Source organism: Melospiza georgiana, chromosome 1 (genome assembly GCF_028018845.1).
Source record: "Melospiza georgiana isolate bMelGeo1 chromosome 1, bMelGeo1.pri, whole genome shotgun sequence".
Classification (NCBI taxonomy): domain Eukaryota; kingdom Metazoa; phylum Chordata; class Aves; order Passeriformes; family Passerellidae; genus Melospiza; species Melospiza georgiana.
In genome coordinates, this window is record NC_080430.1 from 46,102,468 (window position 1) to 46,173,623 (window position 71,156).

Here is a 71,156-nt window from a genome sequence, read left to right on the forward strand (position 1 = left end):
AAGCATCAGTGTGAAGTCAAGATAGAATCTTTTAAAATACTCTGAAAATTATCACACAGGAGCTGTGCAAAAAAAGCATGCAAACTTACATTAATGACTGTTATGAAACTTTCAATTAAGGCTGTCAAAAAAACCCAACCCTTAATTATTGTTTTAATATATAGTGTGAGTTTTTAATCACATTTCCCACGCCACTTTCCCAGCAATATCTGGCACAGGACCAAGATGTGAAAAATGCATATTTTATGATTGGCTTTTCGCAAATATTAAAATGAATATTATATGTGTTGTGTTAGAAAGTAATGCTGTATTAATTCTCTTAAGTAGTGTGTTAAATATAGTTTTAGGTTATAAGAAATGTTAAAATAGAAACGATGCTATGTAGGATACTTTTTTTAAAGAAAGGACAGTGAGATAGCAGCCACAGGACACCTAAACCTTTCAGAGAAAAAGAATTTATTGCTCTCTTATCAGAAGAAACTGAACTTCTTCCCACCTCGAAGGCGCTGTTAGGATTCAGAGGAAGAAGTTGATGATGACCAGACAGAATCCTCTCCTTGAATGGAATTTATGCATCATGTATGAAGTGTGTGAATATGCAACAGGCTGTTGCTTTTAGGGGTTAATCCTTTGTTAACGGGGGTCCTTTTTCAGGCTCGTGCTGCCCAGAAAAAGGTACCCGGACATCCGTAACTCTTTGTTTCTACTGTGTCATATTGTCCTAATTCAAATTGTCCAAATTATTATTACTCTAATTGTATTACTATTTTTATAACCATTTTATTATAATTAAACTTTTAAAAACAGTGACATTGGCGTTTTTCACAATGAGAATCTTCTAAGGAAAGCACTTGGTTTCTTCCCTGCTCCCGCATCAGCCTTCCCCGCGCACCGCACCTCGCTTGGACTTTTCTGAGGTTAAAAACTCCGCAAGGAAAATGAGGAAACGCAGAGAACTATGACCATGCGATCCATTGCTGTGCACCGGGATGCTTCCACAGCCTCCTGGAGGAGCTTTTGGCAGAAAGCGGGAGCTTTGTTTTTACCGCGAGGGTCAGCTTTTTGGACAGGACGCTTTCCGGGATGCGGCGTGCCCAGCGGGTACCGCGTCGAGAGCGGGACGTGAAAGGCTTCTGTGGCTTCCCGGCTGCACCCCGCGCTTGGCCACCAGGCAAGGGGAGCCCTCGCTGTGGGGTGGCGGCGCCGGCTGGGCGGGGGGAACACCAGCCCGGGACAGCCGGCAGCGTCCCCGCTCTCGGTGCCGGCGGGCGGATGGAGGGCGGGCAGGAAGGCAGGCAGGAAGCGGGCACTGCGCAGGTGCGGGCGGGAGGCGGCGGGAATGGCGTCCGTGGTGCTGAGCGAGGCCGAGAAGCTCTACATCGTGCACGGCGTGCAGGTACCGGCGGCACGGAGCGAGCTGGGCTGGGGAGGAGGGAGGGAGGGAGGGAGCCCACCCCCGTTGTGTCTGGTGGCGAACCTCTGGAGTTATCACTGCACATCGAGCATTGGGACGGGAAGCAGGCTGAGAGCGGGACGTGGATTTGTTTGCACAGAATCGCATCATATGCTGATTTGGAAGGAAGCCACGAGTTTCACCCGCTCCTGGCCATGCACAGAGCACCCCAAGGGACACACGACGTGCTTGAGAGCATTGTCCAAATGCTTCTTGAGCTCTGTCGAGATTGGTGTTGTGAGCACTTACCATGGGAGCCTTTTCCACTGCCCAGCCAGCCTCTGGCTCAAAAACCTTTTCCCGATGTCCAACCTGTGCCTCCCCTGACACAAATCCAGGCCGTTCCCTCGGGTCCTGTCACTGGCTACCACAGAGGAGAGATCAGTGCCTGCCCCTCCTCTTCCTCTCACAAGGAAGCTGTAGAGTGCTGCAGTGGGGTCTCCCCTCAGTCTCCTCCAGGCTGAACAGACCAAGTGACCTCAGCATCTCTTCAAACCACTTCCCCTCAAGGCCCTTCGCCATCTTCATTGCCCTCTATTGGATGATCTCTAAGAGATTGATATCCTTCTGTCCCCTCTTGCTTTTCTTTTTTTTTTTTTTTGCTCCTCTTTCCTTGCTCTTCCCTGGCTGTTCCTCAAGTTATTGCCATTGCAGAGAGTTTTAGCCTGTAATTTAGCAAAGGAACATGAGTGCACAAAGGAGGAAGAGTGAAGGGTGCTTAAGAAGAAGCCCCAAAGAGAAAAGAATTGTATTCTTACTGAAGTTTACTGAAAAACAACATGTTTTTATGGGAACAAGCTGTATAGTATCAGAGGATGTGTAATGCTCATTTGTGGAATACAAATGGATGAAAGCATTTGGAAGGCTGGTGTATTATTTTTGTCTGCTGGGGTCCCAATTACTGATGTAAAAGTACTGAACTTGCCTATGCCAGGATGGAGCTGGGTTGTGTTAGGTAAAGTACCAATTAAAGCCAAGGCCTTTACAGTTATTAAATCTGAAACTTTCTTTTGGGAATTAGAGGGACTTGGTGCAATTCATGTCAGCCTGCAGATTGTTATAAGCTCTACATAAATGAGATATAAATTAAAAAGTATAGTTGGTTCTTTTGTATTCCATGGTGAAATTACAAGCTGTTGCTTTTATATCCTTTTTACTGCTGCATTTGGTGTGGGAGAAGGAAAGTTTAAAGTCACAGTTTTTGGTTTGTGGTGGGGGTTTTTTGTTTGTTTTGTTTTGTTTTTGCTTTTCATTACTGATTCCCTTAGCAGTATGTTGGTTGTCATACTTAGGAAGACCTTCGTGTAGATGGTCGAGGCTGTGAAGACTACAGATGTGCAGAAGTAGAAACAGATGTTGTATCAAACACAAGTGGATCTGCAAGAGTAAAGCTGGTAGGTAAATTTCTTAGGGGTTGGGTACCTTGCTGATGAAATTGCTTGTTCATGTGACTAGTTAATCTGATGCTATTTGTAGATAGGCTTGTGTGTGCAATAACATGTATGGGTATAGCAGTAACTGAAACTATGGGATATGGAAATAATGGCAGGATGTATAATTAGTTCAGGCTGGCTTGAGCTGGATTTACTGTAAAGGGCCTGGACAGCCTTCCGTCTGAACTAATCTAACATTTAATCTTGAAAACTGAAGTTGCTGTTGTGCCTAGTTTCTGGGAGGGGCAAAAATTTCTATTCCTTTAAAATGAAGAAAAACTATTTCTGACGCGTTGACTGAAGAAGAAGAAAATGGATGTACTGTGCACCATTATGAAAGTTCTGCAGAAAGAGCTGTTTACAGAGCAAAAATGGCAGAAGTAGTCTTGATATTAAGAGTCTTTTTAACCTAGAGATAGGTAAGGTGTATGATATTTGTTTGAAGAATCTTCTTACACTTAATATTGTCCTTCTAAAGCGTTTTGTTTTTTACAAAAAATGTTATTTTAAGTTCGCTCTGATAGAACAATCTGATAACTGAAAGGTAGAACTGTCAGCTTACCATAGACATTTAAATTAAACAAATAGTTCTGTACTTGTAATTCCAGTTGTGTGATGTGTTTTTGTTTTAATAGGGAGAAACTGATATCTTGGTCGGCATAAAAGCTGAAATGGGGACACCAAAGTTGGAGAAACCAGATGAAGGTTACCTGGAATTTTTTGTTGACTGGTTAGTATACTAAGAAAGAATGAAATAATCTAATATTTGGAATAAATGACTAATCAGGTCTTGCCATTCTTCAGAAATTAATGCCTTCATTCCACTAACCTCCTCTAGGGGTTTGAGTATTACAAACAATTATTTTACTGTTTCAGTAGCAGTGAATGTTGAGAAATTTTCTGCTGGTCTTGCAAATCCAAAAGAAGCAAATCAGCAGGAGTTAAAGAATGAAAAAAGGTTAAATAAAACAGTCCCAAATTGCATAGCATCACTGCTGCTGGAAAAGGGTAATGGTTCAAGTACACACGCTTGGAGCCACACTTCCTGACTAAAATGTCTAGCTGTTGTTTTTACCATGATAAAATAGAGAAAATCTCTTTCAAAAAAAAGTAAGCTGGAAGAAAAGAATTGAGTATTACAGACTGTACTTTAACTGTACTTAAAAGTTTGCTTACTTTGTCTGTGAAAACAGTGGAAAAAGCTTGAAGTGTGTTTAGTACAAAACTTAAAAAAAAAAGAATCCCCAGTGTAAATTTCAGATGCAAAAAATAATTAGACATTTTAGTTATATATTTATGAGTGAATCCATCTTTCATTAACTAAAAGAGTGTTTGTTTTTAATCAGATTTCTTTCATTTTGCTACAAATGGACTGTTGTTTATCCTTACAGTCTTGACAGTGTTTGGATTATGGAAGAAGCTAGAAGCAAACTGAGAACTCTTGTTTTCAGGTTGCTCTGAGATAGCACAGTGACTAAGTGTTAGTTTAAATTGTCTCCTGCCTGAGACTACAGTATCCATGTCTTACAGACTTACCCAAAACTGTTCTTTATGATTTAAATTGCTTTGGGGACCTCTCATAAAAGCCTTGGCCATGTCAAGTTGGCCGCTTTGCATGTGACATCTCTTTTACTTTTTATTAAAAACAAAAAAATGTTGCTACTCTGACATTAAAGCAATATACCATTGTCAAAGCTAAGGTATGAGTGCTACTAAGTGTATGTCTGATAATCTTTCTGACCTAATTGTCTGTATCTGCCTTAACATTGGTGTGTCACATTATGCAGCCTTATCTAAGACTGCCTCTGTACATCAGTATGTTCTAGTTAACTGTGGAAACTTATGCTTTAAAGGAAAGCACTCACCTGTGACTTGATAGTTTGTTTACAATTGCTGTTCAGAAAACATCAGATGGGAAGATGATCTTGAATGTGGTCCTGCTGTTAGAACTCATGTATTAAGTGTCTGAAGTGGTACATGTTTATTGTTTTGGGGCTTTTTTCTGGTTGTCTCTATATGAAGAAAGTCCACTGACAGCAGGGAGATTTCATTCCTAAAAAAAGTGGTCTGTGGACATATGGCAGCTCTGTGATACTTGTGTATGGAAACAGATATTAGAAAAACTTCAACTCATTAGATTAATGTTCAGTTGCATTTTCTGTTAATCTGTGCTTCATGGGCTGGGAGGGAGATGTGCATCAATCTTTGGGAGCTGGATTTAATCAGTTCAGGAAATAAGTAATCTTTAATTTCTGTGACAACAGGATCCAAGGGCCTGAACTTTAGAGGATTGTAGTCACTTGTCACATGCTTGTGGCATGGGGAAAGGTGTTCTTTAGCTTCCAGAAAGATGCAAAAAACAAAAGCTGAAGCGGAGGCAGCCTCCCTCTGTCAAGGGGAATGAGCTGCTGTCAGTACCCTGATGCTTTGCCAGACTGCCACTGGGTGGTAGTAACTGAGCAGAATTCCATACCCTGAATCTTCTGGTGAAGTTCCTGTGTGTTCTATTTGGCTTTTATATTGCTGAAGCTAATACTAAAAACTCAGACTGCAGTGATTGCTATCTTAAAATGCTCGTTTCCTGAAACTTTCGTGGTTTCTTTTACTGATGAAAATAATCATTTTCTGGATCATGTGTATAATTCTCTGCTCCAAACTTCTGTTTCTCTTTATTCTGCTCTGAGTCCTTTACCTGAAATCTGAGGAGCACACTTAGTCCCATTTTGAGACAGACTTTAATGCAAATCTCTGGAGGGGAATATTTTAGGGGCACTGGTTTGTGATCCTAGAAATTAATTACCATAAAACAAGTCTATGTCCTAATATGTGTGGTATTCTTCCTACCTTTCATCACTGGAGAAGACCTCCATCCTGGCCCTTGATGCTGAAAGACTGCTGTGTCTGCTTGTATCACATTTGAGCTTTCTGGCTGATCTGATTTATCACTTTCAAACTAATAAATAGAAACAAGAAGAAAAGCAGACATCTGAATTCCTCAAATGCATCAGATTTTGTTTGTGGAATTAGGGAAGCAAGGCGTGTATTTGTCCAGATCTGACCATCTGTAGATTACAGAATATTTATGGCCTGAGCAGTAAGCGAGAAATGTGTAACTGTTGCAACACGAAGATTTTGACTGGCAACAGGAGGAGTTTTGAAATTCAGTAGAGATCTGAATACAGTGATAGAAGCATCATTATGCTTTAAGAGGAATCTCTGATAGTTAGGCAATGTGTCACTGAAATGATTTTGGTAGTCTGGAAAGTTACATGCTGCTTTGGCATAGAAATTCTGTACCACTACCAAGTTCTTTCTGTTCTCCATAAGCAAAGTTTTTTGTCATTTTCTAGTCTGTTGAGACATCCTCTTTCCAAATTTTGCCCAGTGTAAGTTACTGCAATAATCTGTAGGCATTAGGTGGCAGTATTTACCAAATAGTTACAATCATATCCTGCTAGCCTTGCTTCTTTATTTCATTGTGATTGCAAGGAAATTAAGTGTTAAAATGATAATGGAAATAAGATACAGTGAAATGTACAGTGATATTCCAATTGAGTCTTAGGTTCTTTCTACTCACTGTCAAAGAAAGCATCCAATCTTAATCAAAAAAATACAACATTTGATAAAACTTTGTGTTTAGAAATAATAATGAGGCATAGATTGAAGTTTGCATAATGCTTGCAGCTTGCCATAGGGATCATAATGCTTGCATAACTATGGCTTAAACAGAATGATCGTGTTAACTTGCATAAAAGCTGCTTCCATGGATAAATGCTTGTTTAATACAACCTGAAGACCTGACTCAGCACTGAGTTATACTTAAATCAGATCCTATCTCATAAAATTGGTGTCTAATAACCCTGAATAATATTGTGTGTCACACTTGCAGTGCTTATTCGTGCGGCAAATACAGTTTGGAAGTGTAGATCGGTGCTTAATTGGCAGCAACGTTTCTTTGTATTTTAAGCATGTATAGTGCTATGTTTCTAGTAGCAGTAAGTAACTTCTATAAAATCCAGTAGTTCTTCCTGACAGAGAAAAATCTGTCTTGCAGAGTTTTCATCAACTCTGCAAAACAAGAAGTTGGGAGAGTTACTGTGAGGTAAGAATAATAGTAGATAATTATACGTAAGTTTATAGATTTTGCGCTATTAATGGCACAGCTCACTTGATGGTTTAAGTCACACCTTGATAATGTGAATCTTTGGTTGTTTGGGTTGGTTTTTTTTAAGGTGAAGGGATTATTATCCAAGACCTAGTTTTCTGCTGTATTTTTGTATTCCTGGTGTTTTGTATCATCATACAGACACAAAACGTATATGTCATGAGAAATTTGCCCTGTGACGTGCCCCACCAGGAGAGTACAGGGTGTGGCCATTACTGATTTTGAACAGACCAAAACTGCTTCTGTGTAACCATTCCTTTGATGTGTTCTCCGATGAGAGATTAATTTGGTAGAGGTCTGACTGGTTTATTTTAAAACAAGATTTGCAATGCTGCTACAGGTCCACTGCTTGAGAATATTCTTGCCCTCTCTTATAAACCAGAGGCTGGTATGGAAAATTTGCTCATTGTTTTGCTGCATATGCATCTCTGGACATTTATGCTGTATTTGATTGTTCTTTGGAGGCAGGGCATTTTTTGTTAGGTTTGGGGTGGGTTTTGTTTGGTTTGTTTGGTGTTTTTTTATTTGTTGGTTTGGTTTGGTTTTTGTTTGGGTTTTTTGTTTATTTTGGTTTTTTGTTTTTAGGGGGTTTTTTGTAGGCTCGTTTTCTTTTATTGTTAGAAGTTTTTAGCTGTGCACCAAACCCCAGCACCCAAGGGCTTTCTTGCATGACTGCTCATAAATAGTTTTTTACGTTGGAATCAGAGAATGAAGACTACACACTTTGTCAGATCGCTTCAGGAAAAGATGTTTAGTTGCTGTTCTCCATAAGCTGCAGAGAGTAATGACATGTTTTCTTCTAGGGGCTTGATAGCAGACAGTACACTCAGTAAAGAAATTACCAATTAAGGTCAGGCAGTCATGTGTCATGTTACTTACAAGAAATTAGTATTCTACTAGTCATATCATCATATCTGTCTCTTCTTAGCCAGTCTCTTAATAATTGAACATTCAACTCTCACTAGACTGTCTTGGTAGCTGTTGTGAACTTAATACAGACGTCCTTTTTTTTTTTTTTTTTTTTTTTTTTTTTTTTAAGAGTAGAGGTGATAGAAGCTGACAGTGCTTAAGAAATAATCTCTGAGAGAATTCACCAGATTTTACTTTAATTATAACTGGGGAACTGAAGATAGTAGTGGAATTTAGTTAGTATTTGTAACAAAATGTCAGTATATTATCTGCATCAAAACCTTCTCTAATGCAAAATGGAAATAATTCCTTTTCAGATAGGATGCTTATTCTTGTACAAATAAATCCTTAGATACTTTTAATTCTTTATATTTAAGAAATGTTCTTTGAGTATTTGCTGCTTCACAAGTGAAAGTATTCTTTTCTTTCTTTATCTAGTTCTTCAAATTCTCCTGAGTTGGAAGGCCGGGGAGGAGAAGAACTTGGCACAGATATAGCAAATACACTGTACAGAGTATTCAGCTGTGAGAACAGTGTAGACTTGAAATCCCTTTGTATTAATCCCAAAGAGCACTGCTGGGTTCTCTATGTGGATGTACTGGTAAGTACAGAAATGAAAACTAAGATTCAGCAAAATGTTTCTAAGGCAGAGACTGACTTAGCATAACCTTTTCTATTTCTTTGTTTAAAAAAAGCTTCTCATTATGTGATATAATGTATCACAGCATGGATGGCAGTTTTCTATCTACTTATAGTAGTTCATCACTAATTCCATCTTGCTCCTTTTCTACTCTTCTTGGTGGTGGTGTTCTACTGCAGAACTAATAAAACATTGAATACTCTGAATGTGTCTCAGATAAAAATCAGTGATCTTATACTGACAAGGAAATTGCCACTAAAGAAGGATAAACTTCTTTTCCAAGCTAGATGTAGCAGCAAATACATTGTTCAAGTGAGCATGGGTGTATGTTAGCCCTAACAGAACTGTCCATCTCTCTGGTTCTTTGTACTCTGATCACAACTAATTCACTAAAGTAAAATAGAAATTTTTTGGCAACAGCTAGGTTTAGCTGAGGTGATTTTTGATGAAACTTGTATATGTGTATTAAACATAGAGGATAAACTGAATATTTGTTCCCATGACAATAATGGACACTGAATTTTATGCATACAAATCTGATGAATGCAGCATCCCAATTTCCAAATATGCTGCATTTAAAGCACTCTGTCATGGGAATTTCAACAGAAGTCTGCAAGTCAGACTCTCCTGAACATTATTTCCAATTCTTATTGGTCCAAAGTTGAGTTTCTGTTTATCAAATTTGGAAGTGAAAATATGTTAAGGGATATTACAGGAATCCATTAAGGCCTGTGAAATAATGTGCAAAATGTTAAGCTGTACAGCCAGAAAATTAAATACAGGGGTTTGATGAACAATACAGGAACATTTAGACTAAGACCTAAATAAATGTGAAAATTAGTTCACTAGGTATTTAAAATGCAGTAGCATTAGCCTAATTAGAGTAGATATGGTACAACAGTCCAGCTGCAAAATGATGGAATATGTACCTCTGCTGAGTGCTTTAACAGCCCAAGTCACTGGCTTATTGCAGCTTGGCAAGGTTTAATGGAGAATGAAGTGTTAGTTCTGAGAAATCACACTGGGGCCTTTAGTTACTAGGTAATTACAGGCAGAGGTACAGAATATTTAATGCAGTGCTTATTTAAGCAGCATGCTGCTAAATATTGCATAGGCACTGCATAAACAAAGACTTTCATAAAGCAGTCTGCTTCCCTGCCTCGGGGTGTGTGTGTGTGTGTATATATATATATGTAATTACACACACTGTTCTGTATAGCTTTTTTTTTTGAGATATAGCTGGTCATTATCTGATTCTTCCTGGACAGATTTGTAGATTATCTACAGTTACAGAGAAAAACAGCCTCTCTGTTTTCATGCTACTGATTGTATCAGAATTATGAACATCAGGGCATCAAGGCATCACTATGTTATGTGAGGAATTTTACATTTAGCTCTTTTTACAGTGCCAATAAAAAAATCTGTTGCAGGTTCATAATTATGACTCTAAACTTGATGAGTCTTTTGGATGTTATATTTATTCTGCAGGTATTTTGAGTGTGAGCCATTGAAGAGCAGTTGGTACAGTTAGAACAAGATAGTGTTAACATTTCTCTCTTGCTCTGTTCTACCCCCACCTTTTTTTTCCCTCTGTATTTTCACTTTTTGGACATATTTGTAATATTTCCTTTTCTAAACAGTAGACATGTGATAGTATGTGATCATATTACATGTGACAGTGTAGGTGCTTGACACCTACAGATTTTCCTGAAGTTGCTGTTGCTGAATCATTCCTATAGAATTCTACTTTTTATAGAGTGTGGTTTAAGGATGACACTTGGGCTGATAAAAGGAGCAACTCATATTATTTGTCATTTAAGGGAGACAGAGTCTGAATATAAAATCAACACTCATAGAGAGTCCTTTGGGTTATATTTTCCTTCAGAATTCCTGGAAATTCTTTACATTGGTGTTTGCATTGCATAGTTATATTGGAGGGAAAATAAACCTCAAATCTGTCATAAAGCTGAAAATACTGGTACCTTGCAGTCAGGTGTGAAGGTACTTGTCTGCAAGTCTCTCATTCCAGAAGAGACAAAGATCCACAAAGAATGTTATGAGCCTGGCAATACCCCATTCCTATGCAATTTAGCCATGTGCAGTTTGATTGAAACACCTATATTGAGCTCCTCTGTGTAAACAAAATTTGACACGTGCAGCCTCAAAAGAGGAAATAGTGTGTTTTACAGTCATGCAAAAGCTTCATCAATTAAAAACATCTCTCAAATATTTTCTAGTGGTCAGTGTACTTGAGAAATGCTATAATTCTGTACAATCAGAATGGAAAAAAATAACTTCAGCCATGCATACCACAAAGATGCAGGCACATGGACAAATTGAGATACATGTCAAAGGTGGAGAATATATACCTCGACCTTTCAGAGTATATGCATTCTTTTCTTAATATTGGAAGGTGTTCCACTTCCAAATAGTAGATTATCAACATGGAGTACCACAAAGGCTGTTCTCACCCTCTCTGTGTTTCCCCCAATTTCTTCCTTTTCTAGCCATTGATATCAGAAATTAGAAGCTTTTAGGCATTTTTGAGTGAGTTTTGATATATATATATAGCCTTCTCCCCATAAATGGCCCCAGCAGCCTGCTGGGCTAAGCAAGGAGAATCAAAGTGTACAATCTCTTATCATTCCCTATCCAGTCACAGTAGATTGTGTGTCAGGAGGACAGGGTGCATCAGTTTCTCTTGAAATTTTTGCAGTTCACTACTGAGCACCTTCCAGGATTTCCTCATCTTCTCTGTTTTCCCCTCCCCTGCCCCTAGTCTGATTAAAAAGAAGTTAGGAATCTACTTTTGGAGGAAATGCTTCTCTGAATTAGGTTAGGTCAATAATGTGTTGTCTTTTCTTTCCCATAACTTTTTCACTTGCATATCAGTAAATTAAAATTAAAAGCATTAAATTAAAAGCAGAAAAGACCCCTCTGCTTCCCATAACTCACAGCTGTGGAGACTTTCTTAGTCCTAAAAATAATTAAATAAACGGAGGGGATGTCAGTACAAGGTGCTTGAGCTGAGAAAAGTGTTCATTGCTTTGTGGAGGAATTGTTGCACCGTGCTCTGTGCAGGCTGTGTTCCTTGCCTCTAGGAGCCACTGTAGTACAGATAAGGCTTTAGAGCAGCAGCCTGAACACCAGCCTAGCAACAGTGCAGGCACATCCCATTATTGTGTTTTAATAACACAGATATTGTGGGGCTTATTGTGTTAGCAAGTAAAATCCAATCACGACTGAAAGGGGCAAGTTAACCTCTCTGTATCCAGCAGCTGCTTGCAAAGAAATAATCTGATCACCTTTGTATTTAGCTTTCTATCCCAACTTTTTGTCATTCTTTTTACACCGTTCAGTCTGTCTTCATAAAAAGTAACTGTCTTTACAGCATATCTCGCTTATGATTTACTCCCTGTGCAGGAGTTTATCTCATCTTTAAATAAATTTTGAAGAACAATCAATGTAATCAGGATTGCAGAACACGTTTTGCTCTCATCATGCAGCATAGATTGATGTCGCAGAGAAGCATCCATATGTTCTTGCTGAAGTAGATCCAAATGCCTGCTCTGTGTGTGTGTGTGTCCTCAGGAAATAGTACTGAAATGGCAGCTGGGAGCTGGGCTCATCAGAGAAGTGACAGTAGGCTATGGAGAGACACATCTCGGACTGGTCTGGCAGTCTGCAGAAGGTGTTAGTGGTATGGGGAGCCCTCCCTTTTGACCTTGTATGCAGTGCTGCTTTTCCCTTTGACTGCTGTTCTCCCAGTTTTCACAGGAGGAAGCTGAGCTAGGCTCCCTCCATACACCTCACTTGTTGATAACACTCATTTGCAAGACTTTGACATCAGGCTCTCCTTGGATCACTTTCAGCTGTGAGACAAACCTGGCAATGACTCTTTCCCATAAAGAGAATAAATCATGATGTGCCTTCATAACTACCCCTTATATAACTTGCTTTCCATACCATGCTCTCGGTGACAGTGTGTGTTTCTTCTGTGAAAGCAATTCTCCTAGTTGGTTTTGTCCATCTGATATTTTTTTTAAAAGGCTCCTCTTTGAAATGTAATATAGAAAATTGATTGGCTTAATTTAACACTGAAGAATTGATGTGATGAGTTTATAAAGGGTATTCTGGCCATAGTATAGATCAGAACCTTAGCACAAGAAGATTAAGAACAGTGGTGGTTTCATTTCAGCTTCTATTATTAAATTTTATCATTAATTTTATTATGAAGTGCATTAACTCTTCTATTTTGCATGTATAATACAGTTAGTTGAAATCCTAATTTCCTATCTGTTTCTTTTCATAGATAGGCTTTAAAGACAACTTTGTTTTTTAAAAACCTGTTCTGGTAATTAATTTTCTTCCTTTTCAAGTAGGTTTAAATTAAATAAAGGCTTCATTTAAAGACACTAGCCTGATTTTCTTTTAAAGAGTTTCTGCTTTTCCTCCCCAGTTATTGGAATGTGGTGGGAACATCTTTGATGCAATCTCTATCGCAGTGAAGGCAGCTCTCTTTAACACAAGGTAAAGCACAGATCTTATTTCATGTGGGTAGAAGTGGCATGGGAAGTGGAAGAGAAACATTCTCTGTGAGCAAAACATTTTTCATGCTTAATTATTTAAATAAGTTCCCAAGACAGCTTGCATTCAGATACAAGACACTCATTTGCATGCAAGTACCATGAACTAATGTTATTTTAATTCAGTTTCTGATGATCAAGTGTCATATGGCATCTTATGCAGAGTCATGTTCACAATATAACTTTTGTTGTAGCCAGATCCACAAAAGTAGTGTTGTCCATATGGTTTTGTTGCAAGCATTTGGAGGCCTTGGTGTTGATGCCTTGTGGGTTTGAAATAAGAAGTATTTACTGATGTGTGATGCTCCTGAATAAGAAGCCCTCTATCAGTGTGACTACTGATTTGTAATCAGCCCTGGTTTTCCACTTTTGATTTTGTTCTCATTAACTGTCAGCCTGCAGTTCTTTTTAAAACCAAGAGGAAAAAAGTGGTAGTGAGAGATTGTGGGGAGGGGAAAAGGATGTGTCTTTAAAAGAACTTTGCTCCATGCATTTTAATGCAAAGAATGGAAAAATACAATTTAGTAGAATGAATGATGCAAGTCTTCTCTGTGTGTTTTTAATAAGACTCACTACTATTTTTTATGTTATTTTTATTTTCTTTATCTGCAGGTGAAAGGGAATACAGAGTTTTATAGCACCCTTGAGAAAAACAACCTAGTGAATAGCTTTGCTAGAAAACTTACATGGCAAAAATAGCTGGTAGAGGTTTGAAACCTTGACTCCTACAAGAATAAATGTTTTAAAAGTGGCTCTCAGATTGTTCTTCAGCATTAATTAGAGATCTGCTAGTCACTAGTGTAGTTCTGGCTTATTTATCAGGGAATGGAGTCACAGTACTAGATCTGGAAAAGTACACGCAAAAAGAAGAAAATAAGCTTTTGAAGACAGGCAGTATATCAGGTTATAAACACTTCAAAAGGGATAAGGGGAGACTTATCCATCTGAGACTAGAAATTGTATGTTGCTGAGAAATTTCTCATGTTAATCAAATTCTCAGCAGTAACTTTTAACAGTAGATTGTTTTTATAACATTAAGAAATACTTTTAGAAATGTAATGTCTCACAAAGGAGCTGGCAGTACAGTAAAAAGAAGAAATGCCTGTATTTCTGTGTGTGAGGTGCCAGGATGCAGAAGTCATACAGTTAAAATAGTTACCACCATGTGAGTTGCTTTGCAGATCCACAGCTCATACTTTATTTACAAGATAACTAGGTTTTTTCTTACTTTAACCAGAATAAAGAGAGACAATCATATAAAAAGTAGCAAATGAAATAAGTGAATAAAAGAATGTAGACAACATGATGGAGGGTATAATTATTTTAATGTTTCTTACTTATTTTTATTCCTCTGACAACTGTGTCCTCTATATAATCTTTAAGCTAAGGGCAAACATCACTAGTCTTGTTGAAGTTGATTATCATTTCAAAATGTGATACAGTAACACACTGCCTGTTGATGTTTTTACCTTTGAAAACCTATCTTGTTGATTTGAGCAGGGAATGCTAGTACAGCTCACCTCATACAAGCTCAGAAAGTCAAGAGGTGAAATTCAAAGTGAAAACCTGTTGTCCTCATTCTCTCCCTTTCCCTTTGTAGCTACTGGGCTTTGTTTGGATTGACACAAGGTTGTTTAAGAGTAGCTGCCTGTTCTCTATAAAGTATTATTCTCCAAACAACAAAAGATGTCAGTTTGAAGATTGCTTCAGATTAAGTGTTCTGAACTGTGTTCTACATGTGTCCCCTCTTTGACTCTTACTTGCTTTTCCTACTTTGCTTACAACTAAGTTTTTGTTCTAAGTGTTTTCAGATCTTTGCCAGCCTTGACTAGAGCATTGGAACAAAGAGCAGGGAGCTCAAGCTGCTGTTTCTTTGAAGCTACAAAATTTTAGATATTCAGATAGGCATTTGAAAACTTCAGCTTCAATTTAAAATCTTGCTCTAAGCATTTTTGTAATATCTGTGGACCCATCTTGCTTTAGAGCTAAGTAAATCAAACATCACAACTTAAGGAATTTTGCTCAAGACTTAGGGGATTTAAATCCTTTGAATGCCTGACCTGACTTGTTCTCTCCCCTTCAGGCATGGAACAATGACAATAGAACTGGTTTAGGGGGAATATTTAAAACAAAACTCCTCACAGTTTTGTATTGTTCATTGAGTTCTAAAAACTACCATCAAGATCATGTGCACAAGATAGGAGATACCAGGCTTTCTCCTTACCCATGTCTCCCAGATGTTTGAGGATGGATTTATTAATGATGGAAGTAGATATTGCAAAATGTGCAGCCAGCTACTGTGTCAGGACATTAAACTTGTTCTTGTGGAATTTGCCTGCTTGTAACCTGAGGCTGCAGAAAATAGGCAAGTTACAAAACCACCAAAATTTATAACACAACAGCCTTGCAGACACCGAGGTTTTTGCTGCACAGCATGGTAGGGGCAGAACCAATGCCTGCTTAGAAGGGTGGGACTGGTTCTGCATTTGTGAAATCTGCACACAAAGAAAAGAGCACTGTTTGTTACAGGACTGAGTCTTGCTGTACAGATCTCTGCCCTGATTAGTTGCAGGAATCAAAATAGAAAAATAAAAGTTGCAAAGTAATCATGTACAGCTATTTCTTAAGATAAATATTCACAAGCTAGGAGAAGAAATCTACAGTGTTCTGGAGAGGCTTTATGCTACATTCACTTTGCATAGTTTTTCTGTCCATCTACCCCCTTTTTATGCAACTGTGATGCTTGTGTATGATCTTTTTGCCTTTGCAGTATTTCTAATTTACACCTCTCTCATCTGTTCTTGGCCAAAAAAGCTCCTTGCAGGCATTTTTCAGATATTAATTCTGGCAACTTTTTCTTGCAGACAAACACTGCTCTGGTTTCAAAGCCATTTTATGCTGGAGTTAAAAATTGCTTAATCTCACAGATTTTCTTAGAATCTTGCTTTGTTTTTTAAATGCTACTCTGGCACGTACACCTCTTCCTTGGACTGTTGTCCAGTGTTGTCCATTGTCCTGTGTAGCTTGAGGGTTAGTCACTTTGTGACTTTATTCCATCAACTTCTAGTGGAATATTTTAAACTTGAAAATAGGCTTTGATGCATTTGTAATGAGTTGAAACATTTGGAGTTTCATTTCTGGGAAAAGTGCACATCACAATTGTTCTGCTTACTCAAAGTCTTAGTTTTGGGTTGGCTCAGGCCAGTGTGCTTGCAGGGAATTTGTTGTCACTGGAGCAGGGTTAGCTGTTTTGAAGTACTAGCCCCAGATAACTACAATACTCTTCCAAGGATCAATAAAAATCACTTTGTGTTGGTGGGGGAAAATGTTCATTAAATGAGTACATATCTCCTCTTTTAAAAGAAGAGATTTGTTACAGAGGGCATAAAAGAATGTAACCTCCAGAGTCTAGTTATAAAACACAATGCTACTGCAAAAGCACTAACATAAAACCAGATTGTGGTTACTGAAGTTAGCTGTCTTGGGACACCTTGAAATACTTAGTTTTCAGGTGCAAATGTGTGAAAGAGAGAGTAGTGTGGGTGAGCTCTGTGTGTGTTTTACTGGCCAGTAATGCCAAGTCTCTCAGTCAGTTCTCCATCCTAGCAGGCACCTGGATAAATGAGGGTGTATAAGATGCTGACACTCATGACAGCTTGAGATACCATCTTCTACTAAATTATTTTAAATTATTTTATTCACTATGCTAAGGAAACTGCCTTAAATCATCCTGTACAACTTCCATTAGATGACTGTCACAAATACAGTGTATGTACAACTGATAAGGAGCCATAAAGAGCCTGTCTGGCTCATTTGTGAGAGAGCTCATCATTGACAACTGAGAAGAAAGCATTTCTTGGATTTCTGCCTGGATTTTCATCACTTCTTCATCCTGATACATTATATATTGCTTGTATACCTGTCCTTATAACAGTAGAGTATCTTGCCAATCTTCTCATCTTGCTAGAGAAAGGATTTTACTAATGTCACCTTTTCACCCCAAATCTCTTTAGTTGGTGCTATTCTTTCCTGAACAGCTTTACTACTTGTATTTGCTACTCTTGTCAACACTTTTGCCAAGCAATGCAACTGATGTAATGCTGACAACTTTACTGTTGTCTGCAAGGTTGGGAACCACAGAACAAAAGGATTAAGTCTTGGTAATTTGTCTCCTGTACATCTGTGACATTCTGGTGCATACAAAGAATTGTTCAGAACTGATTTGTGCAAGTTCCAAACTAATTTCTCCCCATGTAACAGAGTAAAGAACAGCTCAAATTTTAACTGTTTGAATGATGTTAATAGGATAATCTTATCCTAAATATCTTCCCACTTAGAGTGTTTTCTTTGTAGTCTCAGCGAGTGAGTTGTTAATCCTTTGATCACATTCTGTACTGTTCTGCTAAACATTTTGGCTCATTTAGAAGAACAGGGACTTCCTGGAGTTGTGACTGTGTAACAGCTGTATTTGTAGTGTGTTCTGGCAATGACTTTGCACCTTTTGTTTCCACAGAATACCCAAAGTGCGTGTTCTGGAGGATGAGGAAGGCACCAAAGAGATTGAGCTGTCTGATGACCCTTACGATTGTATTCGACTCCACGTAGATGAGGTGCCCTGCATTGTCACACTAAGCAAAGTAAGCCTGACAAATTTCTGCCTAGAGACTCCAGTTCCTGTTAATTTCACCTGCCATTTATTTTCTTCCTTAGAGATAAAATTAGAGTTACAGAAATAGGCAGTGTCCTCTATGTCTATATTTGTTTGTCTTTGGCCTCCTAATTAAGAACTTTTACTGAATAACAGGGTTTTTTGCACCTCTGAATTGTAGGTTTGTACTTGATGAATTCTTGAAATGCATCTTCTTGCATGAAGAGGAGTTGTTTATTATTTTTCATCTGCTCCTTGCTTAAGATACAGAGCAGCAGGTATCTCAATATGTTAAAACAAGAGGCCACTGTGTTCAGGAGTGGAGGTTGTGTGATCTGCCTGGAGTTACATGCTGAGTATTTGTTGCTGAGGTCAGAACTCCATTTTCATGGGTGCAATACCATCCCTTCCCATTCCAACAGGCTTTTGTCTTCCGTATATAGCACACAGCTAGCACAGTTGATTTTATGGGTGCTGCATTTTCCATTGCAAGTGTTAGTGATTGGCTGAAGCACCTGAAAGTTTGGTTGGCATTTCTTTTAAGCAATTTGCATAAATAGTAGAGGGGGCCATTGCTGAAGTGAGGGCTCACCTGAGTCTTGGGATGTGTAATTTTCAGGTAGAGGGGAGCAGAGTCTATACTTAGAGTTGCAGGAAAAGATTAATATGGAGTTTCATACAGATGAAAGGATGGTAGAAAGGAAAACAGTATGAAATAGTGACATGTTTATCTCACCTCTGTTGTTTGTTTACCCATCATTTGGGGTCAGAAGCTGTTTAAATCCTGTGCTTTTAAGTCAGTCTCTGACTATGTCCAAAGGCCACATGATTTTAGGGTGGGAGGCTGTGGATAAGTAACAAAGCCACCATTCACAGTTTGATTTCTCAGTGGGGGAGCTTTGAGAACTGCAAACTAATGCATTGTTTTGTCACTAACTTGCAGATTGGATATAGGCACGTGGTGGATGCTACCCTTCAGGAAGAAGCTTGTTCTTTGGCAAGCCTGCTTCTTTCAGTGACCAGTAAAGGTGCCATCACTTCTATGAAGAAGGTGGGGAAAGGTAGCCTGGATCCTGAGAGTATTTTTGAAATGATGGAGGTAAGGAATGTTGAGCAGTTGACTGTCTTGGATTGATACTGGATGAACTGGAGCTTGGGTGTATAGAAAGCTTCAGTAAAGGCTTTCAGAGCAGAGACCTTGGTGCTTTGATTTGGTACACAAGGGACTTTGTGAAGGTCTTTGAAACAGATTCTAATGTGAGTGGACACTGTCTAAACTTCTAGATGCCTGAAATGTGTGGTACTCACATTTGTTTCAGGCAAGTACTTCACAGCTGTAAGAAAGTAAAGCTTAAGCTGAGAAACTTTGAGAGTATTTTTAAAGAACATGTTCCCTCTTCTATTGTTCCCTCTTCTATTCCCTATTCTATTTTAAAGAATGAAAGAGCAAAACTTCTAATGTGGTAAAGTCCCTATAAGAGTAGAGAAGGTGTTTGGAATTGATGGTGCATGGTGTTCTAGCACAACTCATTTGCTTTATGATAAATGTACTGTTCTCATTTTACTGTTGTTTTTCTTTGCTTCCTTATTGAGTTTACAATCTGTCCCTACTTCACAAAAATACTAGTATCTGGATATTGTCCACATTCATATAAGATCCATTTTAAACCCTTCTTCAGGCTCTTCTTAGATCTGTTCTCCAGTTAAATTCTCATGCCTGAGTTTGGCCTTGAGCATGAGAGAAAAATGGATTTTGAACTTGAAAGTCAGAATGAAAATTATATAGTTCAAGCTGGCCCTGTTTCCTAGAGACACGGAGTGGATAATTTCTGCATGGCTCTAGTGAGGAATGCTGAAGTTGGAGCCAAGTTTGACAACAGTTGGTCTCAAGAGGGAATTGCTGAATATATGGCACTTGACTGCATCACAATGTCATTCCAGAGTGCTTATCCCAGTGGTACCAGTGAGCTTTTTATTTGCATTCAAACATGCCTTTCATCCCCCTTACCTGGGTAGAGAGGTGTTATCTCTAATTCCTCTGCCGGAGTGAGAGATAAAGCTGATCACAAAAAACCCCAGAGATGTTTTCTGTAAGGTCAGAGATTCTATCTGTTTGGTCCTGCCTTAAACTCAACATCCAAGAAAAACAAAAGGGCCTGGGAATGCCCAATGGAGGAGCTGAGTAACCTATGTCTGACACCTCTATTCCTGAATGATTTGGCTGCAGGTCAGAGGATGTTCAGTCTTTCCTCACTGGTAGAGAACAGACATGCTAGGACATACCTCTTAGGAAGGGAGTTTCGAGTTTCATGGGAGAGTTTTGGGAAGCTGCCAAAGCATAAGGCTTTTTTTTTTTTCCTTTTTTTTTCCTTTTTTTTTTTTTTTTTTTTTTTTGAGTTTATCATCCAATCCACTAGGGAGGCAAGCAGGAATATGATGGCAACAGTGTTGGGTCAATACCAAAGCTCTGCACAGTTCCCACTCACTTTAACCTGGGGTGAGTGATGTTGTCCTCCATTTAAGGAAGAGTTTATGAGCCCTCTTGACTCTGGAATGCTGCAGTGATCTTTGTCCCAGTGCAGAGCTGTGACAGTTCTTGCTCTTGTGCCCCTCCATTTATGTAGCCTGACTCATGGTGTCTTGGATTGACTCATGATCTCTAGGATTGACAGCTACCCTGATGCATCAAAGCTCTTCCCAATTTCCTTTGGTACCATTGGCCATATTCTGACACCTGACTCTTCAGTTAAAAATGTAGCTTATTTTCAGGTTTGTGCATGGTTTCAGTAATTGTCACCAGGAGGTGAAACAGAGTTTTGTGTCAGCTGTGTGGCTGGCCTAGGCTTTGCTGCATAGATCAGGAGCCAATAAACTCATTTTAATATAGTCTGCCTTTGGCTCTCTAGGGGGCAGTGGGCTTTTTATTTCTGTTTGCAGTCAGTATTTCAGGTCATTTAGAGAGACCCTGGGAAAGCTCCAATGAGCACCACTACCTTAAGATCTTTATTTCACCACTGCCCAATGTTTGCCTGCCCTGTAGCTTGCACAGTATACTTGGGCATGTGGGATGAGTAGAGGTCAGTGCTGGAGCTAATTGTGTTAGGTTTTCACTGCTGGAGTTTATTTCTGTAAAGAAAACATTCTGTTAACTCCTTTAAGGTCCTTGGACAGGACAGAATTACACATCATATGAAGGATCTGCCCACAGAGTGGCTTAGTGGTGCAGCCAGTGTGCATTTTGGGTTTCTCTGGCCACAGGACAGGGTGTTCAGCTGGCCTAAATTCACTCTGCCGATTCTGAACACATTCAGAAGAGTCTGCTGAACTTTCTGTTAGTAGCCTGCTTTGCTGGTCAGGTGTCTCTTGTCCTCTGGCAGCTAGAACATTGCTTCATGCTCTGTGTGCTGGCTAATTTTAATGTGTGCTTCTGCCTGATGAGAATTTAATTTGTATTCCTGGGTGATCCAGTGATGCACAGACCTGGTATTAATGATTGTGGAATGCTTCTGTGATGAATGAGAGCACTGGCTTTGTGTGTATGTTTTTCCAAAACTTAATCAAGTTAAAATGAAACTTTCACCACCATGATTTTTCTAAATTAAAAGCATATTTTATGATACCAGCTGGTGTGTATGAATCATCAAAGAGAAAATATTTGTCAAAAGGAAGTGTTCCGTAAGAGTTGTCTTCCTGCAAATAAACATATGTCTCAGGTTTGTTTTGCTTTCTTTGCTTTGCAGACAGGACAAAGAGTAGGCAAGTCACTTCACATAGCCCTTCAGAAGATTCTGGATGAAGAAGAGAATTTGGGGACTTCACGACCAAAAGTTGGATTTCTAGGATGAGTTTTTATTAAATGTTCAAAACTGTTTTTAATTCATTTTGCAATCTTGTCAGTTTGTATATAAAGAAAAGGTCTTTTTTTTTTTTTTTTTTGTTCCAGCAGAGCCATCCTCCTGTCTAAGAGGCTTTCAAAATGTTACTAAGCATAAAGAAAGCTACAGTTAAACGCAAATAAGCAAATTTGAGGTGCTTTCCATACAGGTAACTGCTGGCACCCAGGAAGTGCAGCAGCAGCAGTTAATAATGCTGTTGCCTGGGAAGTGCTTGAGTCTGTTTTCCAGAGTGACTGGTGTACTTTCCACTTAATTCTGTTTGCATGTGTTTCACTTCTGTAAACCAGCTGCTGTGCTCTAGAATGCATATGGGGTTGTTTTCTGTGCAGCACAAATGAGAGCAGCACTAGCTGTAAATTTTCCTTCAAATTACCTTACTATTCTTTGAATAAAATGTGGTTAGGTTTTACTATAAATACAACACGGTCCCAAGTTCATATTTCATATTTTAAACCAAGATTTGTCTGCAATTACCTCACAGGGGGAAGCAGGGGGGCAGGCACTGAACTATTCTCTGTGGTGAGCAGTGACAGGACTTGACGGAACAGCCTGAAGCTGTGTCAGGGAAGGTTTAGGTTGCAGATCAGGAAAAGGTTCCTCGCCCAGAGGGTGGCTGGGCACTGGAACAGGCTCTCCCAGGAAGTAGCACCAAGCCTGACAGAGTTCAGGAGGTGTTTGGACAATGCTCTCAGGCACATGGTGTGACTCTTGGTGTTCTGTACAGGAGTTGAGCTTGATGATCCCAGTGAGTTCCTTCCAACTCAGTATATGCTGTGATCTCCTTGCTCCTTAGAGCTCCACCAATCCCTTTTGCCAACAGCTGCAATAGTAACCCAGCCAAAACATCTCACTGTGGCTAAGGAGAAGGGACATGACCAAGGTAAATGGAAAACTAAGTTGGTCTTTAATTCAGCTGGAAAAGCATAGAGGCTGTCAGTCCTTCACAAAGAAAAGCAGAGGATTACAGGTAAGGCATGGATACAAGTTGCATCACCAGGTGTGGATTCCCTCCCTACATCAATTGGATGGCCCAGCAAAGAGTAAGAGGTGTTTATTTGGCTTGATAGGAAGAGACAGCAGATGGAAAAAGTCAAAGGAAGAAGTTGATTTTTAAGAAGCTGATATTTCATCTGTAAGTGTTAAGGATTGTTTTGAACAAACTTTATAGCAGAAATTGCTACAATAATCCAGGAGTTACTTAGCTCTTACTCAAGCAACATTTTCTGAATTTTCTGTTTTAATTTTATAATATCAGATTAAGGATATTCTCTTGACTGTAACATGTTTGGTGGGGAAAAGGGGAGGAAGGGTTTTGCTGAAGGAAAGCTGTAGATAGAGGACAGAACCTATTACAGCTCAAACTAATACTCATGATAAAATTAAAATACATGGAGTGCTTAAGGTTCCCAGATCTCTTCAGTCCTTTTGCTAGAGCTCATACATGTAGTTATTCAAGGTGACTGCAACAGCACTGTGTATTTCTGGTATAACAAGAAGTGTAACAAGCAGACAGATTCTTAAAAAAAAATCCCCCAAAATTTGCCCAAGGTTTGTGTTTCAAAGGGTTGGGATTTTTTCAGTCCCTTAAGTAATGGTTTAGGTAGATTGTAATGTTGCTACACAGTAGTAGAGCCAAGAAGTGACAATGAGTGCACATACTGTCTTTTATCACTTCAGCAGAATTATTTTGTGTGAGGCAAACACTGACCTGACATCAGCTTTACAGTAGCTGTGATCCACTCATTGCCATGCAAAGCTGCTTGTAAAAACATAGAAAGAAAGAAAACTGAAGGGAGAAAAAACCTTTAAAGTACCTTACACTTACCACAGACAGGTTTTTTTATCATTTATTATTTAATATTGCAGAAAATGGTTAATGTAAATGAGACTGCAAGTCTTGAACCTCAGCCATTCTCTGAATGTTTTATTGCAGATTTGTGGTTGGAGACCAAAAAGCTGCCCTGAGTTACACTCGGGGTGAATTTTGTAATATGAATAGTGTATTTCTACACAGCTTTCCAGCTGAAGGATGTCCAAGCATTTTGCAAGTTACATCACTTAAAGATGTTTCTTGTCCCCTCTCCAGATCCTTTTAATTTTAAATATATTTTTATGAGAGCTGGAGGTGGTGGTGGGAAAAGAAACATCGCTGTGTTTCAAGTGTGCGAACTGACGCCTCTGCAGAGGGGAGTACATGTGCACTCCCTCCCCAGTTCTTAATCAGGATGGCCAATATTGAGCCCTCTGAGATCCAGGCTGTGTGCTCAGGAGAGAGACTTGGTGCCAAGCACTTCCTCAGAGCAACCCTGTAAATGAACCTGGTGCCAGTTTCTGCAGTGCCTGCCCTACACATGTGTGTCCTCCCCCTGGTCTTCTGTAGCTGGGTATGCAGGCACAGAGTGAACTGGGGGTCCCAAGGGCTCCAGTTCCTTCTGTGTCACTGCTTCCCATCTGTTGGCATGGAAAAGCAGGGGTGAGGAGAGTGACCCCAGTTCAGATGGGGCCTGCTTCAACCGCTGAGATAAAAATAATGAGCCCAGCCAGAAGCATTACAGGGCTGCTAGTTGGTCTCAGCTGCCCCCAGAGGTTTGCTGCTACCAGCTTGTGTCCCAGATGGGTAAACAAAGCTCTGACAGGGGTAAAAGGTCCTACAGCTCTCCCAGATGATACAGTATTTGCCAAGAAATCTGTGAGACTGTGGTTCTCAGGCATGCTAAGGGCCATTTTCTATTTTCTTAGCTCCCTTTAACCCCTCCCTTCTCTTCCAAACAAAAATAGCAGAATTTTAATAGAGATTTCAACTCAGAATGCTCCTGTTCCCATCTGAGCTGGTGGAAAGTTCCATTTGTTGCTGTGCAGATATTGCCACGTTTTCATTGACTTGAGTCCAGTAGAACTAAGAGGAAACATCTGTGGAGTGGGATAGCTCTGTGTTTGTCCCAGAAATTAATTGCTTCTGCTGGGAGTGTCGAGAGGCTGAAAGCTGTGTACTAGAGATGAGGAGTCTACAAACTCCTGCTAGGCTTCTACTCATGTTGCCTAGAAAGCACACACCTGCAATTTACCTGTTGCACAGGGAGAGCATTCCCCTCAAAGCAGAGGAGGGCCAGGCTGTAGGTCAGTGGACCCAAGCCCAGCAATTCTGTCAGCCTGTGTTTTACAGCTACAGTTCAACACTGTAATTGTGCAGTTTGGGGAGAAGAGGGGAGCTCATTCTGCCCTTTGGAGGCAGTGGGGAGGAGATGGCTGTGCCACCTGCAGTCAGGCTTTAAATGAAGCCCTCCTTCAGCACAGCCTGGTGTAAAGACAAATTGGTGTGAGCCAGAGCTTGCTCTCAGCTCCTGTGAGTGTGCAAGTCTCTCTTCAAGGGATTTGGCACCTTGATTTAACACAGACAATAGGGTGTTTCTGCATTTGTTTTGTAAGCAGCAGTTAACTGAGGCTTACCCACTTCTGCTAGGATTGCCTCCAGCTTTTCTTTTGAACTGCAGCAGATGCCACTGCCGTCCTCAGCAGCAGGGTGTTTGTTCTCCAGCCCTGCTGTGGCACTGGTTTACTTTGCCTGTGGTCAGTGGCTCACAGAGAGTGGAAGAAGCAAAGCTGCGACTGGTGACACTGAGTGCTCCAGTCCTGACCCCAGAGCTTTGTTCTCCCTGTTCCTTTAACACCCTGGAGAAAAATGCAAGAGCAGGTCTGCAGTGGGTACTGAATCTCTTCAGCCATCAGCCTCTCTAATTTCTCACTGCTCCCCTTGTCTCCTAGTGCGCTCCTGCCCCATTGCACTCCCTGCCCATGCAAGGCAGCTTTTCCTTCTAAGGCAAAATGTGGCTGCTCCTGATAGCTGTGCGTCACAGAGGCTTCTTTTCCTTTGTTCTTTTCCATTTTCCTTCTTTTCCTTGCATCTGCATTTCTAGCTATTTTCTTGGAGCTGCATTTCTAGCTATCCAGGAACAAAGATGTTTTTGCTGTTGCTGCAAAACATCATTAGAATCTCAAACATACTGCTAATGACTCCCTGGTGATGGTTTAAACCTCCATTTCATCGACTGGAACACTTTTAATAAAGCTGTGGTTATCTCTCGAGCTCTGTGAACATCTCTGTTGCTATCCTGATCTCAAGATCTGGGTGAGATGAGCAGCACAGGCGTGGCTGAGTTTTCATGTCACAGCACTTGTTGATGAGATTTATTCTCCTTTATTTAGACAGAGATATCATCATAGTTGCTGAAGCCCCTTGGCTTGTACCTTCAGAGGGCTAAGAAGGATTCTCAGGCCCTTTCTGATTTCCTCCACCCAGCTGGCTGTGGCAGGGATCCCTCCCTTCCAGAGGAGCTCTCTCCCTGCCCCTTCTCTCCGTGTTTTGGCAAATGGTAAGTTTGGCTATTTCCACAGCTGGAAACCTATGGGTTGAAAAGTCACGATTTGAGTCCTACCTCTCTTTCGTCCCTCCAGTGAAAGACCAACTTTAACACAATGAGGCTTTTTAAGACCATGGAATGCTTTCTTTCTGCTGTATGATCATGCAAACTTTTCTATAAATTCAAAAAATTAAGGAATTCACAAAGCTAAAGCTGAAATTCTCACATAATCCACAATTCAGCATCCACAGCAATCTAATACTCAAAAGTGAGAACAACATGAAATAAGTCTAAGCTGACAGACCAGCTGTCTACTTGCCTGTCTAAAAATACCATCAAGTTCAGTAGTGACCTCACTTGAACTGATGCTGTGACAGGCAGTGGACCTAGGCAGTTAGGAATTCCTCCAGAGTTTTGGTGTTACATTTAGACACTTCACTACAGTTTTCCTTTGGCTGTTTGGACTTTGGGATCTGGCTGATGGGCAAACACAAAGCAATGAAGACAGACATTACCTCTAGCCTACAGGAGCTACAGTCTCCAAACAAAAGGGAGTGTGAGTCCTTTGGTGCAGCTCCTTTGCAAGCAGAAGGATTTTAAACAGCTGATGCTGCTTGAACTCAAGTGCTCCACATTTGCATCTGGTTTAAAGCCCAAGGATGAAGAATGGATCCTTCTGTGCTGTAGCCCTTGGTGTACGTGGGGTAGGGATGTGAGCCATGCTTGACATGGGATATGATGGGAAGGTTCCCTCCTTAGGCTCAGAGCCAGTTTCCTAAAGTTAATGCTGGGGATAACATTTTGGCAAAATCCTTGGTTTTCCCCATCATTGTCCTTATGAAAACCGCCCTTTCCTGAACTGTTACTGCATTTCTTCTCGATGGGTCTCCAAAACAATGATCCATAGATTTGGCTCTCTCCATTTTAACCTGTTCCCATGTTTTATGCTGGTGGAAATCAGGAACGATGCCAGCACGAGTTCAGGCAGCGGCTAATGAATATCAGAGATTTTCTTGTGCTAGCCCCACTTCCTCACACAGTGTTTGTTACTTTCCACTGCTGTTTCTCTCCTGTTCCTCTTGGACAGTACTGGGGTGCCACTGACACATGGATCCTACCTGTCAGAACCCAGGAAATTCCTCTGGCTGCCCTGGAGGACTGGAGCCCCTGCCCAGGGGGCTCAGAGATCTTGGCATAGAGCCCAAGACCCCTGTGCCTTTGATTTAGCCCTTCAAAAAAACAATTACCAACCTTATATGAAGGATTACAAACCACGAAAGTTTAAGTAAAATGATAGTGAATTTATCACAGGGTAAAAAAAAAAGATTTTTGGGGGTTTTTAGAATGGGGGTTCAGGGGGCAAGATGGAAGAATCTGGGTGTGTCCTGTCTTTCTCCTTCTTCTTGGCCTCCATCTTCTGCTGTGATGGTGGCACTTTTAGATTGGTTTAGAGTAGAAGCTCACTGTCTAACATAGGTGATAGGTGTTGGACAGTAATTGTAAATATTGTACACGTGGTTTTTAGTATGAAAAGACAACACCACCTCTGAGGTGGGTGGAGTGCCTCTGACTGTCTTGCTGAGTGGACCTCGGCTGGACAGGAGAAATAATTTTATAGATAAGATACAATAAACAGCCTTGAGACCGAGAACTGAAGAGCTCTGACTCCTTCTTCGACCGCCAGACTGGGAAAAGAGACTTTCTAACACATCTTGGGGTCACTCTGACCAGCTAGAGTCCCAAGACCTACCCTTGCAGAGTGGGTGTCACCAAATCACAGAACATTCCAAGCTGGAAAGGACCCACAAGGATCATCAAGTCCAGCTTTAAGTGAATGGCATGTACAGGGACTGACAACCCTGGCATTTTTAGCACCAGGCTCTAATGCACTGAGCTGATCTCAAGGAAGCAGAGGTGTGAATCCCAGTGTGCTGCCCCAGCCATGGATCAGGCCCATGCTGCAGGGCCCCAAAAGTTAAAGATGCTTTTGGGCCTCCCCTTTGCGCTCCTGCTGTCAGTGCCGGTGGGGCAGGCAGGAGCCTTCCCAGAGGAGGAGGAGCTTCAGGCAAGGAGCTGGCATCATTCAGCATTGGGGTGGCCTGCCTTTGAACTGGTGACTTAGCCCTGAAAGGCCAACTCTGGTAATTGCTGATCTTGATAATGACCGTGTGAATGCTGTTATCCAGTCCACCCTTGCACTTTCCAGCCATTGTGCAGTGGCGCTGCCTCATTTCTTGGCTTGGCCGTACCTGCTCTTTTCCTTGGAGCCAAAGCAAAACAGCCTCTGATCTTGCTGCCCATTTCCTTGCCTAGCTGGGCACGAAATCACAGGTCTGCATTGCTGCCAGGAGCATCCAGCTTACTTTCGTGGGTTTATTCCAACTACTGTTTTGCTAATGGAAAGCCTTCCAAATTCAGCATCCCAGCCTACTTACTGGGTTTCCCAAAGCCACGTAAACTTTTCTGTCTGCTTCCCTGCGGCCCTGGAATGGTTTCCACAAGCACAGGTTCTTCTGCCCTCTTTTTTCATCTCAAACCAGTTACCTTGCAATTAACAGGAGCTGCTCTCTCTCTAACCAGGAGTCTGGGCTTGAAACCAGGGACCAAAGTGCCTTTGCTGGGAAGTAAAATCTATAATTGCACAGATGTTAAAAGTCATGGACAAAACCTTGGTTTCTTGGCATAATTTTCGTATTTGCTGATGACTTCCAGTTCTATTAGTTCATCTAATAAAAAGGATTACCTCTACTCACTTCCCACATCTCTCTCACATAAGAAGTGTGAATCATCAGGATCTCAAAAGCAAAGGACCATTGAGAGCCCCATTATTTAACTGGAACCTCTGGCTTCAGCAGGAGCTTGGGCAGGGGATGGCTGTTTCCTGAAGCATCCTCATGCTGGATCCAATGCAGCAACACTTCAGCTTGCTCCCATTAGCTGGATGGGCCAGGGTTTATGAGCTTTTGTAATGTCAACGATTTTTATTTTCAGTCTACACAGAACAGAATTGGGGCAAAGCCCCCTGTGGATAGTGTTACAGCTGGAGACAAGTATTTTGAGTCTACTTGTTTTCATTTTTCTCATTTTTCAAGAAAAACATTGGTGGCATCCAGCACAGGACCTGCTGGATGGTGCAGGCAGGGAACTCCTTGGGTGCAGACCTGTTCTTCAGGGACTAATGGACAGACACCCTGCCCTTCTGGTTTCAGATGGGCAACACTCCAGTTGGTCCCAGACTGGAAATCTGAGGTTAGGAATTGCTGTCAGACTCCACTCCACAGCAATCTGTTTCATGGGCAGCAGTAAAGGGAACATTTTGGTTTTTTCTCCAGCTTGGCAGCACATTAATCAAAGCAAAGGCAGGCAAGTGTATCTGTAGCCAAGGAAAACTGGGAGGTACTGAGTTACCTACCAACAGTTTCAAGGAAAGGAAATGTGTGTGTATGTAGGTGTCTGGCATCTCTTGGGCTCCATCCATCCCATTTTGGGATAGTCGAGGCAGGAGAACAGTAAATCCTCAAAATATGTATTTTCCAGTTTAAATCTGAGTGAGGGTTGGTGCACATGGTAAAGAGCAGTGAAAACCAAACTGTTCCTCCCATGCTTCAAAAGCTTGGACTGTTCAGGTAGGACATCAGGGCAGGATTTTTCTTATTCAGCAGAAATGTGAGGCAGGTAACACAGTGATTGCCAAACTAACTCATTGGCAGCTCTTTTTCCAGGTCTGTTTATCTCGGACCTTTTATGCTCCTACAACTCTAGAAGTTCACATTGTGCTGGATGGCATCTTGCCTTAAATTATCAGAAAAGTTTTAAGGTTAATGGCTGATGACGGGAGCACTTTGTTCTCCAAAATGCCCATCTTTCCTCCCTCCACATGAATTTCTTCCACTTGTTCAAACTGCTGCTGTTCCTCCTGTGGGGAAGGACTTACCTGCTTGAGCTGCAGCTGCTGAACAACCACACCACCCAAAAAACCAGGCAGTGATGTTGGTTTAGGCTGCAGAGCTGCTCAGCACAGCCCAGCTGGCCTGAGAAGTCAGGCTGGGGATCTGCAAAGGGGCCTCGAGGAGAATGGCTTTTTGTGGAAACACATGCCCCTGGGTCCCAAATCCCACAGGAGATCCCATGGAGAAGCAATGACAGCAGGATAACCCTACCAAAGCCACAGTGGGACTGCTTTTTAGAGGGGTAAGAGCCACCCTACACTCTGAGCAAGGAACTGGGGTGCTCAGTCCCCCCACCTGCCCCCTCTGCCGCTGTTGGTGCCTGGGCATCCCTTGGGGCGTCCCTGCTGAGGGGCGGGGGACAGGCGGGGACAGGCCGGGGACAGGCGGGGACAGGCCGGGGACAGGCGGGGGACAGGCCGGGGACAGGCCGGGGACAGGCCGGGGACAGGCGGGGACAGGCCGGGGACAGGCCGGGGACAGGCAGGGGACAGGCCGGGGACAGGCTGCCCCTCTCTGCTCCCTCGGCCACCCAAGCGCTGTTGGTGTTTCACACCTGGCCTCGCTGTTGCCATCGCTGACACATGAGATCAAACTCGTGGCGTTGTGCTAAAAGCCACAGGAAATCCTTCCAGCTACACTCCCAGCCTTTCCTCATGTTTAGCTTAGCAGACTGTCGGTACATTCATTCCCATTTTTTGTAGGTTTTTTTGTTTTGTTTGTTGTTTCTTTTTAACAAAAACAAGCGGCGTGCTAAGAGCTGCGGCCCCTCAGGGAGGTCTTGAGCCTTGGCCGGAGCCGCCCGGGGCCGGGAGGCTGCGCTGGCCCGGGCTCAGCGGGAGCTCTCTGGGACAGCCATTCCCGCCTCCCGCCGCTGTCCGGGCGGCTGTGTGAGGGCAGAGCCGCTGCAGCTCCGCTCGCACCGGCATGGCGCTCCGGGCAGCCTGCCTCCTCCTCCTCCTCCTCTGCCTCCTCTCCCTCGCCCAGCTCTCCGAGCAGCAGAACGGCAAAGCCCGGCAGAAACCGGCGGCTTCCAAGAAAGGTAAGGGGCAGCGGCAGCTTCCTTGCGAGGAAGGCTTGCAGGGCTTGGGGGGGGGGGGTGCATCACCCCACTCGTCTGGGCATTTAACAGTGCTTTAGTGAAACTTCACAAAGAAACATCCAAAAACCTAATAAAGCGTCTTTCTCTCTCCCCTTCCTCCGTGGGAATGATTGTGCAGCTCTTCTGTAAAATAGTGAGGGTATTGGACGGTTCTGAAGGGTCCCCACCTTGAATAAATTTGTTGGGACAGCTTAGTCTGAATTTCAGAGGGAACACGTTTTCTGTGTTCCCTCTAAGGTTCATCCCAAGATTTTCCTCTAATAAACTCTCCCTTTCTATAGCCCCCTCACCCTTTCTCATTCATTTTTCAGAAGCAAGTAAGTGGCAGATGACAGACAATTTTGGAGGTAAGAGCAGGCAGAAAATATCCAAGCCATTAAGCATCAGCAGGGTTCTTCATTTAAAACCACTGGCCTCAGGTGTGTTTCACACCGGGCACAAGCTCTGACTGCTCAGGCTTGCACACACAAAGGTGCCTGGGTTTTCTATTCCCTAGTGGGTTTGTCTCTCCTTCCCTTCTCCTGTTTTCCTCCTGTCCCATCCTTGACTCAGTGCACGTTAGGTACGGAAGGCAGGTGAGGTGAGGAAGCAGCGTGTGAGCTTTGCCTGCCTGCCCGCCTGATGTGTGCAGCCGCAGCCGCCTGGGCTTGGACCGCTCCTTCATTTCCTACTTGGAAAGAAGTGGGGAGCAAGGAAGAAGCATCCCTGGAATTCACTTGGCCAGGCTGCTGTCTACACTCACCCAGTGGCTATTTTTGTCAGATTCCATCCTTGAGAAAACTCTGCCTTTTCTCCCATTAGATCTTTCTATGAATTCACAAACTTAGCCGCTTATTCCACATCTTATTCTGCAGGACGTGGAATAACAGAGAAAACAGTCTGGCTGTTTTCTAGAGCAAAAAGTACCCCCTTGAGCTCATATAGGACACATGCATGTATTGCACTTGCTGGAGGTACCAGGAGAGAGACATTTCTTAAAGAAATCCTATTTTTCACTAGGCATCATTGCAACTGCTGTTTCTAATCAATTAGTGACAAAAAGGTGGGGGGAAAAATCTCTTTTTTGACAGGAAAATTTGGCTCTGATTTGAAAACTTTGGAGGGGGAGGTGTCCTGAAAATCAAGCCATTGGGACCAGGTGGTGGCAGGTTTTAGTGAATTTCTTTTCAAAGGAGAGGTCATATTTTCTGTGGAGGAAAGGGAAAAACCCAGCAACTTGGCATTTTTTGATCAGTCCTATCCAGCTCCACAGGGACTCAGCTGCCCTGCCTTTACTGGAAATTTCCAGTACTTCTTGGTTAATATTTTTCAGATTTTTATCAATGCCTGAGGGTAGGAGAAGAGGGAGAAAAGTGCTAAAAATCCCCCATGAAGCTCCTCTTCACCTCTGCATCCAAGCATGCTTGCCCAGCCGCCACAGGGGCCAGGATTCAGCCACTTCTGCTCTGAACAGTGGCAGGATGGCCCCATCTCATCCTCATCCAGGCATCCAGTACCCCCATCCTGGTTCTATCCCTGCACTTTGCCTTGGAGGGTCAGGAATAGCAAAGCCACTGGAGGGTTGGTGGTTTTGGCTGGATTTATTTTTAATCTATGCAACCAAACCACAAATGTTAGAAAAGAAAGCATTGGTTTAAGCCAAGCTTTTTATGTTGGCTTTTTAAAAAAAAAATTCTTTTATTTTTTTTTTTAATTATTGCTTATGTTTGGATCTGCTTCAGAATGAAAAATGATGCTATTTCAACATGAAAAAGCCAAGCCACGGCATTTAGAAAATGCTGAGACAGCACATTCACTTTGCCTGCTGTTGTGTTTTTGCCCCTCAAAGTACTCCCCAGTTACTGTTCCAAATGCAGTAGCTCAGCAAACTCTCCCTGAGCCCCAGTGTCTTGGATACAGGTGGGATTTGTCCTTGACTGGCAGCTCTGGGGGTCTCATCCAAAAGAAGGCCAGGGGAGGGAGGCACTGGCTTCCCTGCCTGGGCAGTGCTGACACCCCGTGGCTGGAGGGGTGCAGACATCAGCCCTGGGGGGCTCCCCTTGGTCACAGATGTGTTGGGGTGCTGGCATCATGGAAGGGAGCATCTTTGCATAGCTCTGACATGTGTTTCTGAGGTAACTGGAGACAGAAGTAAGAGTCTGGATGCTTAATTCAGTAGGTAGGGAGTAATTTGGGCTTCTCGCCTAATGCCACCTACTGCCCAAAATTTCAGTGTATTCTTGTCTGGGTGTTCTTCCCTGCAAATGCCTGTGAACATTTAGACTGCTGTAAATCCAGTGTGGGTGTGTTCAATCTCCTCTTTGATCCAGGGACAGACTGCAATATGGGACCCGACTGTTCCACCTCATACCTTTGAAGAAGTGCTTGGTGTTGGAAGAAATGCTGGTGGCCAGAGAGCTTTGGTGACAGACATTGTGAACCAGAGCAATACTCATTCCTCTGGGGGACAGAAAGCTGTTTGGATCTCCAGGCGAAGCTAAGAAACATGTATAAATATCCAAATTTCATACAGGAGTAGTTAAAACATTAAAATTAGGTACAGAGGGATTTGTTTGTTATTCAGCATACAATTAGAACAGGTGAGAGTTCCCGTTTGTAGCTTTAAATACATTCCTGGCCGGGGTTTCAAGCCAACAGACTATTTTGACCCACAGGTTTGTGAGTCTCCTTTTGATCTTGCCTCTGCCCACACTTAGTCCTGCTGCTCCTGGTCCTGCACAGGAACCCACTCCAGCTCCCACAGGATCATCAGTGTGCCAGCTTCCATCACAGAAAACCCAGACTGTAAACAGGCTTGATCCCAGGCTTCAAGAGGTGAGCCTTGAGGAAATGACAACACTGAGACAAAAACCCATGGCAATAAAATAGACAACAATGCCTGTTGATGAGGCCGTGGTCCATCCTTTATAGCAGAAGGGTGACTCAGCCAGTCCTGGTTCTCTGTGAGATATCCCAGTGAATGCAGTGCTGCAGGAGCATCTTGTGGCCAGGGTTTGGAGATGGGGTACTGAAAAGGGACAGGGCTCTTAGGTAGTTATCAAAGACACGTGTCACCTCTCATGGTGACACGTGTCTCATGGCCTTTGGATGTTACTTAAACCTTAGAACATTTGTCCTGCTGCAAGACAGGCTTGCATGGGGAAAAAACCCCATGATTAATTAGCCATTTCCCACAAAGTGTTTTCATCAAAGGCAGCAAAATAGTATCTAGTGCCTCAGTGTTAAATGAATCCATTAAAGTTAATTGAGCAATGAGTAAAGTAACGTTAATTGAGCAATGAGTAAAGTAAAGTTAATTGAGCAATGAGTAATGCCCTCCTCCTGATGTGTCTGGTTTTCATGTTCATGGCACCATGTAATCTTGGGTTGGTGGTTTTGACCTGCACCCAGGCTGCTTCCCTACTTGCCTGCCTTGTTGTCTCAGCTCCTTGGCCCTCAAGGGAAAATCTTCCTACTGCATTCATGGGCAAACTGTCCCCTTTCCTTTCACCCCAGGAGAGCCACTAGATGCTTTCCACATGAGAACTACTAGATGCACACAAGAGCCTCCATGTCCCATCTCCCACCACCTTCAAGGTGTAAATGGTCCCTTTGCTCCTGTCTGGGAGAAGTCCAAGTACTGATTAATAACTCTTGGACCTGTTGCAGAAGCAGCACACCTAGCAAGGTGTAGGCTTTAAGAGCCAGCTCTCCAACCAAAGAGGTGTCTTCTCACAGCAAGAGAGCAGCTCTGGGCACTGTTTGGGTACCTGCACTGAGGGTGATGAAGGTAGAGATGAGGCAGCTGTGGTGGTCCAAAGGATGGTGTGGTTGGTGGGCAGAGGCTGGTGGCTGGTGGTGCAGAGGCAGATCTGGTGGAGGTAGGACCTGCAGCCCTTCCAGCCCCTTCCTCCTGCTCAGCAAAGTGCTTTCCTACCAACCCACCAGTGACAGCAGACGCGAGGTGGGTGCAGCCAGGAGTGCACACAGAGAACATCATGTGTTAGGATATTTAAGGGAAGCCAGGAGGGTGTGCTGTGACTAAAGAGAGAGAGAGCATGCTTTTGAGGAACCTGAAAAAAAATAAATCCTGTTCATATTAGCTTACAGTTGCCCACAAAACATTTGTGTATGTCAGGACTTCTGTTCAGGCTGGGGTGTCCTCCTGCATTTTGGGAGCTTGACTCCAATGCAGCACATCCCCAATGACTGCCCTTCACAGGGGTAGAGAGACAAGCCTGCACGTTGCAGTGCTTGTGCATGTGACCCTTCCCCAGCACTGCCAGCCCAAAGGGTGACCCCTGCAGCTGGAAGATGCATGGGGTCCACAGTCCCAAAACCTGAACCAGGAAAACAAGGTTGTAATTGATAGTGGAACCAGGCTGACAAGCAAACAGACACTCTGATGGATGTGCACGGGGACACAGATGCTGATTTTGTGGATTCCTTTTGTTTATCCTCCTCTGAGGGCAAAGAAACATGGAGTTTTGATGATAGGAACAGATTTGGTTGCCTCCCCTGGGATACAACCAATATTTGTGCTCTTTCTTTGATTTCTCCAACAGATGGTGTGAGCCTCAAAATGATTGAAGACCTGAAGGCCATGATTGACAACATCTCTCAGGAGGTTGCTCTACTGAAGGAAAAGCAAGCACTCCAGACAGGTAAGGGGCTTGCTGAAGAACAGATGACTTTTACTTTGAGAGAGGAACTGCTCATAAAGTGGCTGCAATTGCTCCACATGTCTCGATGAGAGATGCCCGAGCACCCCACAGCAACAAGCCCACCATGGGGAGGGAGGTTGGGGGATCAAAGCAGAGTGTGGGTCTCTGCAATTGCCCTGGACTGGTGAACCTCCTTGGGCAGTCAATGGCAGGAGCTGTGCAGTGTGGGGCCCCCCTCTTCATGTGCCTCCCATCTGGATATTCCTATGATGCTAACCCAGATGTTTAGGGGATGGGATTTGGATTAGTCTGTGCTTTAACCAAATGCACCTTACTCTTTTGTCAGACCCCAGTGAAATGACAACCTGGTCTCTTCTACACACCATGGCATTGCCCAGGGAAGTGCACTGCAGGGCAGTCCTGCTTCATTGAACATACACAGAGGACAGTCCCAAAATGTCCGTCTTCCAGATGTGCTCCATAGTTTTCTGTGCAAACTCCACTGGTATCAGTAGGAGTAGGATTTGCAAAACATGAAGCAGAAATGAGATGAAAATGCAAATTAAGGAGATTTTTCTCCTTAAAAGAAAAGGAGCACAAGCAAAATCAAGGCTTTAGTTCCAAGCTCACATTCATTGAGAAGTAATTGGTTTGGATATTAATGTGTGGCTCTGATTAGGTATTGTTTGGCTACAGTACCCTAGTACCCTGCACTCTTAAGGTTTAGAGATTAAAGAAAAGCAAAATAAATTGACATCCTGAAAACCAAAATCAGAGGCAAGTAGAAATTTCCTCTGAAGACCTCAAGCTATGCAAGCACAACGCTTCTTATCAAAGCTTATTAAAAAAGACTCTTTTTTTCATCTTGCATAATTAAGGTGATTTAATTGGCATGCAAGCTTTTTCCCAAAACACTCCAACACCCGGCAGTGCCCATGACAAACCATATTTCCAACAAATTCATCACAGAAAGAGTAGCATTGGCTGGGGAAGAACAAGGCCAGGGCAAGGGGCGGGAGGACCATGTTGTGCCTCTGCTCCAGCACCAGCAGAGCCCAGAAGGGTGGCAGGGGCACCCTGAAAATCCATTTCACCCAGTGATTTGCAGAGGGGGAGGGCATGTCTCCATGACTGTGTCCCACCCTGCATAGGAGGAAAAGGGGCCCTTGGAATCGCGTGCTGCCAAGGGTCACTGTGCAACCTAAGAAATTAAATTTGTAATTTGGCTGCTGTGTTTGCTGCTGCCGCCTCTTCCTGGGCACCATTTTTAAACCAAATTCTCCCTCTGTCTTTTTTATTCTGTTGGTGTGGTAACCTCTCAGTCTGCCTGAAAGGCACCAAAATTAATCTGAAATGCTTTCTGGCATTTTCGGAGACCAAGACGTACCACGAGGCCAGCGAGAGCTGCATCTCCCAGGGCGGCACGCTGAGCGCGCCCCAGAGCGGCGAGGAGAACGACGCCCTCTACGAGTACATGCGCAGGAGCATCGGCCCCGAGGCCGAGCTCTGGCTGGGCCTCAACGACATGGCCACGGAGGGCAGGTGGGTCGACATGACGGGCAGCCCCATCCGCTACAAGAACTGGGAGACTGAAATCACCACCCAGCCCGACGGCGGCAAGCTGGAAAACTGCGCGGCTTTGTCGGGGACCGCCAACGGCAAGTGGTTCGACAAGAGGTGCCGAGAGCAGCTGCCCTACGTCTGCCAGTTCATGATCGTGTAGCAGCAGGGCCTCTCCCCTGCCCAGCAGCCCAGAGCCCGCCCTGGGCGGCGGGATGATGGAGCTGTAGCTGTGTGTTCGCCTCTGTGTCCCTCCGCACACCCCCATGCGCGTGTTCACTAGAGTCACCCTTTGCAAAGAGCGTCGCCGCGGCTCGCTGCCGGGTCACAGAGCCCCAGAGCGTTTCCTTTGGCCTCATCCAGCCCTGTTCACAGCTGCACTGCTCTTCCCAAGGCATGATTTATAGATATATATATTTTTACGCAGGGAATTGATTAGGACAGCTCAGTTGTTCCGGCAAAGAACCAGTGCAGCAGTCCAGCCTGGCATACAGCTGCCTCGGCTGCCCAGGGCTGTCACTCTGGAGTGTCCTTTCCCACTTTGCTGAGCTTTCTTGGGACACCAGAATAGGCAGTTTCTGCTTTCTTCACTTGTTTTGCTTCCCCATAAGCCCTGGCTGCAATTTATGAGAGTTCCATGTTCCTCACAGTGTTCCAGTTCAGCCTTGTGAGGATCAAGGTCCTGTCTCAGCAAGCAGAGGGAGCTACTCCTGCTTTGCCTTGAGAGATGCAGTTGGGCTTATTTGGTAGGTTACCAGCTGCTCAGCTAGTCAAATTACATGTATGAATGAATTAGCAAGTTACAGGCATGTTTGATCCTCTTCTCACCAGCCAGAAGCCAGTTCCACTGAGTTCAGTGGGAGAGTAAGACCCACTGCCGGGTCCTTTGAAAAAAAAAATCCCATCAAAAGCTTTATTTGTGCAGCAGTATCAAGGGGAAAGCAGCAAAGATTGGAGAATAGTTAGCCAGCAATATTACTAGAAATAGAAGATGTGTGTATTACATAAATAATACAAATGTAACACTCTTAGGGAGTATGTTGCTATATAAAAATAACTATATATTGAAAACAAGCTCCAGGACAACTCACTCCAGCAGCTTCAGGAATGACCTGACCTGTTCATATGGCGGGAATCCAGATGAACTAGTCCAGTCTTTGCTGGTTCTTGGCAAACATAAATCTGCTGAGCACTGTTTGTGCCCATATAGTCATGCCCAGCTGAAGGTCTGACCTCAGTGATTTTTTACTGAGAAAAGGTTTAAGGTAAAAAAAAAACAAAAAAAAAAAAGCAAAAACAAACCCAAAGCAAAACAAAGCAGAAAAACTCCCCAGCAATGGTGGGAAAGAAGTGCAGGTCACCCTGGCAGCTTAACAGAGCTTTGCTGGCTGTTGGCTAAAAGGTATCAGTGATTCTTTCCAGTCCAGTGCTTGGCAATAACCCCTCCAGTTTGGGTCACAGGCCCTGCACTTCCAGGTTGGAGGTGTCAAGACAGGATCCTGCCCATGGGACAGGTATTCCAGTTTGCTGCTTTGTTTAAAAGCAGCATGATGGTAGGTCTTCCAAGCCATCAAGTCTGAGCCAAGCTGGAATCACACACACACACAAATGCAGAGTGCACGCTTCTGAGCTTGTCACTATTGCCAAACTCTCCGCTGTTCCAATGACTATAAAATAAAAATATCTCTATAGCTTGCTGAAGGAATGGAGTTGTGTCAATGTGATTGGATTGGCTTTCTTCTACTCGTCTTTCTCTTCAGAGCAGGTCCAGGGATATATCTGAAGGCTGGAGATAACAAAGGCAGAGGGGAAAAGCAGGAAGTGAGAGCCTCCCACCCTGTAATACGCTTTATAGGATTCTCCCCCTCCTGCCCCGTTATCATCCCAGTCACATGTCATACACAGGATACAGACAGGGAATCCTTTTATAGGAAAATAGGATTTCCTTCCTTTCCTCCCTTGCTGCTGGGAAATTTCATTCTGAATTACAAGCTAACCTAGCAGGAAGATCCCTCCCTCAGCCCTGTTCGGCAGCATGAGTGGTGCTGGGGGAGATGGTACCTCAGCTCCCAGCATGGAGCCAGTCCTTCCCAGGCTGCCTCCCACCTCCTCCACAATGATCACTTCTCCAGCATCCCATGTAGGAGAGAAGACCATCCATGTAGAAGACAGTGCCTCACACCAGTCTGTGGAGTTTCAACTGCTGCAGGAGTGCATGTGAAGTTAGGTCTCTTTTGCACAGCCCTTCAGTGAGCTTTACTTTGGACCCTACTCCTGGTGTTTTCCAAGACTCTCTGCTGTAGGTCATGATTACCCCCTACAAGCCAGCTTGTCTCAATATAAACCCTCTAGTTCCTTTGGCAGATGTTCCCTCCATCATCCTCATGTTTTCAGATACACATGAAGGCAAAGCAGCAATGCTGGAAGCGTTGCTGGCTTTAATCCTGACTGGTCATAAACCACAAGGTCTTAAAACACAAATGTGTGGTCAGAGAAATAAACTGAGGGCTTTTATGGAAAGAGGAACAATGTGAAAGCCATGGACCCTGCAATGCTGAGCTTCAGGGAAGTTGTGGGTACTGGAGCTGGACCATCTTGGTATGGAGTGTGAATCTGAAAAACAGCCATGGAGATGTATGCCAAAGGATATTCCCAGAGAGGACGTGAAGAAGTCAATCTGTCAAATCTAGAAAATAACAAGTCGCTCTCGGCAGATTTCTTGCTTGTATCTCTCTTGCTCTCTATTTTCACAAAGCTGAACTCCTGCCAGCACTATTCCTCAAAGATGTTTTGCCCTTCTGAAGCTGGGAGGAGCACAGGGAAGGGTGGCTTTGCCCCTGCTATACTTGTTGGATCTAGGATGACAAAACTGACCTTGTAGTTTCAGTGCTACATTTGTAAGTTTCCTGTTATTCTTACAATCTTCTTACTGTACAATATGAACTACAAATTTTCTTTGAAAAGCCAGAGGACAAACTTTAGAAGATTCCTCATCCTTGCTTACCACAGCAATGTTATTTTCTGTGTCCAGCCCTGTATTTTGTGGTCACAGGGAATGCCAGGATGGAGGGATTGAATGGGGGACAGCCACTGGCTGCCTCTGTAGGGAGACTGTCCTGAGCACATGTGGTCCCTCTGCTGGGGGCCAGAACAAGCATCACTTTCTGGATCTTCCAATAAATCCTTTGGCACTCAAGCCAGAGTGGAACATCTGCTGTCCATGAAGTGTGGTCCCAACCAAAGGCATGCAGACTAATGGAAAGAAACCTCAGCTCTTCCCCGAGGAAAAGGAAATGTGGAAGTGTTCATGTCTGAAACAATGTATTGTGATGCCTGCAATACAAAATGACCACATGTTATTAAAAATAGAGGATGTTGTGTAAGACCTTGTGCCACTGGTGGCACTGCTCAGCTGCTTGTGGCTCTGTGACGCAGCAGAGGAAAGATGAAGCATGAAATGCACATATATTTATATAAACAACAGGAGTTACTGGGCGAGCCTACAGAAGGAGTTCCCTCAGCACTACCCCATCTGCAGTTGACTTCAACAGAGCTGTGCTAACCCACCCCACTGATGGCCCCCACCCCAATTCACCCTGGTCCAGAAGCTCAGGACTTACTCCAGGTCTTTGCCTGAAGGTCCAGGAAAAGCCCAAATGATTCAGAGTGAAATGGTTGTCCATAAAGCAGGTAATGCCTTTCTGAAGTCTCTCAGCACAAGGGCCAGAACAGCACAGGATTCACACACCTCAGCAGCCAGGTTGCTGGGTAGGCAGGGGTGGGTAAGAATTTGGGGGCTGTGAGCCAAAAGCTTGTTTTGGGCCTTGAACATTTCTGTGGCACTGGGTAGTCCTAACAAGAGACCCAACCCCGTCGCCCTGCTCCCTGTGCATGCCCACCCAGCCCAGGTGTTTCTCAGACCAGAGGTTCTCTCACATGAGGTGCACCCTCTCCCTATCATCCTTTGCAAGGAACAGCCCCTCAGCACCTCTGCTCCTGCCTGGCACAGAGGGAACACACTTCCACCTCTGTGGCTACAGAATGAGACCTTTGGTGGAACGAACCTCAGAAGGAGGGGACCTCCTCTGCCACTGAACCACTGAGTCTTGTGATTCTTGTTGCCTTTACAGCTCACTCCTGCTCCTGTGCAAGCACTGAACTCCACTGCCAGTCTCTCTTTTGACAAATAAAATAAAAAGCTAAATTAAAGTTACATTTCTCCATCTCAGAAGACACCGTAGACAGGGAAGAAGCACAGATCTGTGAGATTCAGCAAACAAAGCTAAACCAAAACACCCCAGGGAGCATAAATATAAACCTGCTAGGGGAGGTCACTAAACTAATGGAGAGCATAAAAATAAACTCCTTGGGGACAGATGATAGGATATCAAGCTGTGGTGTACAAAACAAAACAAAACAAAAAGATGGTTTATTGCTTTTATATATAGAAGCACTCAGAGGGAGTCCAAAGGTAGCAGCTGGGGACTGCTCCAAATACAGCTGAAAACAAATCACATTTTAGCCTCACACTCAGCAGCCTTTCCACTCTGTGCTGTGCAGACAGTCAGTGTCTGCATCACCTCCCTGTGACTCCCCTGTCCTGCTGTGCTGGAGCCTGGGGCCATCCAAGCTGGCAGCAGCCATGAGGCACCCCAGGGCCTGCAGCATCCCTCCAGGAAGGAAAGAGAAACCCAAGATGCTGTGCTGCCAAGAGGTGAGGCCAGCTACTGATCGCAGAACGTGGCTGCTCTGCTCAGCCCTTTTAGAAAGCTGGCCCTGAGCTTGAGACAGGGAACACAACACCTGAGCTGCTTGCCAGCCTGGCAATGGAGAGCATCTCTCAAGAATCTGTGTACTGTTTGGGAAGCACAGCAGCTTGTAAAAGAAAATGCAGGAGGGGAAATAAAAGCTACAACCCCTACTGCTTTGCAGCAATGCCCCATGGACAGTTTGGCTTCCCACTGCAGTGTCAGTAACTTCTATTTCTATCACACCCATTAACAAGGATCCCCAAAGTGAGGTCTCTGCCATTCAATGGTTTGCCCTGTTTCTGTGTTTCTCAGGACCAGTGAGGCCACATCTGGAGTGCCAGGTCTAGTTTTGGGCTCTCCAGCACAGGAGGGACATGGACCTAGTGAAGTGAGTGCAGGGAAGTAGAAGGGATTTGGGGAACTCTGTGTGAGCAGAGAGCAAGAGCTGAGACTGCCCAGCCTGGAGGAGAGAAGGCTCAGGGGATCTCAAATGCCTGATGGAGAGGGTAGTGAAGACAGAGCCATGGGCACAAACTGAAATACAAGAAAGTCTGATTAAAGAGAAGAGAAGAGAATCCTTTTTGTCTGTGAGGGTAGTCAGACCCTGGCACAGGTTGCTGAGAGGGGCTGTGGAGCCTCAATCCTTGGAGACACTCAAAGCCTGACTGGGCATGTGGCCCTGGCCACTGGGACCTTGCTCTGAGCAGGAGGGGCAATCTGGTGATCTCCAGAGGTCCCTTTCAGCTTCTGTGCAAATACAGCCCCTGAGCAAGGGATCCTACATAACTTATTCCTCTTCTGCAGTCACAGGAGAAAAACAGGGATTTCAGGAGCAGACAGCTGACCTCAGACACCTGATGGACGAGCTGTCATGTAAACACCTTCCTACAGAACAGGGTTAGCAAGAAAGCCAATAAAATAATCCCTTGTGGGAAGTGATTTCTACACTGTAGTGCTGCCAGAGCTCTAGATACTAACTAGGTCTTGCTGCTCTGCCAAGTGTGATCAGCAGACAAGAGCTGAAACTTCACTTAGTTATTCAACCAGAGGGAAACTGGAAACAAACTCCATCAAATCACCAAAAGGAAAATGAAACCTATGTATTTTTTAATATTAAATGTTCAATCCAAACGCTCAATTCAGGAGTGCACAGATGAAGATGTGAATCAGATCAACCACAGTGAAAGATTTGCTTTACTGTTAGAGCAGAACAGTCCAAGGGCAGCTTGAATTTCATTTGGATTCATGTGTAATGTGGACATTGTCTGTCACTGGGAAGGCTTTGATCCAAAGCCCCTGAGTGTCAAGCCATGCTGACAGATCCAGATCCCAGGAGATGGGCAATGGCACAGGTCCCACCTGCCCGAGCACCAACATGAAGTTACTGCAACACATCTTTATCAAGGTGGCTCCCACACTTTGTTCTATAATACATCAGGGCAGAAAGCCAAACCCCCAAGTGACCTTAAGCCAGTCAAATTTTAGGAAATACTCCAGGAATTGGACTGATTATAAACAGGGTTAAACAATTGGTTCCATTGAAGAATGAGGACTTGGAAGGAGCTGTGTGGGTGGGGTGCTGTGTACCTACAGCGAGTGACTGACAAGTTTTGTACCCAGCCTGGAAACTGAACTGCTTTCAGAAAAGAAGAACAACAATTAGTGGGGTTTGTTCCTAAATTAAAATGTATGCACCAAAAGAGAATGCAAATACAGCAAGTAGTTTTAGTGTATCACTGGAGAAAAGGTAAACACTCCTGAAAGCTAGGAAAAACTTACTAGGGAAAAACACACCTTACAGATAAAATATGGAGAGCTTGAAAACAGCCAGAAATCATCATTAACTTTGCCTTCTTTTAAACATTCAGAGAAATTGTTTGCCAGCCTCTATGAGTAGCCTATTTTTAAGCCTGCTGAAACTACAGACGTGGGTAGTGTTCGCAGCCAGATATAAAACCACCTCATGACTTTGATCAGGTGATAAATGTCCATTAAAGAAGGAGAGCAGACAGCCCTGAAGGCCACACAGCAGCGAGCAAAGCAAACATTCAGCCTTTGATTCGTGTGCTAATGAGGGAGCTGGGGAGACCCTGGAGGTCTTGAGTCTCAGGAACTGGCTGCATCGGGTGAGGCAGAGCTCAGTAGGGAGATACTGCCTTGTGGTCACCATCCTCTTACCTTCCCTGAAGGGCCAACAACACCACTCCTTTCCTGCTCTCCTTGCCCTTTCTCAATGCCCTGAACTCACACTCCTTGGGAATTAAAGTTGATAGTTCCAGAGACAAGGACTTCAAGTTGCATTAAATTTGTGTATTAAAAAAGCAAGAGACATTATGGTTGTAAAGCTCTGGACCTTAAAATAAGATATACCAGAATGAGGTAGAATCACTCTGAAAGGAAACATGAAGGAAAAATCTCTAACCTCAGAACAAGCACTAAGTTTCAGCTCAATGATAAAAATTAAAATCAATACCTGAGCCTTCAAGAGTGAAGGGATGCACTGTTATCATCTTTTTCTCCTTCAAGGTGGCAGGAAGGGGAATGTCTCTCCTTTGGTTTGCTCCTCAGGTACAGAAAGGCACCAAGTCATGACCTCAGGGACAATGTGAGTTGGTGGAGATGTTTCTGCTGCAGTCAGTGTTAGTGAAGCAAGCACAGATTTTGTAAAGCATCTTGGAAAAAGGTCACTGGTAGAGATATGATTCACTGCACCATTCATGGACCCGGGTTGTTGTTCTGCAGCCTTCCACCTAATTTGGTGTGTAATTAGGTGTTACTTATACAAGAGGTCATTCATGTCAAGAGAAGCAGTATTTTCCAGACTAATTTGAGTTTTTCCTACATATATTAATGCTTTCCCAAGTACCTCTCCAACTACTTGAGATGTCAACTACTTCAAGTACTGCCACTTCATTCAGCACTGAAGCAGCTTTGTGGCTGCTCTGTGGTGAAACCTGAGGACCTTGCAGTAGCAAACTTCACACAGCAGCTTTACTGTATTCCAGTCAGGTTCAGGTGAGGCTAGAGTAAGAAATACATTGTAGACAGAGGTTTATAAGTGTTTCACACCAACACTGAGAGAACACTCACCAAAAAAAATGGTTTCTGGAGACCTCTGTCTTGAATTTTGTTGATTGGGAGCATGGGAAGAAAGGCAGACAAGACATGAAAATACAGCAGTAGGAAAAGAAAGGAGGGTGATGACAAAAATCCATCTTTCAGTGGTGTTTGGAGCAGATTCGTTGCATGGTTCAGCCTCTAGAGCCTGAGCTGTCTTAGGTGCAGAAATGCTTCTTTCCCAGCCATAACTTGGGCACAGATTCCCCACAGGCTGTATTGGGAAGCACTCTTGCAGAAATTCATCAACTCCTTTCAGCTGAAGCTGTATCTTGTCCTTTAACCCAAATGGTTGACCATAAAAACCTAAGGAGAATGTGAAAGAGTTTGACCTGCAGAATTGACCAGCTAAATGTGTAAAATTTCAGAATATATAGGTATATGTATTTGCCCATTTTCCTAAGATGTTTGGCAAGCAAAAATATTGTCTTCTGAGATATTAGACACATACTTGAGCCCATATGTCCTGTTGGGATAGTTTAAGGTACTTAAAATTTTGTTTTTCAATAACCCAGAGAAGAGATATTAGAGAAGAAGATCTAATTACTTGCTGCTTCTCTCTCTCCTTTTTTTTTTTTTTTTTTTTTTTTTTTTTTTTTTTTATTGCTCTGAAAGATTAACCTATAAAATGTTCACCAAACAATCATACTAGAATATTTTATTAGACCTTTGGTTACTTTTTAGGGTTTGCCTCCTGTTAAATAAACTCTCATTAACTTAAAGAAACTAACTTGGGAAAACCTAAAACCTATTAACTGTTTATAAGCTTTGGAATGGGTAAAGCAAGCAGCTGAGAAAGGAATTAACAAGTATCTAAAAAGGTTTGATTTGGCAGAAAGTAGAACAGTTTTCATTTAATATGCAAATATGAAATCTAAAAAGATTCAAGCTGTTGAGCTAGCCTCTTACTAAAATGATAATTCTTACACAAAAACATTTATCACTGCATTTTTCTTTAAAGCCCTCATTTCTGAGGATATCAGGGATGTTTTTCTATGCAGCCTAACTGATAGTTTTTGCCTCAGGAGAAGCTGCCAGTGGATGTCCAGGTCTTCAAAGTTGAAAGCTTTAGGCTGTCATGGCCCACAGTGCACGTGCAGAATTTAGTAGGAGCAAAATTCTACTTAGCAGCTAAAACTGTAGAGCAGTAGGGGGTTTTCCCCATTGAAATTGACCCTGTATTACAAAACAGCACCTCTGTGCATTTGTTCCTGGGTTACTTTTTCCAGAAGCCAGCAATTAAATGAAAGTAGCATTCTGAGAGGAAAAACACATGACTAGTTTCCTTCTCCTTTATTTAAAAAAAAACCACACAGCACCTTTTAAATAAAAAGCATTCGCAATGATGAATTTGAAGCAGATGCTAAAACAATTTGGCTTAAGAGCCTGCAGTTCATACTCCTGAGACCAAGTGATGAATCTCATTTAAGGACAAGTTATCCTGTGCAGAAAACTAGATTTACAGATGTAATTAGCAACTGCTTTGCCACCATTAATCTCATGTAGGAAGGGAGCTGTCCATATGGGCTCTGTCTGCCATTTTTAGCCCTTAAGGTAAAGACCAGTACGGGATATTTTCCCTATCATGGCAAATAGCAAAGGTGATTATCACCTTCAGGCAAAACCATTCCCAAGGTTCCTGAGGAACACCCAAGCCTGTCCCAATTTAATTTAAGGAGGTGAAAGAGAAGTGCCTCTTTACCTCTCCCCAGATTTACCCAAACCAACCCACCAGAGGATGCAGCCTCCAAAAGAAATGGAAACCAACAAGAGCAACCAACAACTGAAATAAAAATAAAATTTTAAATGAATAAACAAAATAAATTTAATAAATTAAATATTAAAGGAAACTAAGTATTAAATAGATGCAATTGGAAATTTTAAAATCCTTTCTTTCGAAATTTTATTTTAAAATAATAAATAAATAAATTTAAAAGGGAGCACATACTTTACGTGAAACATTTCATTGGTTCTAAACAATACTTTCTCAAATCAAATAATCTCCAGTTAGAAAAAATAAAATAGTTCTGTTGCAAAGATGACAGGATACTGCCAAAACATTTTATCTCATTTTCTTCTGAGAAAGCACTTTTCAGAAAGTGAGGTCATTTTTTCTAGCTTCCTATCTTAAAAGAGTGCTGTGTGCTGAGCGAGTGCTGCTCTGTTGAAGTATCTTTGACAGGATGCATCATGGCAGTCCTTCTTCAGCTGTGAGTGACTGCAGCACTTGTACCAGGACAAATGCACAACACATTTGTATACAAAATGCACTCACAAATGGAGCAAGGAACAAAGCAGTTCCTGGGTCTTTGAAGATCCATCTTGCCCAGAAGCGTAAAGCCGGTTTGTGTACGGCACTGTAGCAATTCCTTAAGACGAGAAATGGATCCAGCCCAAACCACAAAAACCACCTTTTATGTGTTAAGTGTTGCTAATTGAAACAATTTGCCACGCTTCATTTATGTCGAAGAAACTTCTGGCACGTTGTTTCAAAGTCCTTGTAAAAGGACTGTTCCTTCCTCCAGGCTGGATCAGTTCTCCATGCCATAATTCCTCAGTTTTAATGAAGACCACTAAGTTGGATGTAGAAAGATGTTTATACTCAAGAAATATATCCTCCACTTTGTTTTGGTTGCTAGCTTCAAAGTTTTTGGGGAGGCAGATTTGCTCCCACCTTTGTGTATATCAGAGTCTGGTGAAGATGTGCACATGGATGAGTGATATCTAATGTTTTGCTTTCTCCTTCCACCCCCGAAATATTCACAGACTTAAATATTTTCTCTGTCACACTCACAGGTACCCCAGCATAGTTTGTTCAAAGTAACATGATTTTGTCCCCCCTAGGGTCAAGGAGTTGAAGTCTGTTTGTCTGGTGTTGACAATAAAAATTACTTTCTCATTTCCTACTGGTGCTCTACAAATTTTGCTGTTATACAACAAAATAGTAACTTGGCTTTTGATCTATCTGGAAATATAACTAGACTATTCAAAAACAAGCTTAAAAGTAAAGCAATTACTGAAGCAATTACTGAGTATTTTGATAGCTCAAGATTGTCCAGACCTTACAAATTCAAGCCCAAGAAGCAAGAGGCATCTTTTCAGCTTTGCACAACAAAACCCTGACCTTCTCTTTGCTCTTCAGAAGCAAATTACACTTGGGCCAGGAGTTCTGAAGCTGCTGTCCTCCTATGGAACCCATCTTTCAATTAACAGCTAATCAGACTTAGAAATTCTCATTTTTAGATGAAGACCACATGCCAGGGAATTACTCCAGGATGGTACAATTGCAGTAAAAATACAAATGATAAGTGCTCACATCTAAATCTGTATTAAGTGGCAGTTTTGGAGAAGGCCTAAGGACTGGATGATCCTTGCCAGGTTTTCCAAGCTTTCCAAGAGGAGATCTCATTAATTAAGTTTAGGATCCATCCCCAGCAATTACTGGGATCCTCAGTAGTAAGGATTTCAAACATCATTTTCTATGTGCATTAAACTTGCCCCAAAATAAATAAATTCATAAACAATAAAAATCCCCAGAAGAGCAATCAGTATGTACTGATTCCATGAGCTTATATTTAGAACAAAATGGGCTTCACACATTTCCATAAGGATCACTGCTGGGCTGAAAGACTGTTCATAAAATGTGCTATTATCCCTGAAAAGAAATTAATTTTGAATTCAGTTTTGTATGTCAGTTGGGCATGGATAAATTACAAACATCTCAACCCTACTGCGAAGCCACTGCACTGTTTATTTTTATATAAAATCTACAAGTATTTTACAACCCTTCTCCTCAATGATCTGACCACAAGGCTTTGAAAACAGTCATTAACAGTGTATCCCTGGCTATGCAAGAATGAGGACATGCACAGAGAGCAGTTTATTATCCCAGGAAACCAGGTTCCCAAGAAACCCCCTTCTGTTGTCCAGGGTGATGGCACAGCTACCAACAGGTAGAGACCAAAATACTTCATCCTGAGTTCACACACACACACAGAAAGGAGATACATTAGTTACTCCAGTTGGCAGTAGCATTATCATTTATTTATTTAATAATAATAAAAAATTAAGTCAAAACTTTCTCTTAATATAAAACAAACTGAAATCTGTGCCTGAGCTCTTTCTTTACACACACCAAATAAGCATAGTGAAGGTCAACCTTAGACTGGGGACATCTGTAAAATAAGGTTTATACTGTCACATGAAAAGTCAAATTAGAGCACATGAAAGTATCAGTCAACAAGAATCATATTCTCAAGGATCAAGAGGCTGTGAACAAATGCCAAACCTCCATTATGTTTCTTTCCTGTTGGTTACAAGGAACATGAAGTAAAAATTTCATCCAAGAAACTGAACAAGTTGAGCTAGAGGGATGGGAAAGCCTTGAATCTCTTTTACAGACTATTCAATAAAACAGAAGTGAGGAACATTGATCAGAGAAATGCACAACTAGACTACTCTGATAAAATAGTTTTTGGCAATTCAGTTACCTGAGGAAAGCTGATACCAGTATTGTAGAAATCTTTTCAAGTTCTCAAATGGCATCAAAATGATCCAGGTACACTTTGAAACACATGATCCCAGTGAACAGCCAGAGATCTAGGGATACACATTTCTGTATTGAAAGTGATAAAAATTAGCAGGAAGGTACCTGGAACAATTAAAGGCACTTTTAGCTGGCATGTGTTTTGATATATGCCACAGAAAACTGTGTCAGGTATGACATTATACTGAATTGTGTAGAGGTCCAAGCAGTATTAACACACTGTTAAATCCACACACTTGACCAAATAGTCAATGGGCAATGCCAGCATAGTTAAAAAGGAAGAAATCCACACCTTTACTTTATGTAAACAGTAAAGTTTCTAATAAAGGCATTTTAGTTTTAAATATTATTATGTGTTTAGCATCATTGCATACAACACTTGTCTAAAAGGTTCATGTCACCTCTGTGTTTCACTAGGCCAGAAACAGTCATGGTAAGGTTTTTGGAGAGAAATTCTCCAATTGTTGAGTCTAGTGCTGCACACAAAATTACAAACACCCTCAGTAAACTGCACACCTGGACAGATGTTTGTATATAAAAGGCAACTTCATTGCCACAAGGAATCTGGTCCTTGTGTTGTCAAAGGCACAGAAACTGAGGGGCATGCTAACTACAGCACTTAAATGAGACCTGATTTCAAGAGATACCTTTCAGGGGCAGCTAGACAACTGAAGTGTAAGTTCTGCCAGAAGTCAAAGTGTCCCCACCATCGTAACAACACGGTTGCTAAATTCAGATTGATACACAAAAAAAAAAAAAAGATTTAAAACATCTAGGCTTTTCTTGTGGATTCATTCTTTGCATTAGAGAGACACCAGATGCTGTAAACAATTTTTTTTACCCTGTATTTTAAACCTTAGTAACAGGTGAAGTGAAAAGCACTGGTAAACAGCTGAATGACCACATCATTATTTCTTTATCAAATCCTTACTCTCACTTCAACCAAAAGTGCAAGGTATTAGTAAAATGTGAATGTCACGGGCACCTGAACAGAGCCACAAATTGGTTTAGACTTTTGAAATTGTTTTTGTCAAAGAGCAAATAAAACAGTCTTTGGTTTAAGCTCACATGGTGGAATCCAAGTATAACAACATCAGCTGAAACTTAGAGAAAATCCATAACTTATCTTCTGAAGGAGAAGAGTCCAAGCTCAAATGATCACACTGATTTACAGGCATAGAGCTCTTCCAGGGAGCACACATGGTCTTTCACTACACTCACATAGCCACTGGCATGCTAAATCTGATGGATTTTCAAGCTACAAGTGATGGAAAGGACAGTCAGATTTTAGATTTTTTGGATTTGGTCAGATTGCCTGGGTGTGCGCAACCTGGAGCTGCCTTAAGACAGGGATGCAGTCTGCATCTGCTAGGAGTCACCAACCAACACTCAGGCAAACAATGGCTTGTGACAGGAGGAAATACTGGACAGAACACTCTCCCCACCACCAGTGGCCAGCTTTAAGCTGGTGGTTAGGAATTAACTTTCCTGATGCCCATATAGTAAAAAGCAGAAGCACACCTTTGGCACCTGTTTCAACACCAGTCCTGGAGAGTCCTGACTGGAATTGAGTTTGCTAGGTGTTCACTTTAAAACTGAAAGCTATCAATAGCTGAAGTTAAAAAAAAAGGACAAAAAAAACAACTGAAAACACACAAATGAAACAAAACAAGATAAAAACATATTTAAAAATAACACTCCTCTTCAGAATGTTTTTGTCTTAGACCACTGTCCTTACACCTGTGTTTCCAGGGGAAACTGCTATACCTGGCATAAAATTACTCCACTAAATCATCCTGTTCCTTATTTTCCAGCAGGGGCACACTTGTATCGCCCTTATCCTTTTTATTCGCATCTCCATTGTCCTCTGACTGCCCTGATTTCTGATGAGCAAACGTGTAATTGTCTTGGTCTATGTCCATCAGGGGCAGAGGCTCCTCCTTGGGGTTAGAAGAGCGTTTAATGTCTTTCCTGAAGGAGAATGGAGGTGGAGAAGGTGGCATGCTACCAATGGGTCCATCAAAAGGCCGGTAGACATCAACTTCTGGAGAGACTGAGCCATTGGACTCCTTCAGCAAGTGTCCATAGACCACAGCATCATCAATAACTGCATAGACATGAGACTCATTGTTTTGCCTCCCTTTTCTGAATGAGCCTTTTCTTCCAGGCATCTGGGTATTCACGTTATCATTGTACACTCCCACCATGGGATTCTGGGCTTTCTTCTTCCTGTTACAGAGGTGAAATTGTTAACAGGTCAAAAACAACACGTCTGGCGTGCTGGAACTCAGTAACAACAGCTTCTGTTCACTCATCCCAAGCACACAGTGTCAGGCAGCCCACCTGGATTAAAGGCTTTACCTGCAATTTTGGGAGGAATTACTCTTGTGCCTAGACATCCTCTTTTAACAGACCAGAAAATAACTTCATGCTATTTGGTTACCCACTGCTGCTCTGCTGACCCTGAAGTTTGCAAGTTTAATTCCAATTGTCTCCCAAGCACTGGGATTCTGGCTGTGCACAAATCCCACAGTTTCCATGGGCATTTGTAAGACCCAGAGATCATCAGATCCTCACAAAAACAAGGCTGTGTTACTGAAGACCAGGTAGTGGGTCAAAATGAAAGACAAATGAATTTTTCTTAATTATGCTTTCCTGACTGACTGCCCCTAAATTGTAAAGAACAAAGGCTGAACTGAAGATTTTTAAGCCTGTGTTTGTGAAGTCTTTCCTGTGTGGCAGGAAAATGTGTCCCTAACTGCACTAGTCACCCTATTGCATAAATTCATTCCAGCTCTACAGCTTCAGGACCAACCAAGCACCTTGACAGCACTGAGCATACATGTATGAGAAAGCCCAGGCTATCAATGACTCCAGACTCTGCTCGTATGAGTAATGCCATGCATGTAAGCTTTGCACAACCTACTTCTCTCCCCAAGGGCTCAACTCACAGAAAATTGCTCCCACTTGATGTACAAACTCCAGAAGTTGCTGGAGGCTGTATGCATGAAAGAAAACTCTTAGTGTATCTGCGTGAGTTCACAGCTTGTTTGAACAAAGACTTGAGTGGAGTCATGCATGCAACAGCCAAAGTCATTGGGATTTCACACTGCAGGGACTGCTGAGGAAGTCCAACCAACACCTGAGTCACAGTGCACCCAAAAGCCTGCACTTAAGGCCAAGGTAAGCAGTGCTCTGTAGGTTGAAGTAATGTGACTCCAGGAACGCTGCTCTGCTCTTGAAGTTTGTCAATTTAGAGTAAAGAAGCATTCCTGGGGTCAACACTACTTCCACCCTGCCTTCCTCATGCTTTAGACCCTGGTTCAAAGGATATCAACACATGAAACAGAGGGCCCAGCAGCTCTCCCAAAATGCCCTCCTGAACTACTAAGTTACACATGCGGAGTTATGAACTTACTTCTTCTTAACACAGCACACGGTCAGTCCAATCACTGTGAGAACTCCAGCCCCAGCCACCACAGCAAGTATGATTCCAAGGTCTGCAAAGAGACGAGGAACAAGGACACTGAACAAAAGAAGGAACATCCAGCTTTCTCCTAAAATCTGTCTGGGTTTGAACCCCTTTAAGACCTTCTAAGCATAGCAGCTGCTGGCAGAGCAGAAGTTCCTAAGCCATGCCTGCCACAGGGCAACACAAGCCATTTCCAAGAGATTGGAGGCCAAGCAACAACAAACTCCTGCTGTTGGCAGCAGAGGACAACCAAAAAACCCAACCAACCCACCCACCTCCAAGAGTTTTTGATAGAGCTCATGCACTGCTAAACTTACCTACAGAACCTCACACGTCTCTGGCTGAACAAGCAAGGAAGAGATGAAAGCACAGAAAGAAACAGAGAAGGACTCAAAAGAAGAAATAGTGACATTTCCATAGATTCCCCTCAAAACAGTCCTTTCCTCTGAAATACACAGGTTGTGTTGATCTGGGGTTTTCTAGGAGTCATAAAATTGATTAGGGGAGTCCATGCATAAGCAAAGAAAAATGCCGCAAGTTTCAAAAGAAGTACAGATTTAAAAAAATAAGATCAAAAAATTAGAAAGTGCAAATGTGAAGCAAATTTACATAAGCAAAGCCTACCCTAAAAATGCCCCCTCATCTTTTCTTTAAAACCTGTTTATATTTCAGGGAGATGAAAGAGAACAAGGAAACAGAATTTGCTGCTAGCATCAGGGCCCAATCTCCATTAAATGGTCAGACCTGTCCTAGGGAGGATTTCTTGCTCATGTGAACACTGAGACTAATTGAACTGCTAACATGAAGTGAGGACAACTTGGATGAATAAGTTTGCATAATCAAATCCCAAGCTGTTCACTAGGTCTGTGACCCTGGAAGGGAAAAACATCACTTGATCTTATTATATATTCTGTCTGTTACCTCCAATTAAAAAAACAAAATTTTTTAAAAAAATGAAATCTAGTCTTACTACCTCAATCCTTGCCATTTCTTGCGCCAATGAAAGAAAACCCAGAAACACACCTCCTGCCCCCGAAAAAACCATACCACATTAAAACCCCTCCTTCTTCCCCAGCTCCTAGAAATATCCAGATGAAACCCTTGAAGTTTTTGAGGGACAGACTTTTCCAAAGGCAGGAATCTACATCCAAAGAGGACCATCATCCATTACTGTTACCTCATCCAAGGAGAACCATCGTCCATTAGTGTTACCTCAAGGGAAAGCAAGGAAACAAGCAGAAAACAAGCCACCACAACCTCACAGCTCTCACCTAGCTGCTTGTCAGCCAAAGTCACCCAGAACTGCAAGGTGAGCTGCTCCTTATCCACAGGCCTGCAGTTGGAGACGTTCACCCAGAAGCTGTGGAGCATGTTCCGGGGCTGGGGCAGGAGCTCGTCCTCGCGGCGCACGATCTCCTCTGCTCCCGGCGTCTCCTCCTTGATGTTGACGAAGGCACGGCCCGTCTCACAGGCGATGCCCATGCGGTCCTTGGAGAACTTGAGGCGGGCAGTCTGCTTGCTGGGCACAGTGATGAACCAGGATATGGAAACGTAAGGAGGCAAACCGTAAGGCGAGTTGGGAGTCTGCAAGTAAACTTTAGCTTTTGGATTTGGGCTCACGGTGAATATGCACTCATCTGTAGCAAAAGGGAAAGAAGAAAAGAAAACTTAGTTTTGATAATTATTGTCCTTTCCCACATCAGTGTTATCACAATAAACACAGACATACCTGCACAATTTGGCACAATCAACTATCCACTACCTGGAATACAAAGCTCCTTCTCTCTTCCCGAAATAAACCACATCGCTGGTTCAGATAAAGACTGATTCTAGAGTCCAGTAATACGGCCATTGCTAAAGGATTAAACTCCTAATTTCTGTTCACCCACATGTGCTTTACTAAGCCTATTGAGAGATCTATCACTGTACAACAAAGTAGTACAAAATCTACTACCTTACCTTTAATATGTGGCACAAAAGACATTTTCAGATCCTGAGGGATAGATTCATTGATGAATCCTTTACCAAATGTTTTTAAGGATATGGTGATATTATTCCTCATCTGAATCTTTTCAATAGATCCACCAGGACAGAACACACCAACATTCAGCTCTGTCTCTGGGGTGGCACTAACAATGCTGTAACTGTAGCTCGTGTTGCACCTCTGCTCTGGGACATGTTGCTGAAGTTTCAAGGACGGAGATGTAATTTCTACATTGATCATATCAGTGGCCAAGAGCTTCCAATTAAACTTATACAGTCGAATTGGCAATCGGGTAATAGCCTTGGGCACTGAAAGGGAATAAATCTTCTTCTGACACCAACGAATATCCATACAGCCTGCAAAAACAAAAACAAAACCCAAAGAGCTGAGTATTTCTTGCAGAGGAAATACCTGGGCACATGCAGAGTACTGTCAGGTTTGCATTACAGGCCAAGATAAGGATCTACCTAAGAAAATATCCTCTCTTAGTAACCTTTATCCAAATGTGTATTGTTTGTATTTAAAGAGTTCTCCTTAACAGGTGCAGGACACCAAAGAAACAGGCAGAAGGCAGAAACATATTCAAAGGCCCTCACTCAAGATATATCTGCTGACTGTGACACTGCTGCAGACCAGTCAAGGTTGAGATACTTCAAATCTCTTTTCTACCTGTAGTTGAAAGCATTTGGGGAAATCCTATATCAAGGGGACATGCATGCAGATACAAGATGCACTCCTGATGGCAACTTTGGTCCTGCATTTTCATGGGCAGATTTATGGGTCTCTGGCTCTGTTTCCATAATTTGCAGTGACTTAGGTGACTTCTATCTCTTCTCTTCTAGGAATAGCTACGCAGTTTCTATTCTTAAAGACAGAATGATGTACCGAACAAGGTCACTTCCAGATTCATTGCACCCACCTCCCAGCTGGCCAACACCTGGTTTCCAACCTCAATACATTTAAAGCCAAAGCAAGGGAAAAAGTTTGGGGAAAAACATGCAAAAGCATTGCCTAAGAGACAGCGTTGAGCCACTTTGGTAGTACCTATGCCTTTTTCAGCCGTGATCCTCAGCTGGGACAAGTCCTTGCACAGGAAGGAGATCCTGTAGACAGCACCAGAGGTTAAAGTCAAGGCACGGTCGCAGGTGCGAGGATCCTTGCAGATCAGGCATATGGGCTCAGACATGAGGGGCGTGCGGCTGGGCCACCCTTCCACGTGTATTGTCACAGTCATGTTCTTCTCCTTGCTCAGGTCGACCAAATGGGTGACATCTGCAATGAAAAACACCCCAGAGCAATTACAGCCAAGAAGCACGGTGTGAAGCAGAACTTCCTTCACCTCTTCTTGGAACATCTGGAAGGAGAAAACAGAAGGAAAGAGGAAAAAAAATGCAAGTGTGGCTCATAAAGGTTGACTGTCATGTGGAAAGAGAGATTTTGGATCCATGCAACATCCTGGTGCTGTTACTAAGGCACCTCTCTCTGATGTCAAAAAAAGCATGCCAGCCTAGTGGAAGTGTCCCTGCCCACGGTGGGTCAGTTTGGAACTGGATGATCTTTAAGGTTTTTTCCAACCCAAACTATTCAATGATTCTATACAAAGGACAGGGGGGAAAATAGTGCACCTATATACATACATATTCTATTACTACTCTTCATTTTCTGGTTTAGCTTTAGCTACAGATCTCAAAGTCATACACAAAAGGTGAATAAAGTAGCTTTCTCCTGTGTGGGAAATCAGGTAGACAAAAAGGCAAGTGCACAAATGGAATTATCCAAGTCATTGGCACAACCAAGCACTAACCTAGGACTCCCACCGCAAGGTTATCATTTTTCAGAATGTATTTTTCTGCAGCAGCTAAACACAGGAAGAGTTAGATCAAGAAGTTATTGTGACTGGAAAGAGCCATATTTTCTTCTTATTTAATGACAAGCACCACAGACAGCTGTGGAATACCCAAATGTTTGGGAAGCTTTGAGAATATGCAGATAGCAATGCATTTTTAATAAGAGCAATGTTGCAGATGGCAACCTGAGGGCTGAATTTGAATCTTTGATGGAACTTATATAACTACAAAATCAATCATGAAATCCTATAAAATCCCTAGAGAAACCACTGTTGTCTCTTAAATTCAAATGGTTTATTACTTGCATTTCATTCCCGGAATGACAACCTGTTTTTGATTTTTTACGTGATTATCGTTTTGTCTCCTGGCCATAAATATATTAAAATTCTTTTTGCTTTTGAAAGAAGAAGGGAGATAAAGCTGATTAACTGAATATAATGTTTTCATTCTGTCTAGCTTCCGAGATGCAACACACAATAAATGTAAGCAAACACAATTTTGTTAAGAGCAATTCTGTCAGGATCTGCTGTTCATAAACAGAGCCAGGCTAGACAGACAAAGAAGAAAGAACTGTAACGGTGAGATGCTACAGATCCTTTATGGATATGTGACTTCAGGGCACAAGTCATTCAAACCTTATTCTCTCTAAAATTGCCTAGAAACCGCTAAGTAGCTCCTGACACAGTGGCAGTCGAGTGTGTACTTTCCTCCACCTGCTCTTTTGCAGTAAGTGCACCTTGATTATTAACCTTCACCTAAAGGTCAGAGTTGCAAAGTCAGAGGCTAAATCACTAACTCCATGGCTCATTACCTAGACAGGCCTTTTATTTCTGTTTTTAGAGAAATGCTCTGGTATTATAAGTCATTGTGCTAAACCAATCTGAATTTGGGGCTAGAAAACAGAAAAAAATATTTTCTCAGTATAAAGAAATATAAAGAACATCCAAGTATGGAGGGGATATTATTAGTGGAATATCTTACTGACAACTTTTGTACTTAATGTGACTTCTTCACACTTGTTGATGTTCAGCTTCCTCTAGGAAGCAAAATTAAAACTCAAATGAAGAAAGGAAAGGAAGATGCATATCAATGTCATTACCAATACAGAGACAATTTTACATCTCTCAATTCACCAGTTAATAATACCACAGATCTTGCTATCTACCATGACAGCGGGTTTCACCCTGTTAGGAGCAACTGCTCACGCAGGGAACAAAAAATTGGGTTCATGCTTTAAAGAATGACCTTTAAAATGTTGAGTCTCATGTCTGAAAGCAGAACTATTACAGGCATTTTTCAATTACATCATTCAGGTGCTGGAAGTAGAAAGGAGTCTCCATTTATAAGTTACAGTGTAAAAAACACAGCAGCACCAAATAGTCCACTGCAAATTGCACATTTCAGCATCGCTGCTCGCCTTGCTGTACAGGTGGCCAGCGGTGCCCTGGGCAATAAAACAGGCCTCAGCGTTGCTTGGCAATCTCCTTAAACTCACAGAGGGACAAAGTTCAAGGAAAATAACAAAAAAGAGTATTTATCTCCCTTGTGGTGCTCATGCCAGACATCTGAGAGCCATAAAAGAGGCAGGCAGGTACTTACTCTCATCAACCTGCGGGTGTTGAACAACGACTTGGAAGAGCAGGCGAAGAATGCCGGGGTTCTGGGCATCCTGGTCACAGCCCTGCAGGGACATGTTGAAAGTGCCAGCAATATTGGCAGGCTGGCTGTCGCTCAGCTTGAACACCTCCGGGTTGCTGGGGGAGCCGGGGATGTAGTACTCCACCCTCTCCTCCTTCCTTTCGCAGTTGGACAGGCTGTAGTTGTGGAAGAACACGCTTGCTCTCAGGCTGGGAGGAATCACAAACTGCCACGTCATCAGCTCGTCTTCTGGAAAGCCCAGCGGGTAGTTAGGGGACATCAGGGTGATTGAAGACTCCCTCTTCAAAACGGATTCAATGATGCATAACCCTAAAACAGGGAGGGAATCACAACATATAAAATTCCAGTTACTGAAGACACACTGGCATATCTAGCACCCAAGAAGCAGAGTCTTTATTTTGACAGTGAGATCACCCACTCCAGCTACAGGTTAGGTTATTACAAAACGCTCAGACTAAAACATATATTTGAATTGACTCTTATGTCTTCAGTTACAGAAAAGGTAAGGAATGTATTAATACTGCATTTGAAGTTTAGCAGGTTAACCTTTCAAGCACATGGACAGACAAGCCTTTATTATTGGCAAGGGCAAGATCCTAATTCCTAATTCTACATTTGGATTTGCAAGAGCAAACACACAACCTGATAAGTGCTTCTGCTTCACTGGGTTTTGGGAAAAAAAAGATGCAAGCTTTTATAGCAACATGTGGCTCTCTTTACAAAAACCTCCTAAATTAACAAAAGCACACCAGCAAAGAGCCTCAGATAGGCATATTAAAACACAAATGTGAAACGTGCAGGCTGCATTAGACACTTTATCCTCGGATGACTCTTGGCAGTGTGAAGTTGGGTACATAGAGATTATGGTCCCACTCTAGGACTCCAGTGATGATGTGCAAGTGTAAGGAGTGCCAGGAATTATACAAAACACTCATGTTCTAGAAGCTTGAACCTGGACTAGGTTTCTTTTATAATTGATAACAACAGCACTAGAATTCAAGTACAGAGAAAGTTTTGTCATGAGATCACAAAGTAACCCACTGATTGCTGTATAATATTCCAGGTATTTTAGCAAGATTATTACACAATGGTTTATGTTACTGTGCAGGTTGAAACAGATAAATGTATTTATGCAGCCTCCTGTGCCTTCCAGGCACTGCTTCACCTTTTCCCACACTCCTCTCCTGAAGAGAGGTATTGGTTTGAGGCTCCAGAAGTTAAAGAAACTTTTCAAAAAATAAACAAGCCCAACTACACACTTCAACCAACAAAAAAGTCTCTGGCTCATTCTAATTATACTACTTTGTCTCACCTAGCTGAATTCACAAAAACAAGAAAGCAGGTATGTTGAAGTTTTAGGAAGTTTAAAGAGACTTAAAATTATTAATGTACATCAAATACTTTGACTCCAGAAGAGCACCATCTAACTAAACTAAAAATCCTACAGCAATAGTTTCCAGAACAGATGAAGTGAAAGGGAGTTAGGGATAGCAGCACCAAAACTGGAAGGTTAGCTGTGAAGAAAGGTTGAAATAGGTTCTGCTGCAGTCTGCAGGAGGCAGCTGCACTACTCACGTTTTATGGAAGCCCTGCTGGCTATGTTGAAGCCTGAGGTGGTGAGAGGCAAGTGCCACGGGAGGTGCAGGGACAGGACAACTCCTCCCAGCAGCTTGATGCGGGACACGGAGCCGTTCCTGCAGAAAGTGCCGATGTTGACCGTGGCATTATCGATAGAGCTGTTGATGTTGTAGCTAACGGCGTCTGGGCACCTCTCTCCTGGCTCAATCTGCCTTAGCCAGGAGGTAGAAAATTTTAGTTCAAGCCCAGCTTTTGTACTTGCCTTCACGTCCCAGATGTACGTCCTGTTAAGGCGAGGTAGCCCCGGTGGGTAAAGATGAACATCTCCAAAGGGACATGGGCCTGACACACAGTCTAAATGCAGAGAGAGAAGAGCTGTGATACACTCTGGAAAGCATTCCATTAAAAGGGGAGTTTGATACTTCCCCTTCCTTGCTATTATCACAATTTTCAGGTTGCACTCATGTTTTCTTCTACATGCACTAAAAGACACTCCTCTAACATGGTCACAGGCTGTCTCCAAACAGGACTCCCAGCCCATAGAACAGACAGGATAAACCTGCTTTAGTCAGGCTGAGTAACAGGAGGGATTCATTGTTCCTAGTATTCTGCCTTGTTTGCTGAAGAATTTAGAAGGTATTTAGTGAGTAGGGCAGAGTCTGAACGGACAAAAAGGACAAATGCAGTGTCAAGAGAGCTGGAAACCACAGATCTAGAGAATCCATTTTATCCCATGTCCCCCAGAGAGTTCCTGGCAAATAATTAACCTTTAAATGTTTTACTCCTTGCCAGGAACTGTATTTTTCTTCCCTTGGTGTTCAGATTAACAACAACAAATGCCACTGCAGGATTCTGGGAGCAAGCCAGAAAACTTTTATCTGAAAAATCTAAGCAACTGATTGACACTCAAAATAAGTAACTTTAATCCATGTCTAGGCTTCAAATTTAAAGAAGAAATATCACTAGTGTGTCTTGCAAATATATGAGCTACAGTGAGCATTGCTATCTGCATGAATCATATGGATAAATTCCAAAACACGAAGAGAATTATTCTTGAACATCACCCCAAAAATAATGAAGATATTACTAAAGACTGAATACCCAATGAAGTTTGGGATCTAGTTGAGAAGGAGCACGTGTTCATGCCATTAAAGAGTACATACACCAGGGATAACATTCAAAGCAAGAAGAAGCTTTAGTTAAACTTCTGAATTTACAGTTTCTTGACTTCAATAACATTCATTAAAGATAAAGAAACATGTGCAGGTCTTCAGTGTTTCTGTTGTCCTTATAGACACAACCAAGCTGTTCATCAAATACATAATATATTATTATAAGTGTTCAGAGGCTTTTGTCAGGAAAAAAAGATTCTTTGATGGGTTTATAAATTGTGGGAAAAGGAAAAGCAGCAAGGAATTAATGCAGCAAACTGCATTCTAGCTGTTTCCAGCACAGCCAAGTCAACATTAATTCTGCCAGCTGCAATATAGACTTCTTCAGCTTGCATAGCTGTAGCAGTCATTCAAGGTTATTTATCAGTGCTCAAAGATTTCTTCTTACCTAAGATTATGGCAGATACTTCAATACAGCAGCAGGAAAAAAAGCATTTGGTTTTACTAGAGGAAAATTACTACTGGGGAAAAATCAAAAATCTGTATCTTACCAATATTTTTCTGAATTTCCGTGATGAAATACTTCTCTGGAGTACCACAGGTGAAGGCAAAAGTCACATTGTCCCCAGGCTTTATCTTGAGTTCAGACACGATGCCATATCTCATGAGGATTCGACAGTTCGATTGAAGACCAAGTTTAATCGTCACTGTGGTGTTGTCCGCTTTATGAAGAGAGATTGTAAAGGAAGCTAAGAAAGAAAAAATACATAGAACAGAGGTGTTCTGTTACTAGCCATATGAGGAACACCAGGCTCTCCACACAGCCCCACAGATGCCACAGTGTCCAAAGGAATATCAGCATCCACCTCTCAGGAGCCTCTGGTGCTGTACCAATAGAAATTGCCTCCTCTCTCTCCAGCACAGACAACATAAAAACATATTTGCTGCATGTGCCCAGGAGAGGTATACAGGGAACTTGTGCACAATCAGTTCTGCTCCAATTTACCCTCATCACTGTCATTTATTTCACAATTAAAAAGTAGCTCAGCTATTCCTTCCAAATTGTTGTTCTCTTGATTTTTGTTTTCAGTTTGTTATCACACAGCCTGCTTCATTTCTGAAGGTGCCCATCAAGACACAACTCAAGTCAGGAAGTTTATTCAGCAGTCAAACAAAAAAACAAGCTTCAGCTTTAATCACAGACAATGGTAAGAGATTAATTTCTGGGTATACCTCAACAATGACTGCAGGCCAGATGAGGTATTCCAGCAATACCAAAAGCACAAACCAACAGATCCTTTTAGGTGCAGTCATGGCCCTCTCCCACCCTCCCCATCCTTCACAACTCATTCCCTGAAGGTACAGGATGTCTGTGTAGTGCCCCTCACCAGCACAGAAGGCATTTGTGGCCTGGAACAGAGTGTGTGTGCTTGGACAGTTCCTCTCTATTTCTGACACAACCATCATTGATTCACAGCTTTTGGGAAATATTTCAGATTTCAACCCATCCTCAAGTACTGCCAGATGCAGGAGCAGCTCTCACAGGAAATACTGGAGTCACTGAATAAACTGCTTGCTGAATAATCTTTTATTTCACAGGTGGTAGTGTACCAAAAAAATGACTCAAACCTGATTGTCTTCTAAAAATATACACATAATATAAGACACCAGAGAGTACTGACTGGACATTCAAGATGACTACTATTAACTTCAGTTGGATGCTTAGCAAATAATGAGGCCAGCCCTGGCTGAAATAAGTCAAGTTTGCAGTAAAGTCAACCATACCCCAGTCCCAGGTAAAAATCTGAGGACAGGACAGACAGTAAGTTTTCTGCTGCTTGTTTTCATTGTTCTCCATTTCTTATTTTGGTGTATGGAAGATAGAATCTCAGTGTCTACAGTACTTGAGCTTTGAGTGTATATGACAAGAAAATCATGCATATAAAAAATCGTAAGAGATCTAGAAATAAAGGTACCCCAAGCTGGGTTCAAAACATCTCTGCTTTGAGTGGTACATCACACAGGGCTGCATGACAAAGCTCGGCCCATCTGCCAGGTTGGGAATCCTCTGCTCATTAACCTCAATGAAGAAAGATTTGTGCTGGCAAACCCAGCAGAGCAGTGCCCTGAGGGAGCCCCGAAGCCATTCCAATTAGCAGGCAGCATGTCAGGAAGGTGTAGGAGAACAGCTGGCTCACACACATCTGCAGGATGCCCCAGGCTCTGTCCAACTGCTCAGCATCCCTGGAGCAGCAGTCTGCTCCACACCAGCTGCTGCTGGTGCAGGGTGATAAGGATGCTGATCAGAGCCCAGACATGCAGGGGCTCACCTGGTGGGGCTGTGGGAAGCAGGGCTGAACACACCATAGGAACCCTTGATCAGCAGGGCCCTCAAATGGCACATGAGCACCCCAGAGACCCTCAACAAACAGACCCAGCCAGCTCAAAGCTGCAGTCATCGCAGCTGCTGAAAGCAGCTTATTGCATTAGTGACTCAATTTCACACAAAAACCATCTGTTCTATTGAAGAGAGGCTCAAAAACCTCCTAATTTTTACAGGAATCTCATGGTTTTGCAGGGCATGACTTTCACTGCAATGCTTTGCAAAAGCCCGGGGGACGGAGCAGTCAGCATGGTCCGTCCCTGTCACTGGAAACATTGTGGCTCCAGGTTTGGCAACACCAGGGATCAAAACCCCACTGCTAGGGGAAGCAGGGCAGAATAGAGTACTCAGAGACAGAGCCCATCACGTGTTTATCTCAGTTTCGTTGGTCTTGAGCCTTTTTGCAGCTTTTCTACACAATCTTGGAGTCAAAAGACGTAGTAAGTCCTTGAAAGTGCCTTACCTATTTGCCTCCAGGATCAAAGGTTTTAAATGAAAATCTCAAACACCACGAGGCTTGGCAGACTGCAGCACATATTTTTAACCACAAGTTTACCAACCCTCTAATACCATTAGTGAGTAACTGGTCACTGAGTGACTTCCTTACAGCCTTTAAGCGACAGAACAGTTCTCTGACCTGAGAGCCTACACGGCACTCTCCTGCCTCAACCAATGGCTGGCACATTTTACATCTGTGTTTCTGCCTTAGAAAAGAGGTTTTCAATATGGATTTTCCTGAGGAAATAGAAAAGATGATGGTGTAGCCTGGGAGCTGCCTGTACAATGACCTTCCAAGCACACAGGGGACAATTGCAGGGGCAATGTCCATGGGGTGGGGAACAGAGTAAAGCCAAGCAAGCTTTACTCAGTGCTGCTCTTCCTCATTCTTCAGGAGGAAGCAGTTTCCAGAAAAGAAAGTGAAACAACTACTTCCAATCCAGCCCAGAGTTCTATTTTCCATACCACTGGGTTGTTTTTGGGTTCTCTTGGGGTTTTATTTTACAACACTTAGTGTACAAAACACCTTTGACCATGATGTTCATAACTTTTCTGGTGTTTAAGTCATGCAGATATGATGTGTTAATAACATAAACCAAATAATTAATAACTATGGACAAAATACATTTCTTTCTTGCACAAGGTAACTGTCATACTCACCTTGTAAGTTTATAAGTATTACTGAAAAGTCTGTTTCTAACTCTCTGGTCAAACAGTTATCACTGTTCCTTCCCCCATCCCTGGGACAGCACAGCCATGTGGCCAACCTGGCAGGACAGGGACCAGGACCACCAACAGCCAGCAGTCCTCCACCACATGCTGGCACATGGCTCTAATTTTTAGTCATGAGGATTAAGTTTAGGCATAGCCTTAAACACGTGACTAGTTTAAAATCAAAACAAATACACACCCTGAGCCGAAACCAAAGAACAGAAATTTTCAATGCTTTGAGATAAGCAAAGGGTCCTACAAGGGTCAAAACAAAGTATCCTCCTCCCCAGCCCCTGAAAGACCCAAATTTGGCTGCCTGGGCTTTTCACCCCCTCCTTTCTGCTCCTCTTGCTGACTTCATGACCATATAATCATTCTTCATTTGATCTCTCTGCCAGAATATCAAATATTTGTCAGGTCAATATTGTTTTCTAGCACAGATTTATCCCATTCCTCAGCTTTCCTAAACAGAACCTGCCCAAAATCACAGAAGTGTTTTCAATTATATATATATATATATATATATATATATATATATATATATAATCACAGCAGTAGGCAAGAAGGATGCAGATCTGTACCAAATCAGGCCAGCAAAGTTGTCTGCTAGAAGTCCACATAAGAACAGACAGACACCTTTGTGCATAAACAAACAGCTTGCACAGATGAAAACCCACAGATAATAATTTTGGCCAAGAAATAAGAGTGGGGTGCTGTTATGCCAACAGCAGCCAGCTGCAAGGGATGTGCTAAGCTGCATTAGACTATCAAATCTAATAGGAAAAGTGGAATAAAAGAATCATGCGGGAAGTATATGCAGTGATCCCAAAGTCATTAAAAATAAACGAACAAATGGCTAAAACTCCCCAAACTACAGCCACACATGAGCAGCACGACAGAGGGACTACTTAAAGAGCACCTTCATTGGAGAGCTTTTATAAACATGAGTGAGTCTCCCCATGAGTCACACTAATGTGATTGTCTGTGACTCCCACTGCATGCCTTTTTATCAGGATTACCAGTAACTGGACACGTTTCTTGAAAAGAAGCAATTTCCACGCCTTATTGCTGCTGCACAGGGATGACACACAGGATATCCAAACCAACATGAGGAAGCATTGCCAAGCTGGATCTCGTCTCTGTCTATACAACAATGGAATCGTTCAGCCAGAAGATGTTAGGAGTAAAGCCTGCAGTCCTGAGCTGGTTCATAGCTGATGCAGACAGCTGATCTCACCCTATTGTTTTTTCCTCTAAACAATTACAGTTTTGCGGCCTCCCTTGGATGTTTCATCAACTGCCCTAATCTCAATCAACACCCTCCCTTTCCACAACTGGATTTTTCTACTGCTCATGGTAATTTCAGAATGCCTTCATGAGAGTTTTCTCATCACAGCATCCCTCTATTGCTAGAGTAATGCCCCTCTCTGCACAAACACAGCTTTTTCTTATCAGGATGATATTTCCATAATTTTATGTTAGTGCTCAGAGCTCTTTAACTGGTGTTAGAAGCAAACTGCATAGTGTAAAGCAAGTTCAATCACTCCAGAGAGTTGAGCCTAAATTTATTTACCGACAAGCTCATAGTTTGAACATGCATATATAAACGACAAAAGGAGATTTTTCATGTACAAGAGGGAGTGCAATGTAGAAGACAGCTGGCAAATAGGGCAGTAGCACTCACACAGAGCATGTGTACGTATACACGAGCAAAGGACTTGGCAGAACAGCAATTTTATGGCTATGTAAAGTGCCTTGCTACACAAAGCAGGAGCTAGAACAGAGTCCAACTAGTTTTGGCTTGACAGCTGCATTTTATTGCAGTAATTTACCCATAAGGATCTATGGATTGTTTCACACGACTTGACTGGGTGGATTAAAACAACCAAAAAAGCCCCAGTCAGACCAAGAAAACAAAACCTACAACGAAATCCCAGATGCTAATTTATCCTGGAATTATGTACAGAAACTGTGGGTTTGCTCATTCCGGTTAAATCACGGGCTTGTTCCATGACAGCCATTTTTACCGAAACCCAGTCGGATGGGGCTGACTCAGCCACCATTCATGAGCTGGAGGAGCCGCAAGACGAGTAGCAGCAACTTGCTCTGATTATGAAATACCCGTATCCAAAGGCCTGTTCTGCCCCAGGGGGATCTGAACCCACACAACCAACACGCCTCTCCAGAGAACAGGCTCGTTCCCGGCAGGAATTGTGCCACCAGCTTGGGACACAGGGATGCTGTTTGCCACTGCAGCTTGGCAGGCTCTCCTGGAGGCTCGCTGCCTCTTCCGAGCCCCTGCAGGGATGCTGACCTGCAGGCAGGCTCAGAGCCTGCTGAGGTTATTCCACTACACATAATCTGCTGCAAGAGCCATGGCAAGAAGGTGGGAAGCACGGGGTATAACACAGTAACTCAGGGTGGTGGTGCTTCACCTCATCACCACACTGAATTCACACCAGTGAATTGCATCACAATTCACTGCACGGGTCACTCAAATTGGCCAAAAAGCACATCAAGGAATATCTGAAAGAGTAAACGTCTCCCTGCTTTGCCAACTCAGTTGTTTTGCACCTGTCTTACTAACATCTTTGACAATTTGTGTCCAACTCTCCAGTTCAGCTGCAGTACGCAATTGCCCAAGCGTCATCCACTCCTCCAGTCTCACCTGCAATGTAATCCAGGTGACTGCCTTCACAGTTTTCAAGTTAGTCAGGAACAGACACAGAGTTAGGACTCCCCTCACCTCCTGACCAGTGCTGTGAGCAGCAAAAGAGAGATCACCATCACAAACTACAGACAACCCTTCTCCACTTAAATGTAAACTACTCCCTACATTACATGATTATCTCCTCGTATTAGGACCTGTCTTTCACCAGCACACTTGTCTGGGAGATGAGGTCCAAATTTTGTGAAAGGATTACTTTCAGGGAATCACCCAGAATATCACAGCGATAAACTCTGCAAAGCTTGTAAACTCTTAGAGATAGATGTTGCCAATTGCTATTATGCCATGCTAACCACGCCTCAGGAGAGGGCTCCTGGGGGAGAACGGCCATTCCTCAGCCGTCACAGAAGAGCTCCCTAATCTTCACTTCTTCTAAACTGACTGCTTGAACTGATAGCCAGGATGGGGATGCAAAGCAGGCGAGAGGTAGGTCATTTCCTCCTCATCAAGGAGGAAGGGCAGACACTTCTGGCATAGTGATGTTACAAGCCATTCCAGCACAGTTCACTGCTCACTCAAAAGTTGCTCATTCATTAATTTGTAATGCCTAACAGGAATAAAATACCTTCAGATTTAAAAAAATTGAAGAAAAAAACCCCAGCAACTATACATTTCTGTACATATACAGCTTTCTCTAGAACCTTTCTCAAAGATAATTAAGACACATATAACTCATGCAATAGATTTTTTTTAAGAAGTTTTTTTACCACAAGTGGGAGAGAGACACTGTTGACTCTCAGCTGCCTTGTCCTAATTATTATTTTAGAGATATGAAGTATTGTTGCTTCTGTAGAAGCAACATTGTGAGATGGAGAGCTCAGCAAACCCTGTCTATGAGCTGACCACCAGCATACAATGTGTAAAATGTTTGACACATGGGTCTGCACAGCTTGAGGAGAAATTGTCACACTGCCTGGAGAAACATTGACACCACACAGGTCCCTGCAGGAGCCTGCCTTGATCAAAGAGGTGTTTGCTTGCATAGTTTTTTATCCCTACCTTGATTTAAGCCAGCAAGAGGACAACATCTCAGAGCATGTCTGAGCAGCTCTGCAGTCTTGGCTCTGGTTGACAAAGGTGTAAAAGCACATTTCGTAATCGGGGATCCCTCCCACACCAAACATCCTGCTGTCAGCTCTTAGTCTCTCTTCTGAGGAACTCCAAATCCTCTCTTTCCACTCCTCAAAGATTGCTCTCTCCTCTGTCTCACAGCCAGGGACTCAGAAAATCCAGGACGAGCTCCAAAATGCCAGCATTATCCTACCTCCCAAAATAAGAGTTTGATCTGATATCTGACATCAAGTAACCACACTCACTTTGTTCCCCAAGAAACCAAAAGGCACAGCTCAAAGCAGGCTGCCCTATGGCACCCTTGTTAAAAGGTGTCCAATAGGATAGGCAAAGTACAGACTTTATCCCTGGTAGAGGAGATAGATTTTTAAAAAACACTTTTTCCACAGCAATGGCAGCCTAGGCACTCACAGGCAGACCAGATCTTACTAACATATGGAAATGCATATCTACTAGACACCATGGCACAGTTCTTCAGCTGAAGGTCTTCCAGGAGGTCCTATCAATACTACCCACACCAGGCAGGCTCAGCTGCAGGCAGCAAACCCTCGCCTCTGTCACCAGCCAGTACAGAAACTCAAGATGTTGCTCTGCTCTGGCTGTAAAGGCCAGCAGCCAACAACGCAGCCCAGCCCACGTCCTTTCCTTCACACCCTGGTGGCACAAGCAGATGTGAAACAAGAAGAAACTCCACAGTAACGTCTCCAAGATATTCGAGAAGTTTACGAATCAAGGGATGGTGACCTGGCCCTGCTGGCTGAGTCCTACTGAGAGAGCACAAAGTCAGCAGCTGCTCTTCAGGAACTGGTTAATGCTTTGGTTCCAACAAGCCAACCCCTGCTGCAGTGGGTGTGTTGTCCTCTCCAGAGCTGAGGTTCGACAGAGACACCTGAGCAGCACCAGTGAGTTGGATGGTGTCCCAGAAACTGCTGGAAGTGCTTTGTTAAGTGATATCTTTAGCTTTTCCCCCCTGTCAGGCAATGGTTTATAAATTCCAGAAATTATTAAAGGTGCAGATTTTAAAAAATATTTTAACAGAAGGTTACAAGAGTAGCCCAACAAAAGAGCTCATGTAGATCAAAACTGGCATCCAAGACTATTTTCCCCACATTCTCTAGCTAATACATGCTTTGCTACAGCTGAGTCTTTCTAGGAGCTCTTGCAAGGACACCAAGACCAGAAAACAGCCAAAGGGAGAGCTCCAGGGAGCACCCAGAAGAGAGCAGGAGGAGTTTGCTGCTGCAAGAGAACTACTGGTCAGCTCAGCTCAGAGGCACATTCCACTCATGGCAGCGGTGGGCAGCACCCAGCTTCCCCCACAGGCCCAGGAATAACCCAGCACCACCACTGATCCCACCCCAGCCACAACACGAAGGGGTACAACTCCACACACATTCACTGCTCTTCTGCTCAGCACCTGAAGAAGGTCATGTTTTTCCATAAGCAATTACAAAAAGCAAATGAGAATGGGATCAAAAAGAAAGAAAAACTGGTGAAGAAAGGAGCTATTCAGCCATCATCTACACTAATCTGCAAACACGCCATGCCCCTGTCACCCACAGCTTTAGTCAACACAGGTAAAGCCAAAAGTATCTTGACTTTGCTCTTAGCACAGGATGGTTCCTCACACTATTTCCAATTTGAAATATTCCTGGAATGCACTAAGTGCAAAGTTGTTCAGCCTCTGTCTAAGACTGAGGGTTTGGCAGTTGTGGATCACAAAGCTTTTCATTTACCATATGCTGGTATAAATATCAATTAGGCTAAGTGATAAGGGCTACATTAATAAACAGAACCCTGGCAACACTTATTTGTGAAAATACTGCCGCTGGTATTACATTGTTTCAAGAAGTCAGATTATTTTTCAGTAGTTTTCTCCTACTTTTTTTTCTATTCCAACATTATCTGTAGATAAGATAATTCATATAAGCAATTAACAAGCCTGAGCGCACAACTGACCCAAATAGTATCGGATATCAGGCTGGGGCAAGGTTCTTCCTTTATTTCATACAGGAAGCCCCGATTTCTGTGCAGAAACTCTCACTGTAGTACAGCAGGACAACATACAGAATTGTGATAAAGAGAGAGGAAGACAACCTTCTAGCTAACAAATAACCTCCTCCATGTCACAGGTCCCTGGCGGTACTCTGGACATGAGATTCACCAGCCTCCAATCCTCTCACCTTGTTTCTCCCCTGACTAGTCCTTTGCCTTGAATCAGTGCCAAGAAATAATCCTTTTCAGCATGCTTTCCCCTAATTATTTTTGGCTGATGAGCCACCACATCAAAAGACAACCCCAGGCATAAAAAAGCCAACAGCCACCTAAGGAGCCAGGCCCAGGAGCCGGCTCATCACAT

At 42.8% G+C, this 71,156-nt stretch overlaps 3 protein-coding genes across 4 annotated transcripts in view; 2 read left to right on the forward strand and 1 right to left on the reverse strand.

The window, feature by feature from the left end:
- Positions 1-1,320: 1,320 nt before the first annotated feature.
- EXOSC7 (exosome component 7) lies at positions 1,321-21,703 on the forward strand. The gene is made up of 8 exons (XM_058039035.1): positions 1,321-1,396; positions 2,746-2,847; positions 3,522-3,616; positions 8,399-8,561; positions 13,060-13,130; positions 17,700-17,823; positions 18,778-18,933; positions 21,575-21,703. The coding sequence occupies exons 1-8, from the start codon at positions 1,340-1,342 to the stop codon at positions 21,677-21,679; spliced, it is 873 nt and encodes a 290-aa protein (XP_057895018.1). The 5' UTR covers positions 1,321-1,339; the 3' UTR covers positions 21,680-21,703.
- A 9,068-nt stretch (positions 21,704-30,771) lies between these two features.
- On the forward strand, positions 30,772-39,045 carry CLEC3B (C-type lectin domain family 3 member B). Its single transcript, XM_058027367.1, has 3 exons — positions 30,772-31,077; positions 35,682-35,780; positions 37,103-39,045. The coding sequence occupies exons 1-3, from the start codon at positions 30,963-30,965 to the stop codon at positions 37,501-37,503; spliced, it is 615 nt and encodes a 204-aa protein (XP_057883350.1). The 5' UTR covers positions 30,772-30,962; the 3' UTR covers positions 37,504-39,045.
- A 10,180-nt stretch (positions 39,046-49,225) lies between these two features.
- CDCP1 (CUB domain containing protein 1) overlaps positions 49,226-71,156 on the reverse strand; it is a 25,458-nt gene continuing 3,527 nt past the window's right edge. Inside the window, exons 2-9 of one of the 2 annotated variants that reach the window (XM_058036923.1) lie at positions 61,958-62,155; positions 60,292-60,648; positions 58,657-59,025; positions 56,255-56,482; positions 55,186-55,566; positions 54,498-54,863; positions 53,173-53,254; positions 49,226-51,983 (exon numbers count right to left, since the gene is read on the reverse strand). In XM_058036923.1, coding sequence (XP_057892906.1) covers positions 51,533-51,983; positions 53,173-53,254; positions 54,498-54,863; positions 55,186-55,566; positions 56,255-56,482; positions 58,657-59,025; positions 60,292-60,648; positions 61,958-62,155 — 2,432 coding nt within the window. In that variant the 3' untranslated portion in view covers positions 49,226-51,532. Of the gene's footprint in view, positions 51,984-52,705; positions 53,255-54,497; positions 54,864-55,185; positions 55,567-56,254; positions 56,483-58,656; positions 59,026-60,291; positions 60,649-61,957; positions 62,156-71,156 lie in introns of both variants that reach the window. The other variant, XR_009115353.1, reaches the window with a different exon arrangement.

Coding starts and splice junctions, on each gene's coding strand:
- EXOSC7 (XM_058039035.1), top strand. CDS start 1,340: ATGGCGTCCGTGGTGCTGAGCGAGGCCGAGAAGCTCTACATCGTGCAC. Junction 1,397..2,745: donor ACATCGTGCACGGCGTGCAG/GTACCGGCGGCA, acceptor TGTCATACTTAG/GAAGACCTTCGTGTAGATGG. Junction 13,131..17,699: donor GCAGCTCTCTTTAACACAAG/GTAAAGCACAGA, acceptor TTGTTTCCACAG/AATACCCAAAGTGCGTGTTC.
- CLEC3B (XM_058027367.1), top strand. CDS start 30,963: ATGGCGCTCCGGGCAGCCTGCCTCCTCCTCCTCCTCCTCTGCCTCCTC. Junction 31,078..35,681: donor ACCGGCGGCTTCCAAGAAAG/GTAAGGGGCAGC, acceptor TTTCTCCAACAG/ATGGTGTGAGCCTCAAAATG. Junction 35,781..37,102: donor AAAGCAAGCACTCCAGACAG/GTAAGGGGCTTG, acceptor GTAACCTCTCAG/TCTGCCTGAAAGGCACCAAA.